The 72,089-nt window shown below is 33.3% G+C and overlaps 5 protein-coding genes across 7 annotated transcripts; 3 read left to right on the forward strand and 2 right to left on the reverse strand.

The window, feature by feature from the left end:
- The first annotated feature begins 20,422 nt into the window (after positions 1 to 20,422).
- Positions 20,423 to 22,902, forward strand: LOC141701431 (putative WRKY transcription factor 61). The gene is made up of 4 exons (XM_074505087.1): positions 20,423 to 20,550; positions 21,096 to 21,644; positions 21,752 to 21,865; positions 22,013 to 22,902. Exons 1-4 carry the CDS (start codon positions 20,446 to 20,448, stop codon positions 22,841 to 22,843), a joined length of 1,599 nt encoding a protein of 532 aa, XP_074361188.1. The 5' UTR covers positions 20,423 to 20,445; the 3' UTR covers positions 22,844 to 22,902.
- A 299-nt stretch (positions 22,903 to 23,201) lies between these two features.
- LOC141701425 (SNF1-related protein kinase regulatory subunit gamma-1-like) lies at positions 23,202 to 25,821 on the forward strand. The gene is made up of 6 exons (XM_074505078.1): positions 23,202 to 23,325; positions 23,959 to 24,153; positions 24,242 to 24,684; positions 24,860 to 25,126; positions 25,220 to 25,392; positions 25,542 to 25,821. The coding sequence occupies exons 2-6, from the start codon at positions 23,985 to 23,987 to the stop codon at positions 25,819 to 25,821; spliced, it is 1,332 nt and encodes a 443-aa protein (XP_074361179.1). The 5' UTR covers positions 23,202 to 23,325; positions 23,959 to 23,984.
- Positions 25,691 to 27,820, reverse strand: LOC141701421 (pentatricopeptide repeat-containing protein At2g02750). Its single transcript, XM_074505071.1, has one exon. It carries the CDS (start codon positions 27,751 to 27,753, stop codon positions 25,900 to 25,902), a length of 1,854 nt encoding a protein of 617 aa, XP_074361172.1. The 5' UTR covers positions 27,754 to 27,820; the 3' UTR covers positions 25,691 to 25,899.
- Positions 27,821 to 28,895: 1,075 nt separating this feature from the next.
- On the reverse strand, positions 28,896 to 32,221 carry LOC141701429 (putative LRR receptor-like serine/threonine-protein kinase At1g14390). 2 transcript variants are annotated; one of them, XM_074505081.1, is made up of 7 exons: positions 30,679 to 32,221; positions 30,451 to 30,587; positions 30,053 to 30,296; positions 29,769 to 29,962; positions 29,635 to 29,690; positions 29,445 to 29,556; positions 28,896 to 29,364 (listed from the first exon to the last, which is right to left on the reverse strand). In XM_074505081.1, exons 1-7 carry the CDS (start codon positions 31,877 to 31,879, stop codon positions 29,131 to 29,133), a joined length of 2,178 nt encoding a protein of 725 aa, XP_074361182.1. In that variant the 5' UTR covers positions 31,880 to 32,221; the 3' UTR covers positions 28,896 to 29,130. The 2 variants fall into 2 exon arrangements, with proteins under 2 accessions (XP_074361182.1, XP_074361183.1); XM_074505082.1 differs by having other exon boundaries at positions 29,445 to 29,553; positions 30,679 to 32,220.
- A 16,015-nt stretch (positions 32,222 to 48,236) lies between these two features.
- Positions 48,237 to 53,222, forward strand: LOC141701426 (protein IQ-DOMAIN 29-like). Of its 2 annotated transcripts, none has more exons than XM_074505079.1 (6): positions 48,237 to 48,451; positions 49,956 to 50,168; positions 50,709 to 50,906; positions 51,138 to 51,218; positions 51,448 to 52,480; positions 52,901 to 53,222. In XM_074505079.1, exons 1-6 carry the CDS (start codon positions 48,353 to 48,355, stop codon positions 52,933 to 52,935), a joined length of 1,659 nt encoding a protein of 552 aa, XP_074361180.1. In that variant the 5' UTR covers positions 48,237 to 48,352; the 3' UTR covers positions 52,936 to 53,222. The 2 variants fall into 2 exon arrangements, with proteins under 2 accessions (XP_074361180.1, XP_074361181.1); XM_074505080.1 differs by lacking the exon at positions 48,237 to 48,451 and adding an exon at positions 48,470 to 49,876.
- The last annotated feature ends 18,867 nt before the right edge of the window (positions 53,223 to 72,089 follow it).

Consider the following 72,089-nt stretch of genomic DNA (forward strand, 5'->3'; position numbering starts at 1 on the left):
GCTTCTGACAGCGGTCACACTTTTTCACATATTTTTTGGCATCAGCCATCATTTCTGGCCAATAGAAGCCTAAACGGGTTATCTTATGAGCTAAAGCCTTACCCCCCAAGTGTTGCCCACATATACCTTCATGTACTTCTTTAAGAGCCAAGCGTGCCTCATCGGGCCTAAGACATCTTAAGTAAGGAACCACGAAAGATCTTTTGTACAGAATTCCATCTATCAAAGAGTATCTTAGTGCTCGAACAGCCAATTTTCGTGCTTCAGTAGTATCGTTCGACAACCAACCGGTTTGGATATGAGTCTTAATGGGATCTATCCATGACGTCCCCAGGCCTATAGGAGCTATAAGCTTAACATCAATGCTCCGTGTCTTCAGAACGCGAAAGTACACACTTCCTGAACTTTCCTCTATCTCCGATGAAGCAAACTTTGATAATGCATCTGCCTTAGCATTTTCCTCCCTTGGAATGTGCTCAACATGGCATTTATCGAATTGGGTCATCACAGCCCTTACTAGGCGAACATATTTAGCCATCGTATCATCCCTTGCCTCAAACTCTCCCTTTACCTGGGATATGACCAGCTTCGAGTCTCCACAGACTTTTAAGATCTTGACTCTAAGTGTCCCTGCTAAGCAAAGACCAGCTATCAGAGCTTCATATTATGCCTCATTATTTGTGGTCGGGAAGTCTAACTTCATGGCATACTCAATTAAGAAACCATCCAGGCTTTGTAAAACCAAACCTGCTCCACTTGAATTTGTTTTTGATGCTCCATAAAAATAGAGAACCCAGTATTCTTTCTCCTTATCAACCTTTTGTTTGTCCTCCTTATCAACTTCCTTGTCTTGAGGTATGGTATCTTCCCGCCCCCCGACTTCTTGGTTGGGTATGGTACATTCCACCATGAAGTCAGCCAATGCCTGAGCTTTTATCGCCGCTCGTGGCTTATACTTGATGTCAAATTTTCTTAACTCTATTGCACACTTAATCAGCCTCCCACTAGCCTTGGGACTATGTATGATATTTCTCAGGGGTTGATTTGTTAGCACCTCAATCTTGTGAGCCTGGAAGTAAGGACGCAATTTTCTCGAAGCCATTACCAAGGCTAAAGAAAACTTCTCAATAGTTGAATAATTCAACTCAGCTCCATGCAAAATTTTACTGACATAGTACACGGGTTTCTGGATTTTCAGTTCCTCCTTAACTAATACAGCGCTCAAGGCATTCTCTGAAACCGCCAAGTATAAGTATAAAACTTCATTAAAAATTGGTTTGGCCAACAACGGGGCATGAGCCATATATTTCTTTAATTCCTCAAATGTCTTCTGGCTTTCCTCACCCTAGGGATAGCAATCGGGTCGGATCGGATCGGGTATTGCAGAATCCATATCCAAACCCGAAAATTTTATCCATACCCGAATCCGATACCCGAAACCGAATTTTTTTTGAATTAGATATTCATACCCGAACCCCAAACCCGAACCCGAACCCAAAATCTGAAAATTTGTATAATTATTGATATTACAAGTGTTTGGGATCGAACACGCGACTTGTAGAGAAGGAATTTTAACGTGTCATTTTCAACCACTCCACCACATCATTAATTGTGTTATTATATGTATAGATAATATTTAAAAAATTAACTCAATTGATAACCAGTTTTTTAGATTTATCACTAAAAGATGTTTTGTTAACCTTATAAACCTTATCACCCGTTTAAATGATTGAATAATTATATTTCATTAAACTTTATAATTAGTTATTTTTTAACATAAATATAAAATATATGTTTAAAAAATTATATAATAATATGTATAATGTATATTATAATATATATTATAATATTATATTATTTAATATATAAAATTCTAATAATATATATATAATTAATATATATATATATAATAATTCGGGTTTTTTCGGATTTCGGGTTCAGATCGGATTCGGATAGAGTTTCGGGTTTCGGATCGGTATACCTAATACCCAAATCCAAATCCAAAAAATTTCGGATTTAAAAATTAAATCCATATCCAAATCCAAAAAATCGGGTTCGGTAAATCTAAAATTTCGGGTTTCGGATCGAGTATCCGTCGGATCGGATTATTTTGCCATCCCTACCTCACCCCATTCAAAATCTTTGACCTTCTTTAAGGACTTGAAGAACGACAAACACTTGTCCCCTGACTTGGAGATGAATCGTCCCAGCGCAGCAACCCTTCCTGTGAGCTTCTGAACATCTTTGATAGTTTTTGGTGACTCCATGTCCAGGATTGCCTTTATTTTATCGGGATTAGCCTCAATTTCTCTATTGGAGACCATTAATCCTAAAAACTTTCCAGACCCTACTCCGAAAGCATACTTCGTGGGATTTAACATCATCTTATGATATATCAGGACCTCAAAAACTTCCCTCAAATGGGTTATATGGTCAGTCTTTACTAGACTCTTGACTAACATGTCATCAACATAGACTTCCATGGTCTTGCCAATAAGATCCTTAAAAATTTTATTTACCAACCTTTGATAGGTGGCTCCTGCATTCTTGAGACCAAATGCCATAATAAGATAACAATAAACACCAAAGTCAGTGATAAATGATACCTTTGGAATGTCGTCCGTGTGCATCTTGATCTGATTGTATCCACTAAACCCATCCATAAAGCTCAACATCTCATGCTCAGCAGTGGCATCTATCAAAGTATCGATCCTTGGTAACGGGAAACAGTCCTTAGGACAGGCATCATTCAGATCAGTGAAGTCCACACACATCCTCCATTTTCCCTTGGCCTTCTTCACCATTACAGGGTTTGCTAACCACTCCGGAAATTGAATCTCCTCAATGAAACCAGCTTCCAAGAGCTTCTACACTTCAAGAACACTTCGTGGGATTACTTGCTCTTATCTAACTTGGCAGGATCGGCCTTCAAGGGCTTAGGCCAGCGAATATCTCGATCTTTCTCGATTTCCATTAAAATTTGGCTCATTGGAGCATTCAGCTTAGCATACTTAGTAAATTTTTGTCCAGGTCCTCCTCTCTTGGGAGTTGAGTCAGGATTCTGCTCAGTTCTAGGATACTTGTCCTTAGCGATGTATTCCAGATCGGTCTTCCGCTTCTTGCCTCCAGCGGGCTCGTTGCTCACGACTCTCTTCCTCATACTCTCTTCCACTTTGATATACTTCCCTGCCCTATCTTGGAGCTGCAGCATGCTTTCGGGGGGGGGGCGTTTGGCCAAGGACATCTTGAAAAACTCATCTCTATTTCCCTGTTGCAGTGCTATCATGGCTACCTTGTCATCAAGGTCTGGGACTTTTAAAGCTTCCTTTGTGAAACGATTCAGGTAGTCTCTTAAGGATTATTTCGCCCCCTGCAGAATGCTCATGAGGGTTGCTGAACTTTTCTCATGCACTCTCCCACTGATAAATTGCTTAATAAAATCCTGATTTAATTCTCTGAAGGACCTAATAGAGTTTGGGGGTAAATGACTATACCACCATTGAGCCATACCCGACAGGGTTTGGGGAAAGGCCCAACACTTAATAGCGTCATTCACGGGCTGTAGCAACAGTGCATTGGAGAATGTCATGACATGTTTGGCGGGATCTCCAGTGCCATCATAAGCTTTAATAGTGGGCATCTTGAACTTCCTTGAGATATGGGCATTCATTATTTCTTTAGTGAATGGTGGAGTAGGATCATCAGGATCTCCAAGGGGAAGAAGATTGCTCGGATCAGCCCTTGGGACAACAGCCCTTCTCTATATCAGACCATCCAGGTCTATGATAGGGGGAGGATTCCTCCCCCTTGGGGGTAATGGGGGTATGTTGTTCTGGTGTGACTCCAAGTCACGCTTCAGCCTTTGAATCTCAGCCTAATGAGCCATGATCCTTTCCTGCACTTCTTGGGAATTCGTCCCTTGGGTGCTCCTAGGACGTTGGAGACCATCAGCCATCGGCTCTTTGCCAGCACACCTCCTTCTTGGGGCCACTTCATCATCTGAAGATTCGGAGTCTCTCTTCCTGATACTCGGGGATTGGAGCTAAACCTTGTATATAGGGGGCGATCGCCCTCGTGCCTCACTCCGCCCAGCATGTCCACTTCCTCCAACCTCGGGGTAAAGGGGCATCTCATATGGGGGGTTAGTAGTCACAATAGTTGAATACTCATACCCAATGGGTCGAGAATTCACAGGTGCATGTAGTTGTTGAACTTGGGGATTCGTACCTTGAGTAGCCGAGGGAATCGTCCATTGTGGTTGAGGTTCAGTTGCCCCTATCTGGGCTTCTCCTTGCGTGGATGCATAAGTTGAATGAGGAGGTACCTCCACGGTTGATGAAATCACTTGGGTTGTCCCCGTTGGTGTTCCTCCTTCAAGGGCTCTAACTATTCTCCAGGTTCTCGCCATGGTTGTTGTTGTGCTTTCCCACAGACGGCGCCAAATGTTATGGATTAAAAACTAAGGTATATAACTGTTGTATTTATTACTAAGGAACGTGAGCTTCGAGACTCGATTTGACTGCTCTTGTGTTTCGTGACTCAATCTGGCTTAACAAGATGCCTACGTACTTTGCTGATTGCTAAGGATCAAGTCAAAAAATGTAGTTCTGATTTGTGGGGTGAGGCCCCTTATATAGATGTTGGGGGTCCTTGAATTGGACTTGGTATAGGATACTTGGTAGCCAAGTCTCAGAATTAGAATGGACTTTGGAGTCCTCAATGGTAGGAAACTGATTCCTTATCCTTCTAGGTCCCTTAGAGGCTAATATGCAAGAATTTATGTCCTTATTGGGACTCTTCTCAATAGCTGATTTTTTCCATATTAATTAATTACAAAATTAATTAATATTCAGGGTTTTGGGCCTTCTTTGTTCCATCAGGCCTGATCTGGTCCATCAGGCCTGATCAATGTGTTAACATTTTTGGTCTAAATGTCATACATCTTCTTATTGGGCCTAGTAGCCCAAATCATGTATAATTAATGTAATATTTAATTACACAATCTAGATTTACTTATTCCCTATCAATTGTGTAGAAATATTTCTTTCGAATACATCCAAATATTAAAAAAAAAATTAAAAAATCACGTAAATGGACCGGAAAGAGTAATTTGGACTTACCTCCTGATAAATCGCATGTTAAAATCCATTTCCCTACTTAAATACATTCATTCACATAAATACAAACCGGGACTATTAAACAAGGATGTGCGTAGGGACACTACAAAAAAAACGGGTAAATACAATCGTCCAAAAATCGGTCGTATTTAGTTAAATACGACCGTTTCCGGTCGTATTTAACTAAAAACGACCGGTTTTTGGACCGGTTGTATTCGGTTGAGTCATATTTAGTAACCGGTCGAATTTAGTATACAGAGCGGCTAAATTCGACTGCTTAAATTCGACCAAAAGCGGTCTAATTTGTTTTTCACCTAAAAACTTGAAAATCCCTCCCAAAATTTTGAATTTTTGAAAAAAATTGAAAAGTCCGCCTAAAATATAAATTCGACCGTATATATAAATCTTAATATATGTTTCGTGAACAGCTCGGTTCGCAAATAACATGTACAAAGTTAATAGGTTACTTAATTAATTTATTTTAAAAAATAAAATTCTGAAAATAATTAATATTACCGAATGCATTCATAATAGATAAATACAATTAATTTTTCTACTAAAATTATAATTTTTAAAAAAGCGGAAAATTCCCCCCATTTTTGTAACCAATATTTTAAAAGTGCAGGAAATTTCCCGCCATTTCAAAATATCAAATTCGACCGAAAACGGTTAAATTTAGGAGTGACAAAAAAAATTGGCTGGCGGGAAAATTCCCCCCATTTTTTTGATAAGGCTAAATTCGACCAGATACAGTTGATTTTAGGAGTACTGCTAAATTCAACCGCATACGGTCGTATTTGTTGCTAAATTTGACCGCGTAAATACGACCGTAAATAAATACGACCGCATGCGGTTGAATTTAGCCGCGCCCTTAAATTCAACCGAAAGTGGTTGAATTTGACTCCGGTTGTATTTGTGCGGTTGTATTTAGCCTTGTTTTCTTGTAGTGGGATGACAATCAGGTCGGATCGGATCGGGTATTGCATAATCCATATTCAAACCCAAAAATTTTATCCATACCTGAACCCGACTCGATCCCGAAAAATACCCGAAAATGAATATCCGAACCCGATTCATCGGATTCGGGTATACCCGAAACCCGAATTTTTTTGAATTGGATATTCCTAACCGAACCCAAAACCCGAACCTAAAATCCAAAAATTTGTATAATTATTAATATTGCAAGTGTTTCGGATCGAACACGCAACTTGCAGAGAAAGAGTTTTAACGTGTCATCTTCAACCACTCCACCACATCATTAATTGTGTTATTATATGTATATCTAATATTTAAAAAATCAACTCAACTAATACCCAATATTTTATATTTTTCACTAAAAGATGTTTTGTTAACTTTATAAACCTTTCACTCGTTTAAATGATTGAATAATTATATATTATTGAACTTTATAATTAGTTAATTTTTGACATAAATATAAAAATATATGTTCTAAAAATTATATAAATATATGTATAATGTATATTATATAAAATAATATATAATATTATAATGTGTAATAAATAAAATTCTAATATTATATATATATATTAAAAAAAAGATATTGTACATCATTTAAATTTTGTATCTAGTTTGTACATGGATCTCTGAGGAACTAAGAGGGATGGGTTTTGAAAACTGACTGTTTGTGTAGTTTGAAAAGGAGTATTTGTAGGTTGGCTGGAAGAAGTGTTTTGTTGGGTAACTTTAGTTGATTTTTCTGAAGAGTTTTGGGAGATTGTTGAGGGATTTTGGATGTTGAGGTCATGGGCTTTGATGGTTCGAAGAGCTAGAAATAAGTTATTGTCTTCTTCATCTGCAATTACCTTATCGATCCAGGATGTGATCGGTTTTCCTGAAGAAATACTCGCTTTGCTTTGTTGAGTGGCCGGGAGGTGTCCGGGAAAGGCTGGGGTTTTTCCCCCACCTCTGCTTTTTCGAGGCATGATACTTATCTGTTTTGTAGAAACTCACGGGTCAGGAAATCAGGGACACAATTCATATCTCCCTTAATGTGTTCAATATCAAAATAAAAAATACTTAATAATGCTTGCCATCTGGAAAAAATTTGTTTTGATGCAATATTTTGGACATCTTTTTGTAAAACTTCTTTTGCCGATTTACAATCGACTCTAAGGAGAAATTTTTGATTTAATAAATCACTTTGAAATTTTGTAATACATAAAACAATTGAAAGTATTTCCTTTTTTATAGTAGAATAATTTCTTTGACAATCATTCCAATGTGCAGATGTAAACTGGACTATTTGTTCTTTACCATTGACTACTTATTTTAGTATACCGTCGTATCCTAACTCAGAAGCATCTGTTTCAACTACTTTAGAAGCATTTGGATCAGCAAGGTGTAGCCAAGGGATTTCTAGAACCTGAGCTTTGATTTGTCGAACAATTTCGGTATGTTCAGATGACCAAGGGACAGGGTTAGTTTTAAGGCGGTCATGTAAGGGCTTGGCTATCCTATTGATGTTTGGATAGAAGTCTAGGACATAGTTGAGACTTCCTAAAAATCTTTGGAGTTGGGTTTTATCTGTGATTTTATCGGGAAATTTTGTTGCAAAAGTTAGGGCTCTTTCAATTGGTGTAACTGTTCCTTTTGATATGTAGTGACCAAGAAATCTTACACGAGTTTGAAATAGGGAAATTTTGGATTTGAATATGACTAAACCATTTTTTCTAGATACTTGGCAGAAAGTTTTAAGGTGTTTGAAATGTTGTTCAATAGTTTCTGAAAAAACTAGAACATCATCAATATATACTATACAGAATGTAGAATAGTCATTGAATATGTCATTCATAATTCTTTGGAATTCGCTAGGGGCAGTTTTGATTCCAAATGGAAGGACATTCCATTCATACTGTCCGAATGGGACCGTAAAAGCGGTTTTATATCTATCTTTTGGGTGGATTTGAATCTGCCAAAATCCTGATTTTAAATCAAATTTGGAAAATATTATCGAAGATCTTAATTTTTGTAAAAGGTCTTTTTTATTAGGTATAGGGTATCGTACCCATCTTAAGGCTTTATTTAGAGGCTTATAATTGATAACTAGCCTTGGTGTCCCTCTCTCAATTTCAGCATTTTTGTTTACATAGAAAGCTGCACAGGACCACGGGGATCTAGATTTTGATATGATTCCTTTGGATTCGAGATCGGTGATCTCTTTTCTGCAATGTTGTTCTCGGTCGGAGTTCATTTGGATAGGTCTCGCTTTTGTTGGTATTTCCTTTTCATCAAAATCTTTTTCATAAGGTAAATCAATCATATGTTGTTTTATATGCCAAAATGTATTTGGTAAGTCAGAACAAAGTTCTACTTCTATTTGTTTTTGTTCTATTACGTCCTTTTTGGTATCAGAGCCAGGAGGGAGTTGTATTATTGTTGTCTACTGTATCTCTGTTCTCAGTTCTTAAACTTTTGTAGATAAGCCTTTGCCGAGTCATTTTGCCTAGTTTATCGGTTATAAGTCCATAGGTGGCAGTAAACCCGTTTTTTCTAGGATTGTAAGCAAAAGCTTAGCCTACGTCTTTTTTTGATCATTGAACATGGATTCTGTATTCTACAAAACTACATCTCTTTCAAACTCTTCCACTAGTACGTTAGATTCAAGAAATATTACACATAGTGCCGAAACCAACGTCGAAAACCTCCAAAAAGCAATAGAGCGTTGGGACATCCCAAAAATCCCCAAAAGCCAAGTTTATGATACAAAATGGTATAGTTCAAGTTCTTCCATCAAAACCGAAGAAAGGGACATACACCTATCAAAATCATTCGAAACAATTCACCTTCTCACCAAAAGTTCCCTAGAAAAACTAGCAAAATCATACAATTACATCCATATAGGTTTAGTCCAAGTCGGAATTAAGCCCTTAACCAAAGAAGGATTAGACACCTCAATACTAGCCATTTTAAAAGATGCTAGATTCCTTGAGTTCAATGACTCTCTGTTAAGTTCCATAGAATCAAGTCTATGCAACGGACCCATCTCTTTTAGTTGTTATCCAAATTTATCCATTTCTCTTAAAGACAGGAATGTTATCCATAGCATGACACTCCAAGTTAAAATTCACAACTATAAAATGTTAGAAGGATCAATTCCAGTGGCTTTAATCTTTGGAATTCATTACAAAGGAATAATGTCCATTGGAGATGATGGGCATAAAAATGCTTTCGTCAAAGGAGAAACCATTCTTCTCCAAACTGACCTTTCAAGGTCTAACACAGTTATTCCTCGATCCATAAAATGGCAGGACATTTCCCTTCCCACTGAATGGGTTTTAGAAGGAGTAGCTCGCCCTAGATTACCGGAAAGATTAGAACCAAACACACAAATACACCAAGTTCACCAAGATGATAATGGAAGAGTCACTCTTGCATTTGATCGATCATCCCGAGCCTCTTTTATTAGTTCTCGATATTCCGATGCTTCCTCAAGAACCTTAGAAAAGATTTCTCAAATCCCTTCTATCATTAACACTACCTCAAAACCAAGATACTCTACATCAGATATACCCAATACCTCTATGGGTGGTGTAGATTATTCTTCCAATATACCTCACCCATTCTATAAACAAAGTCAATTACCACCAAACCAAAACACGGTTGCCCCTTCCTCACCAACATCCCCAACCTTCTCTGCTATAACTGAGAATATGGGAATGCCAAGTGAGCTAAATGTAATTGAAATAGAATTCCAAATCAATAAAACTTTTCTCCGTAAAGAGTTCTACTCTCCACGAAACACTGAAAAAAGAAATTGGTTTTTTACCAACTTCAAAGAACAAAAGACACAAATTCAAGAAATTTATTATGAATTTCTTAACCAAAACAAAATCCAAATGATATTCTTTGATTGGTTGGAAATTTACTCCTCTGACCAAAACTTATTTTTCCCATTCACAAATTACCTAAACCCCATCACTCGAAGCATGAGCCAAAAACAAAAACAATGGGAAACAACCAGCGAAACTATAGAATAACACCACCCACCTTTTAGAAATGTCACACTAACAGTTCATAGTGAAAAAATCGAGGCACACCCCATCAAAAGACCAGATGATGACATACTAAAAAATACTAGGAATACAATCCTTGCTGTTAATTACACAAACACCCACCTAAATAGCATAGGAAGTCAACTAAACCGGATAGAAGACCGAATTCAAAAAACAATAGATTTACCCAAAAGTATTAATAATCAAGAATCCATATTTAAGCCATACCAAGTTTCTAGACAAAGCCAACAACAAATTCAAACAAATAGACCAGAATTCGTTAAAGCCATCAAAGACCATCTTAGCAGACTTGAGGCTTCCTCTTCCACAACCCAAATAGCTGCTGACAGTGTTTCATCTAAACAACTAAATGTCATACATCATGACTCAGATGAAGATGCTTTCATACCCCAGGTTCATGACCTCCGACAAATGATTCCAAAATTCACAGCCCCAGACATTGGAGTTGAAAATAGACCTGAAATTTTAACCTAGTCTAAATTCAATGCATCATCTGTTTATGAATGGAATATAGATGGAATGTCTGAATATAATATTCTAAATCATTTACAACAAATGACCATGGCAGCCAATACTTATACATCCCAAATATGAACCCCAGACAAAGCTATAGTCGAATTACTCATAGCAGGGTTCTCTGGCCAATTAAAGGGTTGGTGGGACTATCACCTTACCCCTGAAAATCATCTTGAAATCCTAAATTCCATTAGGGAAGATGAAGAGGGAAAACCCATTTTAGATGAATAAGGAAACCCTATCCAAGGAGCAGTCGCACAACTCATTCTAGTCATAACACACCACTTCATTGGTGACCCTTCTCACCTGAGAGATAAAAATGCTGAGCTTTTACATAATCTCAAATGTAAAAAACTTAGTGATTTCCAAAGATATAAAACTACCTTCCTCGCCAGAGTCATGCTCAGAGAAGACTCGAACCATGCAAATTGGAAAGAAAAATTCTTAGCCGGACTTCCAACCTTACTCGGTGAAAGAGTTAGAACCTCTTTAATAACTGAACACGGAAGCCCGATACCTTACAAAAACCTGACATATGGCCAACTCATAAGCCAAACACAACGAGAAGGCCTAAAGATTTGTCAAGATTTAAAACTCCAAAGACATCTCAAATGGGAAATGAAAAGAACAAAGCAGGAATTAGGGACTTTCTGTCAATAATTTGACTATAATCCCAACAAAAGCTATTCAAAACTAAAATGTGATGGTGAATGCAAGCCATATCAAAGACCTTATCAGAAAAGGTCTTTCACAAAGTCTAAACATTTCTACAAAAAAATCAACAGAACTGTTCTATAATAAACCTTCCTCTAATACTAACAATAAACCTTCCTACAACAAAAAAACTTTCAACAAAAATAGATTTACTAAACCAACCAATAAAGATATAACTTGTTACAAATGTGGAAAAAAGGGACATATATCTAGATTCTGCAGACTTAATAGGAAAATACAAGAGATAAACATAGAAGAAAGCTTATCTAACAAAATCTCGGCTTTACTCCTTGAATCTTCCGACTCTGAGACATCTGAAATGTCTGGAAATGATGAACCTCTTCAAATAGATGAGATTGCAACAAGCTCATCTTCCTCTCATAATTCCTCCTCTGAAGACAGACGCATCAACGTCCTAACCAGAAATGAAGAACATTCTCTCGAAATCATAGAGAAGATAACTGATCCCCAAATAAGAAAAGAGCTTTTAGAAAAATTACTCCAACGACCAATTGAACCCAAACAAAAACCTTCTATTCTCCCATCAACAAAAACTACATATGACTTGACCACAATATTAAAAAAGCAAAAACCCAACCAAAAATCCGTTCCAACAATACAAGACCTGCACAAAGAAATTAAGGAAATCAAAGAAGAATTAAAAATCCTTAAAGAGCAGCAGAAGATAGATTCTGAAGCTTTAAATATCCTTCTAGTTCGTGAAGTAGAAGAGAAAAATACTGAACAAAAACAATTAAGCAGTTTAAACAATACTCCTGATCAAGATGAAGATTTCTTATATGAATTAAGGCAAGTTACCTACCGAAAATATCTCATAAAAGTCAAAGTTGTCTTCTCAGATGACTTTATCTTAGATACCATTGCTTTATTCGATACAGGAGCAGATTTGAATTGCATTAAAGAAGAAATAATATCAAAAAGATTTCATCAACATACCAACGAAAGATTAACAGCCGCTAATAACTCAAACCTCAATGTAGTTAGTAAGGTTGATGCCTCTATCAATAATAAAACCTTCCAAATTAAGACATCTTTTCTCCTAGTTAAAGGAATACATCATCTTGTCATATTAGGTACACCTTTCTTCAATTTAATAACCCCCTATACTGTCACCTACGAAGGTATTACTTTCAAAACCCATAACACCAAACTTACCTTCCCATTTCTTGAAAAACCCAAAACAAGGAACCTCAATACAATAAAGGCATATTCTATATATAATAACGAGATAAATGCCTTAATACAAGGAAAACAGATACAATTATCCCATCTAAAACAAGACCTTTCCTCTCACAAGATTGAGAAGCAATTACAAGACCACTTTATCAAAGAAAAAATCTTAAAATTACAAAAACAAATAGAAGTAGAACTCTGTTCTGACTTACCAAATGCATTTTGGCATAGAAAATAACATATGATTGATTTACCTTATGAAAAAGATTTTGATGAAAAGGAAATACCAACAAAAGCGAGACCTATCCAAATGAACTCCGACCTAGAACAACATTGCAGAAAAGAGATCACCGATCTCGAATCCAAAGGAATCATATCAAAATCTAGATCCCCGTGGTCCTGTGCAGCTTTCTATGTAAACAAAAATGCTGAAATTGAGAGAGGGACACCAAGGCTAGTTATCAATTATAAGCCTCTAAATAAAGCCTTAAGATGGGTACGATACCCTATACCTAATAAAAAAGACCTTTTACAAAAATTAAGATCTTCGATAATATTCTCCAAATTTGATTTAAAATCAGGATTTTGGCATATTCAAATCCACCCAAAAGATAGATATAAAACCGCTTTTACGGTCCCATTCGGACAGTATGAATGGAATGTCCTTCCATTTGGAATCAAAACTGCCCCTAGCGAATTTCAAAGAATTATGAATGACATATTCAATGACTATTCTACATTATGTATAGTATATATTGATGATGTTCTAGTTTTTTCAGAAACTATTGAACAACATTTCAAACACCTTAAAACTTTCTGCCAAGTATCTAGAAAAAATGGTTTAGTCATATCCAAATCCAAAATTTCCCTATTTCAAACTCGTGTAAGATTTCTTGGTCACTACATATCAAAAGGAACAGTTACACCAATTGAAAGAGCCCTAACTTTTGCAACAAATTTTCCCGATAAAATCACAGATAAAACCCAACTCCAAAGATTTTTAGGAAATCTCAACTATGTCCTAGACTTCTATCCAAACATCAATAGGATAGCCAAGCCCTTACATGACCGTCTTAAAACTAACCATGTCCCTTGGTCATCTGAACATACCGAAATTGTTCGACAAATCAAAGCTCAGGTTCTAGAAATCCCTTGTCTATACCTTGCTGATCCAAATGCTTCTAAAGTAGTTGAAACAGATGCTTCTGAGTTAGGATACGGTGGTATACTAAAACAAGTATTCAATGGTAAAGAACAAATAGTCCAGTTTACATCTGCACATTGGAATGATTGTCAAAGAAATTATTTTACTGTAAAAAAGGAAATACTTTCAATTGTTTTATGTATTAAAAAATTTCAAAGTGATTTATTAAATCAAAAATTTCTCCTTAGAGTCGATTGTAAATCGGCAAAAGAAGTTTTACAAAAAGATGTCCAAAATATTACATCAAAACAAATTTTTGCCAGATGGCAAGCATTATTAAGCATTTTTAATTTTGATATTGAACACATTAAGGGAGATATGAACTGTGTCCCTGATTTCCTGACCCGTGAGTTTCTACAAAACAGATAAGTATCATGCCTCGAAAAAGCAGAGGTGGGAAAAAAACCCCAGCCTTTCCCGAACACCTCCCGGCCACTCATTAAAGCAAAGCGAGTACTTCTTCAGGAAAACCGATCACATCCTGGATCGATAAGGTAATTGCAGATGAAGAAGACAATAACTTATTTCTATCTCTTCAAACCATCAAAGCCCATGGCCTCAACATCCAAAATCCCTCAACAATCTCCCAAAGCTCTTCAGAAAAATCAACTAAAGTTACCCAACAAAACACTTCTTCCTGCCAACCTACAAATACTCCTTTTCAAACTACACAAACAGTCAGTTTTCAAAACCCAACCCTCTTAGTTCCTCAGAGATCCATGTCAAAACTAGATATACTTACCCCAAAAATGCAAAACCAGGAGGTAGTAGTCAACCAGTCAAACTTTTTAAAATCTAATTCTGATTACTATACCAAAAGAAACCACCAAAAAAATAGTGTCAGTCGAAAGAGGATTTAACAATGTCGATGCCTCCTTAGCAATTTCAAATGTTTTCCCTAAAGGATGGTTGTTCAAACCCTGGGATCTATCAAAAAATAATGACTATTATCAAGCCATTCTCTTGTCTACTGAATCAGTCACGTTCAAACATTTTTACAATGCCCAGGATAGAGAACAATCAACGCCTTCATACACAACATGTCAAATACAAAAGGTCATCCACCCAAGTCAATGGGGCCAAGAACTCCACAGTCCAAAATTTTTTCCTTCGAACTTTAAAAGACAACTAAACCACTGCTCCTCATATTCTTACTGGGATTACCAGCAAGCATGGCATAATTCATTCTTTATCCAAAATCAGAAAAATAGTCATTCCTGGTTATTTTATTTTAATACCAAAATTCAAGTCCAGGAACTCCCTATTTGGTTCCTTCAATGGTGGGATTTCTTCAGAGCAATTGAAGACATTCTTACTCCAAATGCATCTGAATGTCTAAAACTGTTCAAAACACACTTCAAACCCACAGAATACGAAAGACGTTTTCCTCCTCTCTTAATGTTATATTCAAAATTCTTTCTTCCATGGGTCTGTTCTTGGGAGTTTAAAATTCATTTCAACCAAATACAGTCCTGTATTGTTCGGTCCTTTAAAGTCAAATGGTGGTGCAATTTCAAAGAAGACCAAAAGATTTCCAAAGAGATCATTCAAAAATGGTTATCAAGTCAAAATTTTATTACCAACAAAGAAGTTACCACTTTCTTTGCCCAAAAGTCAAATGCCCAGGCATTATTAGCCCAAGCAAAAACCAGAAGCCAATACAAAGAATCCTTACTTCAACTCGCAAATTCAATTTATGATTCCGATGACGACAGCAGTCCGGTTCATTTAGGAAATGACAACGAAGATGACTGTCACGGGATATTTTCCCCTGTAGTTTCCACTGATTAAAAAAAAAGGTCCAAAATACCCCCAAAAATTTCATCCAAATTTTCATAATTTCATATTGTTTAGTTTTCCTTTATTTCAATATTATAATCAGTTTGTAAAGACACTTCTTTACTCCAAATTATTAGGGGTAAAACGGTAAAAAGTACTTAAAAAAAGATATTGTACATCATTTAAATTTTGTATCTAGTTTTTATTATATCAGCATTTCTCCCGAGACCACAAAAGAAGACAAAGAAGACACTTCCCACTGAGACTAACTTAGCATTATTCAAAAGAAGACAAAGAAGACACAAAAGAAGATTCCCACTGAGAGCAACTAGCAATATTCTCCAAACAAAGCAACTTTCGGTGGAAGAGGAATCATACTCAAAATCATGTGAAGAAAGCAGCCTCCCACTCAGGAAAGCAGCCCCTCCACTAAGAAAAAGAGGACCTCCCACTCAAGTCAAGTTGTCCACTCAGGAAAGCAGAACTCCATGATGTTGTTTCAAGAAATTAGACTCCTCATCCTTCTATAAATAGGAAGAAGAAGAGAGTAATAAACACACTTGAAATTAGAGAGCAGATAATATACACATCTTGTACCAGTGATAGCAGTTCATATTTCCGAAGTTTATTCTCAAGTTTTCTCAAATTGTAACATAAAGACTGGCAGATTGCTTTCAGTTATATAATCAAAAGCGTTTCCAAGTAATTTCAAATCCTATTCTTGTTCATATCATGTTTTAATATTTTGTGTTAATTCTTATGTTTTGCCATGACTTAGTTATATATAGTTATATATAATATGCATACCATATCTTAGTCTTACTATATTACTCTCCCTACTGTTTCTATTAATATTTGTTGGTCCTATTACGTCCTTTTTGGTGTTTTGGGTTTTTCAAGAAATGGGAAGGTAAGTTTGGTGTTATGGGTTTTGAAAGTAATACCTTCGTAGGTGACAGTATAGGGGGTTATTAAATTGAAGAAAGGTGTACCTAATATGACAAGATGATGTATTCCTTTAACTAGGAGAAAAGATGTCTTAATTTGGAAGGTTTTATTATTGATAGAGGCATCAACCTTACTAACTACATTGAGGTTTGAGTTATTAGCGGCGGTTAATCTTTCGTTGGTATGTTGATGAAATCTTTTTGGTATTATTTCTTCTTTAATGCAATTCAAATCTGCTCCTGTATCGAATAAAGCAATGGTATCTAAGATAAAGTCATCTGAGAAGACAACTTTGACTTTTATGAGATATTTTCGGTAGGTAACTTGCCTTAATTCATATAAGAAATCTTCATCTTGATCAGGAGTATTGTTTAAACTGCTTAATTGTTTTTGTTCAGTATTTTTCTCTTCTACTTCACGAACTAGAAGGACATTTAAAGCTTCAGAATCTATCTTCTGCTGCTCTTTAAGGATTTTTAATTCTTCTTTGATTTCCTTAATTTCTTTGTGTAGGTCTTGTATTGTTGGAACGGATTTTTGGTAGGGTTTTTGCTTTTTTAATATTGTGGTCAAGTCATATGTAGTTTTTGTTGATGGGAGAATAGAAGGTTTTTGTTTGGGTTCAATTGGTCGTTGGAGTAATTTTTCTAAAAGCTCTTTTCTTATTTGGGGATCAGTTATCTTCTCTATGATTTCGAGAGAATGTTCTTCATTTCTGGTTAGGACGTTGATGCGTCTGTCTTCAGAGGAGGAATTATGAGAGGAAGATGAGCTTGTTGCAATCTCATCTATTTGAAGAGGTTCATCATTTCCAGACATTTCAGATGTCTCAGAGTCGGAAGATTCAACGAGTAAAGCCGAGATTTTGTTAGATAAGCTTTCTTCTATGTTTAACTCTTGTATTTTCCCAATAAGTCTACAGAATCTAGATATATGTCCCTTTTTTCTACATTTGTAACAAGTTATATCTTTATTGGTTGGTTTAGTAAATCTATTTTTGTTGAAAGGTTTTTTGTTGTAGGAAGGTTTATTGTTAGTATTAGAGGAAGGCTTATTATAAAACGGTTCTGTTGATTTTTTGTAGAAATGTTTAGACTTTGTGAAAGACCTTTTCTGATAAGGTCTTTGATATGGCTTGCATTCACCATCACATTTTAGTTTTGAATAGCTTTTGTTGGGATTATAGTCAAATTGTTGACAGAAAGTCCCTAATTCCTGCTTTGTTCTTTTCATTTCCCATTTGAGATGTCTTTGGAGTTTTAAATCTTGACAAATCTTTAGGCCTTCTCGTTGTGTTTGGCTTATGAGTTGGCCATATGTCAGGTTTTTGTAAGGTATCGGGCTTCCGTGTTCAGTTATTAAAGAGGTTCTAACTCTTTCACCGAGTAAGGTTGGAAGTCCGGCTAAGAATTTTTCTTTCCAATTTGCATGGTTCGAGTCTTCTCTGAGCATGACTCTGGTGAGGAAGGTAGTTTTATATCTTTGGAAATCACTAAATTTTTTACATTTGAGATTATGTAAAAGCTCAGCATTTTTATCTCTCAGGTGAGAAGGGTCACCAATGAAGTGGTGTGTTATGACTAGAATGAGTTGTGCGACTGCTCCTTGGATAGGGTTTCCTTGTTCATCTAAAATGGGTTTTCCCTCTTCATCTTCCTTAATGGAATTTAGGATTTCAAGATGATTTTCAGGGATAAGGTGATAGTCCCACCAACCCTTTAATTGGCCAGAGAACCCTGCTATGAGTAATTCGGCTATAGCTTTGTCTGGGGTTCCTATTTGGGTTGTATAAGCATTGGCTGCCATGGTCATTTGTTGTAAATGATTTAGAATATTATATTCAGACATTCCATCTATATTCCATTCATAAACAGATGATGCATTGAATTTAGACTGGGTTAAAATTTCAGGTCTATTTTCAACTCCAATGTCTGGGGCTGTGAATTTTGGAATCATTTGTCGGAGGTCATGAACCTGGGGTATGAAAGCATCTTCATCTGAGTCATGATGTATGACATTTAGTTGTTTAGATGAAACACTGTCAGCAGCTATTTGGGTTGTGGAAGAGGAAGCCTCAAGTCTGCTAAGATGGTCTTTGATGGCTTTAACGAATTCTGGTCTATTTGTTTGAATTTGTTGTTGGCTTTGTCTAGAAACTTGGTATGGCTTAAATATGGGTTCTTGATTATTAATACTTTTGGGTAAATCTATTGTTTTTTGAATTCGGTCTTCTATCCGGTTTAGTTGACTTCCTATGCTATTTAGGTGGGTGTTTGTGTAATTAACAGCAAGGATTATATTCCTAGTATTTTTTAGTATGTCATCATCTGGTCTTTTGATGGGGTGTGCCACGATTTTTTCACTATGAACTGTTAGTGTGACATTTCTAAAAGGTGGGTGGTGTGATTTTATAGTTCCGCTGGTTGTTTCCCATTATTTTTGTTTTTGGCTCATGCTTCGAGTGATGGGGTTTAGGTAATTTGTGAATGGGAAAAATAAGTTTTGGTCAGAGAAGTAAATTTCCAACCAATCAAAGAATATCATTTGGATTTTGTTTTGGTTAAGAAATTCATAATAAATTTCTTGAATTTGTGTCTTTTGTTCTTTGGAGTTGGGTTTTATCTGTGATTTTATCGGGAAATTTTGTTGCAAAAGTTAGGGCTCTTTTAATTGGTGTAACTGTTCCTTTTAATATGTAGTGACCAAGAAATCTTACACGAGTTTGAAATAGGGAAATTTTGGATTTGGATATGACTAATTTTTCTAGATACTTGGCAGAAAGTTTTAAGGTGTTTGAAATGTTGTTCAATAGTTTCTGGAAAAACTAGAACATCATCAATATATACTATACAGAATGTAGAATAGTCATTGAATATGTCATTCATAATTCTTTGGAATTCCCTAGGGGCAGTTTTGATTCCAAATGGAAGGACATTCCATTCATACTGTCCGAATGGGACCGTTTTGGAAGAATAATCTACACCACCCATAGAGGTATTGGGTATATCTGATGTAGAGTATCTTGGTTTTGAGGTAGTGTTAATGATAGAAGGGATTTGAGAAATCTTTTCTAAGGTTCTTGAGGAAGCATCGGAATATCGAGAACTAATAAAAGAGGCTCGGGATGATCGATCAAATGCAAGAGTGACTCTTCCATTATCATCTTGGTGAACTTGGTGTATTTGTGTGTTTGGTTCTAATCTTTCCGGTAATCTAGGGCGAGCTACTTCTTCTAAAACCCATTCAGTGGGAAGGGAAATGTCCTGCCATTTTATGGATCGAGGAATAACTGTGTTAGACCTTGAAAGGTCAGTCTGGAGAAGGATGGTTTCTCCTTTGACGAAAGCATTTTTATGCCCATCATCTCCAATGGACATTATTGCTTTGTAATGAATTCGAAAGATTATATATATATATATATAATAATTCGGGTTTTTTCGGATTTCGGATTCTGATAGAGTTTCGGTTTTCGGATCGGTATACCTAATATCCAAATCCAAATCCAAAAAATTTCGGGTTTCAAAATTAAATCCATATCCAAATCCAAATCGAAATCGAAATCCAAAAAATCAGGTTCGATAAATCAAAAATTTCGGGTTTCGGATCGGATTATTTTGTCATACCTAGATGAGCATACATTAATAATATTTTGGCATATATCTATTTATTTAAGTATAATTTAAGTAATATTAAATAGTATAGTTGAAAAGCGGGGACGAGCAGTAACATCCATGCTAAAAGAGACTTTTGGGTGTAATTGTTGGGCGGTTTAAGTTTCAAATATTATATATCTATCTACCATGCAAATGCTGATCAAGTGTGTTTTCAATAATACATAATTATGTAATCCTGCGACTTTGGATATAAACAAAGTCAACCTCGTGCTTTTATTCATTTTTCCCAAGTGTGTTGTGTATATATATATCATATATGCTACCGAATGTCCAAGGCACGCATATGCAGCTCAATTTTTTCCATGGCAACTACTCTAGAAATAGGCTCCAAGATTAAGGAAGAGGTTACTCTTATACCACACACATCCAAGGTGCTTTCTCCTTTTTCAACTTTTCTTTTAATTTCACACTCGCGTATCCATCTTATCTTTTACGAGATTTAAGTAGTTTATATTGTCGAACTTATGTAAACTTAGATGAAGAAGACTTTATTTTCATCAATAAATATCTATACACATCTTATATGTGTATATTATGAGTTCTCTAGCTGAAATAGCAAATCTCAATTAACAATCGTATGTCTCCGACTAATTTTTAAAAAATTAGCTATAAGCATGCAACAATTTGTAATATTTTGCTTATGGAAAAAATTGTAATTTGTAAACGGTTCTTTAGATTATGTATGTTATTGTGGGTTTTGGCCGTATGTGTAATTTTTGATTTATCTACACGGCGATCATCATTTGGGCCGTAAAAATTTTCAGTGATATAGTATGTCAGAAATAATTGTTTGCTTCGGATCATCTCCTTTTCTTTAATCTTTTCATTAACAATTCAATCTAAACATCGTGGAATTATATGTAAAAGAAGATAAAGGAGATGTAAACCTAATAATTTACTTGATTGATATGATCAGAACACACTGCAGCGGCGATCAAGTGAATCAGCTGATGAAATGGATGAAGTGAGACAAGAGAACGGAAGGCTAAAACTTGTATTATCAAACATGATGAAAGATTACAAAACTCTGCAACAACATATTGACGATATTGTAACTACTGATCATAAGCCAGAAGAGAAAAACTATTGCTCCATCAAAGGTGATGATAAAGAAGATGAGCTGGTAGTTCTTAGCCTTGGAAGATCTTTGCCATTAGAAACTAAAAACAAGGATTACCTGCGGAAAGTTAACAAACAGGACGATGATAATTTGAACCATGGACTCGCGCTAAGGTTGGATGGCAGATCATATGAATATTCAAATTATCATATTGATGCAGGGATCTCAAAGAGCCAAAGCCCCAGAAAAATTGAAGAAGATTCTTCGAATGATCATAAATGCCCTCCGACTTCTAGTACAGGTTTAAAGGCGGCGAGAAGTGAGGAGGATGATGAAAATCTTTTGCAGCAGCATGCTGCAAAGAAGGCTAGAGTTGCTGTCCGAGCTGTATGCAGTGGCCCAACGGTGAGTATAATTTCCAAAAACTCAAATATATGTTAAATAAACTAATATTAGCATGACTGGCTATTGATCTTTAATGGAATAATAAATTCTGTTAATGATGTATGTAGATGAACGATGGCTGTCAATGGAGGAAATATGGACAGAAGATAGCAAAAGGAAATCCATGTCCTCGAGCTTACTACCGTTGCACCATGTCACCATCATGCCCTGTGAGAAAACATGTGTGTTTGCTCTTTTCTTCATCTTCTGTGTATTATTTTTGATCTTCAATCTATGCATCCTAATAAATTTTGAATTATGAAACTTTAGATGTACATTATTAAGACATACTATTATTCTTGATTCTGATTGTTCTTTTCAAATTTTAGGTGCAAAGATGTCAGGGGGACTTGTCGATTCTCATAACAACCTACGAAGGAATACACAACCACACACTTCCACCTTCAGCAACAGCAATGGCCTCTACTACTTGTGCAGCTGTTTCCATGCTTAAATCCTCCTCGACATCCACCTCACAACCAAGCCTCAGCTTCCCCTCCACCACCTCAACCAACTTTAACCGTCCTCCATTCTATATCCCAAACACAACAATTTCGACATCTCAATCACACCCCACGATCACTCTCGACCTCACCACACCATCCGCCTCCTCTCGTTACAACAGATACTCATCAACCTTTTTTCCTCCTCAACAAACACAGTATTCTCCAGCTGCATGTCTCAACTTCTCTGCAGCTTCTTCCTCATCGCCCTCGTTTGAGCATTGGAGAAACCACAATATATCATCATCTTATTCATCATTGTATACCGGAACACCATTACAATTGCCATCTCAATCACCATTATATCAAGCTAATAACTACAGTATGCCTCAGAAAGACACCCGTGCTCAGACTCATCAACTGCAATTTTCTATGGAGAAAATCGCAGATGCCACAAAAGAAATCACATCAAACCCGAGTTTTCAATCTGCATTGGCAGCAGCAATCTCATCAATAGTTGGAAAGAAGGGTAATGGCATTGCAGAAAACATGGGATCGCCTTTAAATGTCGGATTTCCTACAAATTATTTGAATAAAACACCCACAGTAGTGCAATCAACATATCCGCAAGTTGGGAACCTAAAGTTTGATTTTCCTCCATTTGCTTCAACTACAGGTCCTTCCGTTGCTGGTTCTGCTGAGAACTTTAGAAAGTGATGGATTTAAAAATGTATAAAACTTTTATGGTAAACTTTATTAGAGTTTTAGTTATGTATCATAACTTTACATTCTTACCAATGTTACCATGTATAAAAGTCTATACATACCTATATAGTGAGAAAGTTAATTTTATGATCTATATATTGGAACCTCAGGCAATGAGCAACAGAACAAATCCTATGATATTCTATAAATAAACTTCTATTGGTGTCAAAAGTATTAAATTTTATCATAGACATTTCAACTCTTTTTTAATTTTATATAATGTTGTTAATATTTATATCAAAATAGTTTTTAAATATTAGTATAAATCAAAAGTTTCAGTGTGATATTAATTATTAAAACAATACACAATATTGTGGCCTCTCATGCCATATATGAGATGACAGTCAGACAAATCTGATTACCGGAAACAGCAACCTCCTGTATTTAGTTTCGAGAACAGAGATCTTCCTTACTTTGCAGGGATTATCTTCCCGGTATGCGTAATATTTATGTTGCTTCCCATCTTTTTCCTTAGATATATGATTATATGAATGATGATCACCTTCATCACTTGCAAATTTCATTTTACAACCCAATCAAATTATTTCCTAATTATTGTTCCTATTCTGGTGTTCACAAAAATGACCATCTGGCCAAAAAATGCAAATTCCTTGATCTTTCATGCATGGGGCAATTCTAAAAACTTTCACCAAGTTTTGATAAAGCTACATCACATTTCAAGAATTTCCCCTCACTTTATAAGCCATTTTTGAATTAAAGAACGGTAAATGGAGAAATGAGGATCACAACTCGCGACCATATAATAAACTATGAGCATGTGTTAAACTTTTACTACTAGGCTATCTTTTTCTTCCTTCCCATCTTTGGGCTATAACCTTGATATCCAAACTACGATTCGAATCCTGGACACCAGGGTAAAAGAGCACTTGTACAACTGCGCCACGTTAAGTTTTCCAAATTTTCAAAATCATAAGGTCTTAACATAGAGAGTTAAAGTGTTAATATTATCATCTGTGAGACTGTGACACTCGGAGTATGCTAATGTTGTACTTATGTTAATGTCTATGATTTTAAATACACTAAGACATCACTTTGTAATTTTCTAGTATGTGTGCTCGGTATACAAGTAAACATGGCGCAATTACAAGACTTAAAACAAGCTGTACAGAATCCAAGCTATGGCGTTTACTTTGAGAGGGTACAGAATAGAAAGAAACTGCCTATGTCATTGCAGGAGACTTTAAACGAAGCATTTGCAAATATATCAGTTTCAACCTTCCCGATTGTTCCTGGAGGCAAAGGTTAAAATCATACATTCATAGTTCTACTATAGTTTTTTAGATTAACACATAATTGAATGTGTTTTCCCGCCATATAATGGCCTTGTAGTGTTGGAAATTCAAGCAAACGCATCGGTTGGCGAGGCAATCAAGATTTTATCAGAAGCCAACATCCTGGCGGCTCCCGTGTGCGAGTCCAATAATGTAAACGCTGTCGATTGGAGAGAAAGGTATTTAGGGGTCATAGATTTCTCTGCCATTGTTCTATGGGTTTTAGAGAGTGCCGATATTGCTTCAGCTGCCTTGTCAGCCAGCACTGCAGCTGCTGCTGGAGTAGGTGCAGGCGCTGCTGGTGCTCTCGGAGCACTAGCAGCAGGTGCAACAGGTCCTGTGGCAGCTGCAGGCCTAGCTGCGGCTGCTATCGGTGCAGCTCTTGCTGGGGGGTTGGCTGCAGATCAAGGGGCGGGAAAAGATGCTTCATCAGCCGCTGATACACTGGGAGATGATTTTTATAAAGTAATACTAGAAGAAGAACCTTTCGCATCAACTACAGTAAGCTAACATGTGATTATGAGCTTATCAAAGATGACAGTATATTTTTTTTCTTTGCAAGACTAATGGGAACCATAACAAGAGTGACAGCAACAAAAATTTCCTAACTTCTAAATTAATTTAAAAGTATGCGACTCGAAGAACATAAACTAGCTTGATTGGGAATTATTTGCAGGTAAGGTCCATCATCACATCTTATCGCTGGGCACCATTCATTCCGGTTGCAGCAGATAGCTCGATGTTGGGTGTTCTATTGCTTCTTTCCAAGTATAGGCTGAGGAACGTACCTATAATTGAAAGCGGAAAACCAACCATAAAGAACTTCATAACTCAGTCTGCAGTTGTGAAGGGTCTAGAGAACTGCCAAGGAAGGGACTGGTTTGATAGTATCGCTGCTCAACCAATTACTGAAGCTGGTCTTCCTTTCATGTCCACTAATGAGGTGACAAATGATTAACTCAGTATATTCCTTGTCTGGCAGATCAACAGAATGTTAAGAAAAAATTAGTAATTCTTTTGCTTTGTTGCTGGTCAGGTCATCAGCATCAAAAGTAGTGAACTTGTATTGGAAGCATTTAAGCTAATGAGAGATAACCAAATTGGAGGCCTTCCAGTCACTGAAGGACCAGAGAAGAATATTATAGGCAGTCTAAGCATAAAAGATATCAGATTCCTATTGCTCAATCGTGAACTTTTTGCAAAATTTAGGTAAATTTAGATTATAACTCTCAACTGTGTTACTTGAATTCATACATACCCCCAGGCCGAGAATATCCTTAGACATGCGCATATGTGTATGATATACATATAGCATAACATATTCTGCAGCTGCCGTCATCTGTGCATAATGCTTGCAGGGAGCTGACTGTGAAGGATTTCATGAACACCATTGCTTCAAAGGCCCGTGATTCCGAGAAGGCTGTCATACCAGTAACGTGCAGTCTTTCTTCAAATATTGGAAATGTGATACACATTCTTGCTTCAAAGATGGTTCATAGAGTTTATGTCGTCGGTGCCAATGACATAGAAGTTGTTGGTGTGATTACGCTTAGGGACATAATATCATGCTTTATCTTTGAACCCCCCAACTATGTCGAGAACTATCTGGGATTAACAAGGCAAGAAATCAAGAATTGATGTATCAAGACCATGTAGCTGTCAAGAATATATGAATATTAGTTTTACTTTGACTTCTGATAGGGTACTGGAGGAGTCTTATAATGTCAACCCAACCAAACTATATGCAGGAATTTTTTTCAATTTTTTTCTATCTATCATTTCTCTTACCCTCTTCGCATCTTGCCACCTTCCCAGCCCAGCATATATATTTGACAAAATAACATATGGAGTTGGGTTGTCAGGTTCCGAAACTAACAGTCTCTCAGCCATGTCTTTCCCAAGCTTGGGTTCTAAATGATACTTTGATGCCCCAAGTAGAGAAGAGAACATTGAATTTGAAGGTTCTGGTATGTCTTGTAATAGTTTCCAAGCTTCATCAAGATGACCAGATCGACCCAGGAGGTCTACCATGCAACTAAGATTCTCCGTAGTTGGTTTCAAGCCATAGACCGAATCCATTAACCTAAAGATTTCACGACCTTTGTCAACTTCACCAGAGTGACTGCAAACGGATAATATACAATTAAAAGTTGCTGAATTTGGTTTGACATTCTCTTCCAGCATCTGCCTAAATATCTGAAAAGCATCTTCATGCTCTCCATTTCTCCCATACCCAGAAATCATTGTGTTCCATATAGCTGGATCTCTAGGCTTTAGCTCAAACTTATTAAATATTTGTTTCGCATGAGAAGATTCACCACTTTTCATATACATATCTACAAGTGTCGTAGCAAAAAAATCATCATCATTTATATCGAGTCTAATACCATGTCCATGAATCTCTTTTCCACAACGCAAAGCAAGCATACTCGAACAAACAGATAACAAGCTAGTAATGGTTTTTAATGTTGGTGCAACACCATCTGATTGCATTTTCTTGAAAAGAAGAAAAGCTTCCATCTCTTTCCCTAGCTGAGAAAACCCACTGATAATTGAATTCCATGTTGCTGAATCTGGTTTTAACTCTTCGGACTCTATTTGCATAAAAAGTTCAATAGCATTCTCAGTTTCACCGTTCAACATCATTCCTCCTATCATTGAATTCCACGTTATTAAGTTCCTTCTTCCCTTCAAGTCTTTAAATAGATCCTCAGCTGCATGCAAACAACCACATTTACAGTACATATCAAGAAGTGCAGTTCCAACCATAGTATCGAAATTCATTCCAATTTTGACAAGGAACCCGTGAACCTGCCTACCAAACTGAACATACTTAATCTCCGAACAAGTATAAAGAACAGACACAAATGTCACATAATTAGGTTCCTGAACTGACCTTCTAATTTCCCTAAACACATCCAAGACCAATAAAGGAACTCCATTTAAAACCAACCCTGAAACAAGTGCATTATAGCACACCAAACTCTTCTCTCCAATCTGCTCAAACGCCTTCGACGCCAAAACTAATTCCCTACATTTTGAATACATTGTCACAAGTGAAGTTCCCACATACACATCAACCTCAACACCAATCTTGATCCCCCAACAATGTACTTGACACCCTTCTCTAACATCTCGACACACCGACAACAAACTAGCAATACTAACCGAATCAGGCCTCAACTTTCTCACACCAACTTCCCTAAAAATCCTAAAAGCGTCCTTATAACACCCATTCGAAGAAAACCCAGAAATCACAACATTAAACAAAACAATAGGTGGTTCAGTAATTTCATCAAACAGTTTGAGTGCATTTTCTAAAAAATGAAGCTTTGCATACATATCTACAAGAGCAGTTGCACTGTGAATGTGAGCATGAAACCCAGTTTTGAGTAGATGGGCATGGAGTATTTGGCCATGAGAAGGTAAGTTAAGCTTGGCACAAGCTTTGAGGAGAGCTGGAAATGTGAATTTTCCGGGGTTGAAGGAGCGGGCATGATAATGTGAATATAGAGATAGAGCTTGTTTGTATAGGCCATCTGCTACTAGTTTTGTTATTTCGCGCTTCATGTTTTGTACTTGGATCACTGATCATTCCTGTTCAGGTTTTTTTAGTACTGTCTTTTAATACGTACGAGGTATTGTTGATTGACATTTGTTTTGCAAGAAAATAAAATAAATTTATCATTTTTAAAAATGTGTGTAAAAAATTAATACAGTATCAACTTTCGGTTTCGAAAAACTACGGTTCGTCATGCTGCATACATTTTAAAGTGTTTTTGCAGTATAATTAAAATTAATATTTTCCAAACGGAGTGAGTAAAAACATAGTAATATTTTCTTTAACATGTGGATGGATAATGATACTCAAAGCACCCATGTTTGGATGGAATCTAGAAGGCATTGATGAATTGCATGCATGACATGCATCTGAATCAATTGGATAGCAATTCATAACCATCATTTGGTGCATCATTGATCAAGGTAGGTGGAGTATTTATACATCTTTGTTATTGTGCAGTTTCGATACTGACAGTTCATATAGGCACCTCTAATGGAGGTCACTGAATGCTTTTGAATTTTTGCAGTTTGTAAAACAATGAACATGTAATTTCTTGATTCTGCTATATTGCATAGAAAGGCACAAACAAAAGCCTGGTACAAAGTCTGTGTAGATCAACTGTGTTATCTCCCAAATCAATGTGTTCTGTTTCTGAGTTTTACATCTATTTTGTTGAAATCAGTGTGTGTGTGTGTGTTGCAGTCACAATAATATCAATTATCAAAGGCGTGCTGCATTATTAAGAATCTATCCACTATTTTGCCTTTTGATGTCGAACTAATTCTATTTTCCAAGTCACCTGCCAGTTCAGACACAGCAAGAATGTTCACTGAGCTAGCTTTGATTCATAACTTAATTATTGTTCAATGTATCAATAATGCTCAAGCCTCAAACAATTGGGTTGTGTGAATGCTTCTACCTTTTGCTTGTATGACAATTATTCCCAATTGACAGAAATATCTTTTTAAAACTATGCTCCTCTGTCATGATATACTTCTGCAGAAGTCAAATTTTTCTCAAGTCGATTGTTAACGTACACGTGAAATATACATATACGGAGAGGATAAAATGCACGCATATGTTACTCCTACTACCAGGATCATTGCTCATGTAAATATTTCATCTCGAAAACCAGACTTACAAAGCAACATGGTAACAAAAATTAAAAAATAGGTGCGCAAATTTTATTAACTATACGTCCCAACTAAGCCAAATGAAACTACCTAGAGAGTAAATTGCAGAAAAACACGGTACACTAAGGGTGAAATTATTAACTACACTTCCCAAACCAACCCAAACGACCTAATGATTTTTATGTTCAAATTATTTACCATCATCTAAATTAAAATGGCAGATACAGAGTAGCAGAGTTGGAGGGTTCATAGTTACATCTTTGTACTAAGGTTTCCACTACTTGTCCATCCCTCTTGAACTTGTATTGAGTACTGCATATGCCAAAGAACATCGTCAATCGTTGGACGCTTATCTGAATCATCACTTAGACAGTTCACTGAAATTTGAACTGCAGTTTTCAATGATTCATAAGCAAATGTGCCTCGTATCAAAGGGTCAACAGCCTCTCGTAATTTTGCTGGTGATTCCACTAGGTTCATTTCCAGCTGCAATAGCAAATGTACCGGTTCATACCAAATTGCTTGCAATTCTAAATGTACACAACTGAAACAAAGAATGTATATACCTGAACTTTCGTATCTGCTATTTCACCCGTGGAGTTGAGTAATTTACCCGTTACGAGTTGTAATAATATCACCCCAAACTGGTAAATGTCATCTTTCTCCGGATTTTCACTGCTACAAATTCAGCTTTAATGAGAAAAAAAATACAGAAAATAAAACTCTCTTGCCCAATAATGGAGAGATGTGACAAACCTGTTCTGAAGATTAGATGCGCCATGTCGATTGTTCAGAGGGCTTTCGGAACCTTGCTGTAAATTTTGTACAAGATTCAGATATTTATGTGTTGAGCCATGACATTATTTACTGATGTGAGTTTAAACATTTACCTTGGATGGAAAGGGTATCTTATAATTAGTGATTTTTGGTGCAAGACCATCATCCAGCAATATGTTGTCAACCTTTAAATTATTCCCGAAAATTGCAGGTACTAGTTCTGTGTGCAAAAATTGGATTCCCTTCGCAATACTCATGGCTATGGACATTCTTTGCGGCCATTTAAGGACTTCTCTCTTCCTCGTATCTACATTAAAAAGTACCAAAAACTAGTAACTGAAGCTGATACTACAATGTTTTCAATTAGCACTGAAATAGTTATTTATGAAATAAATACCTGAAAGATGATCTTTAAGTGATCCTTTGATCATGTATTCTTGAACTATAAAGACAGTGCTCGCAGAGCTGGGGTGGTCTGTGTACGAGACAGTGCAGTGTCCAAGAACGCATACTAGATGCCGGTGTCTAAGCTTAGATACCATCTCTGCATGTTGTTTCAGTGTTTGAGTCGAGTGCTTCTGTCTTACTTTTAGACATCTCACCAGTACTGTTGATCCATCTCTCAGCCATCCCTTATAAATCTGTGGCAACATTGGAAATTAGTATCCTTGGCTTGTCTAACGGTAAAAATGAAAAAGCAGGGAAAACTCCCCTCTCTAAATTAGCAATGCTTGTGTCAATTACACTTGTGCTCTTTAAGATTAACCTACAGAGAGTAAAGAACAAAATTTGTACCTGTCCTTGGGAGCCTTCTCCCACCAGATTTGATGGATCAAAGTTGTTTGTTGCCTCTTCCATTTCATCCAGTGTAAAATTTTGATAGGGTGGGAGTCCGAATGTCGCCATTCTCCTCATTGTTTGTGGTTTATGCCCTTCACAAATTTAAGCATTCATCATGACAAAATTGTAACAACTAAAAATATCATAAGTTAGATAAATGCAAAATGCAAACAAAGAACTTACTGTTATCTACAGTTGGAGAGCCATGATCAGGATTTGGGTCGAAAACAAAGCTGTCACTTCTAAAATCTCCAGATTTTTTAGCTTGTGCTCTTCTAAAAATGACCAAAAACAATACTCCACATGCACCAACTACTACCACTATGCCTCCAATAATACCAAGAACAACACCAAGCTTCATGGTTGATTGTTCATCAGGTTTCGCCTCAGCTGGAGGCTTTACAGCTATTGCTTCTTTCCGGCAAAACGAATTGGGACGCTGATACTTTGAACTTGTATTCGATAGACAATTCCATAGACTTATAACAGTTCTATTCACAGTATTTGATCTAATGCAAGAAGGCAACTGTCCTATCAAAAGGTTATTCGAAATATCAACGAAAACAAGATTTTTGTTGCACGATACCTTCGCAGAAAGTGCACCATTAAGCTTGTTTTTAGCAAGATTGAGATACTGAATAGATTGAAGTGAGAAAATAAAAGGAGGTATTGGTCCAACAAGCTTATTAGATGAGACATCTAAAGTTTGAAGCCTAACAAGCTTTACAAAAACAGAGGGAATTTCAGATCTTAGTGAATTGTTTCTTAGTATGACACTAACAATTTTTTCACTTAATGCAGGAAATTTAGGACCAAGAAAATTGTTACCCAAGTCAAGATTTTCGAGATTTTGTAAGCTTTTTAGATCTGGGATAGTCCCATTCAGTAAATTATTAGCCAAAACAAGAGTCTTTAAATTCTTGAGAGTTGCTATGGACAAAGGAATATTACCATAAATTTGATTAGAACTAATGTTGAGCACTTCAAGTGACCAAAACCTATTGATTTTATGTGGTAATGGACCCCATAATCCCAAAGAAACAAGTGACAAAGATTTCAAACTTGAAAGCTTTGTAAGAGTAGTGAAGAATGAATCAGTTGAGAATTTTTTAGACAGGGTTTCTCTAGGTGTTCTGTTTCCAGTAATACTCAGCTTAGTGATATGATTACCTGAGCAAACTATTGATACAGAGTTTGAAGGAGGGAGATAACAGAAACTTGTGTTGTTAGTCCAGCCTTGAAGCACTTGTGGATATTCAAGAAGTTTCTGAACTTGAAAAAGAATGTTCTTTTCACCTGGAGTAATCTGTGATATTGAAACAGGAAGAAACAGAACAGAAAGAAGAGCAAACAACAGGAACTTATTAGTCTGAGTTTGTCTCATTTTGCAAGTGTATTGAACTATCAACTTGAAGTCTCAAAATGCACCATGGATGAGTTTAATGTAAGCTGTTGCATCAGGTGTTGAGATAACAACAAAGTGTATTAAAAGAGTGGATCTGCAGGTAATAATGTAGGTGGATAAAAAGGGCATTGGTATTTGATATGGGGTAGCTTAACCCGTGGTGATCTGTGTGTTTCATAAAGGCAAATGCATGATTCTAATAAAAGAAGAATTGAATGAATATAACAGAATACACTAAATGATTATTAAATCTGTTTAGCTTTGAACTGCATGTGAAGAAACAAGAAAAGGTCAGCAACTTGCATGAGAGAATAACAGCTCACAAGGACAAATATTAATCATGTAAAACAGAGTATTAATAGTTAAATTGAACATGTTGGCAGAGTTTAAAAGAATTTGGTAGGTGGCATATGTGACATTATAGCAAAAGACAACAGATGCCCGAGTTTTAAGTAGTGTTCCAGAAATCGCTAGGCGTGCCAGGGCGGTGAGGGTACTTTCGAGAGATTAATCGGCAAGTCGGAGATTAATCGGACCGATTAATCGGAACATTAATCGGAAGAATATAAACAATATTTTTTTAATTTTTATAATTATATAATGATCAACATGTCAAATATTTGTTTGAAAAAAGAAATTAGAATGGTATTAAACAATATCTACACATTTGACATGTGTTATGTACAAATTATTGAGTTTACAATATTAACTATATTTTAATTCACACTTTTAAATTAATTATAATATGTTATTTTTATATTTTAAGTGAGAAAATAAATATATTAGATTACTTGTTACTTCTTACCAATACTTTATATTATAAATTGTGTGAAATTATGAAATTAATGATTTAAAATTATAAAAACGTAAAAAAAAAAAAAATTAGTTATTTTCCGCCTAGACCGCCTAGGACCGATTTTTGACCGCCTAGACCGCCTAATCCCGATTTTGACCCGATTTTTTGAAAAAACGCCTAAATCACCGCCTAGGTCCGAGTCGGAGCGTTTTACCACCCCCTAGCGCCTACGCGCTAGGCGGCCGCCTAAACCGATTTTTAGAACACTGGTTTTAAGTCTTTCTTGGAACCATGCACACAATATTTGTCAATCTTATAGTCCATTAAAATTAACAAGATTTTTCAAAAGCAAGCTGAGGTTTTCAGAAGTGTATGTCGATGCTAGATCCAAATACAAATAGGGTTCAGTTAATGAATGTTACCCTTTTTTTAACATATCAGGTTTGACTTTGTAGCACATACAGGAGGTTTGATTAAAATATTTTTTTCCTATTTTTTTTTGTAAATAAAAATTTAGATCTCAAAATAATATTCAAAAAAAGAATTTCAGTTGATTATTTTGAGTTCGCAAAACTCAATTTAAAACAAGTATTATCGTCGTGCATGTTTTTTAATAATTTGACCATCAAAAATCCCCGGAAATTTTTAAGCATATTATCTATTTTGAAATTGTTTATCGAAAAAAAATTGTGTCGGGTTGCATTTTTGTCTGAATCCGTCACTGAATTATACCATGTAAAACAATTGGGTTAAAATTATTTTTATTCAAACACCTAATAATATATAAGTAACATTTTTTAATTTTAAGTCATAAATTATATACCCCTATATCCCCCTCAATTCTTTATATTGGGTAAAAAGTCTTGGCACGCACTTTAATGCTCTTATTAAATATATTTGTATAAAAAAATTTAAATTTCTTTTTGTTTAAATAAAAATATAATATTCAAATTTTTATATAAAAAAAATTTCGGAATTATACTTTATAATTATCTCTGAATATGTGTTAAACATGTGAAAAAAAATTTAAAAAAAATGAGGAAAACGGAGGTAGTATTTTTTAATACATCAAAACTGATCTCCATAACATAGTACGATGGCATCATTTAGAAGTAAAAATATTGCACGGTATTAAATTGAAAACTCATTATACAGTGATATCATTTATAATATCTCTATTATTATTATTATTATTATTATTATTATTATTATTATCTATTTTAAAAATATTTGATTAATATTTAGATTAATCATTATAATTAAATACTGATTATAAGATTAGGAATCTATGCCGACTAAAAACACTAGCGACACTGTGTTTTTTCAGCTTTTATTGAACAAATAGTATCAATGTTGTATCATTGTTCTTTCCAACTTACAGCTCTACTTGAGCTAAATTCAGTCGACTTGGATGAAATGTCAACACATTTTGCGTTTTACAAGGGTTGACCGTAATAAGAAAAGTTGAGACGGTGGCATTTGATACATAACTCCCGGGCCTAGGGCACGTGGGGTTCACGCGGGCCCACTTTAAATAATGTTATAATAATCCAACTAGAATGGTGGGTCGTAGAATTATGCAAAACCGAATCAAAACCGAATCAAAACCGAATCAAAATCGAAAAATCTAACGGGACTGGTTAATTTCGATTCGGTTCGGATCGGTTTGAATTTTTTCTAAAATTTCAGTTTTTCAGTTTATATCGAAATAAATTTGGTTTGATTTGATTTTTTGTATATCGGTTCTGTTTTAACCGAATTAACTGAATTATATTTATATATTTTAATAGATTATATTTTACAAACAAATATATTTTATTATATATATAATATTATTAGTTTAATTAATATTAATATTGTAATATTTGTCCTCTTGACCATGAGGTACTCCAACCAGCAATCGATTCTTAATATTAAAGATTTTTTATGAATTCATCCAATAACTAGTTGTTATTAATTCTTATTTCAATTTTTTTTCTTCATCTAATTATGTAATAAGTTTTCTATCTTAAGTAACTGAATACTAGAATGCATTGTGCAGAGCTAACTTTGGTGTTGAATTAATGGCCAATGATATTTTAATTTGTATCGAAGGTTTTATTACTGCCTTACATTTTTTTAATTTAATTTCTCAAATTTATTTATAAACTTTAATATATGTTTTTTTAATATTTCGATTTTAAAAGCTGAAATATTTCAGCTCGATTTTCGGTTAGGTTTATGAGTAAGTTCGGTTCGGTTCAGTTACAAAAAAATCTGTTATTCAATTTTTGGTTAATTCGTTTCAGTTCGGTTTCTGACCGAACTGATGGGTCAGATGGCATGTTCGGTAAAAATATGTTTTAGCGACTAATTGAATATATTAAAAAGATATAATAATTTTCAATTTATCAAATTCAATATAATAGTTTAAAATAAATATAGAGAGATTAATCGTGGAAGATGTTTTATAATAATTAATTAGGTAATTAATGAGTAAAATCAATGATTTTTAGAATTATGCACTGTTTGCACGGTTTATATACAGATAATAATTTTATTTTATATACATAATATTTTTTTTTTTGCAAACAGTGATTACTTATAATAATTTTTATTTTTAAATTTTATCTATTTAACTTTAAGTCATGTATTAAAGTTATTCCACTAAAACAAGTTGTTAAATTTTTTTAATTTCTCGACTTATAATTTATGGTCAATCAACCACATCCCAAATTTACAAAAAAGTTATGCCTTAAATAATTTATAAATAATATAACACTTATGTAACATTTTTAGTTTTTAAGATATAAATTATTATTTTTAAGAATCCCAAAAGAGTCCATGTGAATATTTTTGTCATTTGATGCAGTGAAACTTTGCCCTTACGTTAATGAGTAATGGAGGTTTTGCAGGTGAGTTAACTTTAATGACGCGGTCCCGTGCTTAATTAGTTTCTTTAATTAAAAGTATAGTACAAATCTCATTGTTTATTTGTTTACTTGAAAGTTTTGTAGCTTTTTCTTGCTGGTTTTGTCTCAATAATTATCCTATTGCTTGATTGCAAATTTTTCTTTTTGGTCATTTCTTTGTATTTTAGCGTGCTTTTCAAGCTTTTGTGCTCATCTTAATTTTCATGCATCATGGATGTACGCAGTTATTCAGTCGACACTGAATTAACTAAATATTGTCCTGAGTCTAGTCGAATTTCAAGAAATTAAAATATAATAAGAAGGGGTTGAAATCATTTTTCAACTTACCAACAACCTAAAATTTTGATATTTCTTCTTAGACGCGTATGAAGGACCCATTTTTTGTTTTATATAATAAATAAAATGCAATCATTCAGTTAATAATTTCTAATTTTAGTAATTTAAAATGAGTAATATTAGAAGTACAAAAAAAATTACAAAAAATTGTCACAAAATGACATGTCATGGGTGATGTGACACAATAAAAAAATTCAGTTAGTCCTATTAATGTAACTGCAGGGGTCAATTTATATTTACCCAACCAATATGTTGATATGTACCATTTGTAAATATTTTAGTAACTCATTTTGTAGTATTTTTCATTTAAAAAACAAGTGTACCCTAAGCCTTGACCGTAATATTCAAGTTAAAACAACTGCTATTAATTATGGGTTTGGTTTTGACCAAACAATTGTTTACACGAACAACCGGAAGATTACAGTGACTTGCTAAATTAAACTGAATTTGCAAGAAAACAATGTACGATTTCGATGGCCAACCAATTATGAGTTTACAATTTCGAATTCCGTTTGGCCTCGAATAGTGTGCAAAACATTATTTCTATCCCCGAGTCCATCTTCGAAATCCCAATACAATCAATCATTTTTAAATAAAATTTAGAAAATACTGAAAATATTTTTAATCCTAGTGTGTTTTAAAATAGTAATCCACTTTAAAATAGTAGTCCACTTTAAAATAATACTTGCATTTTAACATTCAATATAATTTTATAAATGATATTGCAAGACCGGATTTTAAGTTTGTATTTCCAAATTGAGCTCTAGCTTGCGTAATTCCGATTTATATTTTCAACATTGACTTTATTTCTCATATACTATATCGAATCGCCATGACAAGTATCAATAGAATTTTTTTAAAATTTTAATAATAAATTTATCTATATACGTCAACTTTTAAAAATAGTCTATTATTTCACACAGCTCGGGTAACTCATTTACAACTATCTTCATCCTAATCAATCATGAGCCTTACTGTTTCATTAAACCAAACAATTCTGGCATACCTCTTTATGCGCCTTAATTTAGGCCGATACCAAATTCGAGTACAACAACAGCTACCGGTTTATTTTTTTTGAAGCATCAAATGCAATAAGTACCTTATATTATGCCTAACCTAAATCGCTCTGACTAGGGGTGTAAACGAGTCAAACTGTTCTTTACTTTCAAATGTGTAATGTCATTGGTGAATATGTTCTTTACTTTCAAATTTGCAATGTCCTTGGTGAATATGTGTAGGTACATGTTCTTGCTGAATATGATCGAGAAAATATAATTTAAGCTCTTTACTAGGATCGGAGTGAACAGAGATGCCATGATTAGGTATGACTCTCAGTTGTGTCCTATTTAAAGAAGAAGCTGGATGTGATGTCACAAAATCAAGGAATTGAAGAGCTAGCTGGAATGGTTCAACAACTTATTCAGTGAAAATGGGGACCAGAGTTGTGACAGTTGATCTAGATGCAAGGTCTTGTGATTGCAGAGTCTATGACTTGACTGGTATATCATGTGAACATGCCATAGCTGTCATCCATGACAGAAGACACCATCCCGTAGACTATGTATCTGATTTCTACAAGAAAGAGAATTTTTGGCATCTTATAGCTTCCTACTTGAAGCCTTAAAGGGTGAGAAGTTTTTGGAGATACACTCCATTGAAGAGCTACTTCCACCAGATCTTTCAACAAATTTAAGGGGAAGACCAAAAAGAATGAGGAGAAAGGAAAGCTGAGAGGGTGGTAATAGGTCTCAACCATCACAATCATGACCTATTCTGCAGAGGTATAACAATAAGAAGATCAGGCATGCAGCACATGTGGCCATGAAACACACAGGAAGTCTAATTGTCCAGATAAGAATGGAGTGCCACTTGAGAAAACACACACAAAAGAGTATGACCAAGGTCAATCTTCAGTGAAGAACTCTGCAAATGTTGTGAAGAAGAACAACACTAAAGAGCTAAGGAGGAACAACTTCAAGTAAGGAACCAAGAAAAAAAAATTGATAAGGGCCAACAATTTCATGTTGAGGATCCTGTACAAACTGAAGCTCAGGACCCAGTGGTCACACAAAAAAACACAAGGACTGTGAAAGCTGGTATGACTTCTGAGAAAACAAAACAGGTCACGAGGCAGAAGCTTCAAGTTAGGAGAAATGTAAATATGGTAGATAAAGGCATAGAGGATGAAGCACATGTGGAAACTCAAGTAGAAGAACCAATGGTCACACAAGAAAACACAATTGATCAAGTAAAAATTCCTAAAAGAAAATTTCCTTTTGTGAAAGATGACAATCCTGCAGGTAAAGCTTTTTGCTTAACCGGGGATAAGTCAAATGAGCTGGAAGAAAATCACGAACACCTTCTTTCAAGACCTTCCTTTTTTCACTATTTTATGCAAGATTTTCCTCCACAAGCTTCATTTTTCCTCCAAAAATTTATGTGATTTAAATGGGTAATCACGTCAAATGTTCTTCCACTGAAATCTTGATCAAACCATTTGAAAGAATGACATCCAACACCAACTTCCTATAAAATTTGAAGCAACAAAAAATCAAAATTTATAATCAAGTATAAAAACGTATAAAATCAAGCCACAACTGTTACTGTTCCAATTACCTTCACTGTACCACATGTATAAAATCGTCTTCCTGAGTTATTTTGAGTCCATGAGGTATTCACCCTAACTCGTTTAACACACCATCACCATTTTTGCTCCCTCTTTTGACTCAATTTCATGGTAAAAGTACTAATGAATATTACAAACTAAAACTTGTGATTTTAGTAAGAAGCAGATATATATATATATATATATATGGGTGCCTTTCCGCAGCCACAGGTGTTTCTAGCAACCACCTGCCGCAATGAAGCATTGCGGCAACCCCTACAACATTGTTTCATTACACTAGTGCAACAACATTGTTTCATTGCACACCAGTGCAATAAAACATTGTTGGAGAACGTTGTTTTAAATGTAACGGTTCTTACCCATTTTATTTTTTCTAATTTTTTTTTGTTACAAAAGAATTTTTAAATATTTTTTCGAACTTATATTTTGATATTTTTGAATTAATATTTTACACTAAATTATTTAAATTAAATATTGAATTCAAAATTCTAGAGTAAAAAAGTATTTTTTAATTATTTGTTCGAAATAGTATTTTCGAATTTTTATTATAACGGAATATTGTGAGTTTTATGTTTTTTTTAATATTGTCAGTTTTATGGGTTTTTTTTATTTTTCTTGTACTTGTCTAATTTAATTTATCAATTTTTAATTTATAGTAAACGAATATAATGCTAAAAATTGAAAATATGGAAAACTAAAAAAATAATATTTTATCGATTTTTCGTTACCTATAAAAAATATAAAACAACTCAGCCCCCAGAATGCTAAACATTTTTTCGTAACAAATAAAAAAATACCCTCTGTCACCTACAACATTGTTTCATCGCGGCTAGTGCAATGAAACATTACTGGAGGACGCTGTTTTAAATGTAACGGTTCTTACCTGCTTTATTTTTTCTAATTCATTTTTTTTGTTAAAAATTAATTTTTAAATATTTTTTCGAACTTATATTTTGATAATTTTTAATTAATATTTTAAACTCAAATATTTAAATTAAATAATTAATTTAAAATTTTTGAGTGGAAAAGTATTTTTTAATTATTTGTTCGAAATATTATTTTTGAATTTTTATTATAACGGAATATTATGAGATTTATGTTTTTTAAATATTGTGATTTTTAAGTTTTTTTTTTATTTTTTTTGTACTTGTCCAATTTAATTTATCAATTTTTAATTTATAGTAAACGAATATAATGCTAAAATTTGAAAATATGGAAAACTAAAAAAATAAATTTTTTATCGATTTTTCGTTACCTATAAAAAAATATAAAATAACTCAGCCCCCCAGAATGCTAAACATTTTTTCGTAACAAATAAAAAAATACCCTCTGCCACCTACAACATTGTTTCATTGCGGCTAGTGCAATGAAACATTGGTGGAGGATGCTGTTTTAAATGTAACGGTTCTTCCCCGCTTTATTTTTTCTAATTTTTTTTTTCAAAATAAATTTTTAGATATTTTTTCGAACTTATATTTTTATATTTTTGAATTAATATTTTAAACTAAAATATTTAAATTAAATATTGAATTTAAAATTTTTGAGTGAAAAAGTATTTTTTAATTATTTGTTCGAAATTGTATTTTCGAATTTTTATTATAACGGAATATTGTGAGTTTTATGTTTTTTTTCTTGTACTTGTCCAATTTAATTTTTTTATTTTTAATTTATAGTAAACGAATATAATTGTAACGGCCCGCACTTTCGGACCATTAAATCTAAATCAAAACTAATATAAAATACAATTTACTAATCGAAAATTCAATTACAAAGGAGACTATTACAAAAGCGCAGCTAACAGAAGTCTAAAAGTCAAACAACTCCAATTCTAAGTCCTCTAACTTCAATGCTATCCAACTCGAATCTCGGACAAAACCTGAAATTGTAAGTAATGAGTTATACAGCCCAGCAAGAAATCAATCGATCCAACTAGTAGGCCAAGTAACATAAACACATATAACAAAATACGATAATCTATACGATACGATATACGAAACAAACACTTTTGATACACTTTCTTATTCTTATTCTTATTCGATACATACGATACACATAACACATAAACAACAATAATTCAAAACCCATAATTCATGCCAAGACCACTACAACCCGGTGATAACGGTCCTAAATTTTCTCACAACTGTCACTACAATCCGGTGACTGCGGTCCTAAGTTCTTATTCGATATTTTCACAAACCATGGCAAAAATCAAAGATCTCAAATTATCGTCTAGACATCACATATACACATCGATACATATTCTATATCACATAATAATATCAAATATATGATCACTTAGCCCAAGTTTTGATAATCAAATATAAACGCACAACACACAATTTTGAAAACACTAGCAAAATTGATCGAAAACTTACATAAAAACCTGACCAGATCTGAAACTGCTCGATTTTGACCCTCTAAATGACAATTTCTTGGAAAACACGAAACATCAAAGTTGTAGAGAACGAAAAGACCTTTCCGAAAAGTCCAGAATCACTGAATTCTGACTTACGATGAATTTTCTACGAATTTTACAAGACTGCTGAATTTTATGAATAAAGACCTACGAATTTTAATGATTAAAACGAGGAAGACGAATAGAATGTATTTATAACGATACAAAACCCTATTTCTTAACCTACAAGTTATCCATATTAGAATCTGATCCAAATTTTAGGCCCAAAACTCTAATTCAATTTTAAATCAAAATCCTTATCCAATTTTAATCTTTTTTATTCTATTATTCTTTTATTAATCGAATTCTAAAAAAAATTACGGGATATTACATACTACCCTCCTTAAAAAGAATTTGGTCCCCAAATTCACAACAATCCTAAAGTTCGAGACACATCTACCCCCTGATCTACCAAAGGTCAAACTATGGTCCACAAGATCGAATCCTAGGGAATGTACTAGTCCCATACCTAATACACTCCGAAAGACAGCCTGCTCTGAATACCAACTGTAACAGCCCGCACATCCGGACTATTAATTCTAAATCAAAACTAAAAAAAATACAATTTACTAATCGAAAATTCAATTACAAAGGAGACTATTACAAAAGCGCAGCTAACAGAAGTCTAAAAGTCAAACAACTCCAATTCTAAGTCCTCTAACTTCAATGCTATCCAACTCGAACTCTTAGGCGAAACCTGAAATTGTAAGTAATGAGCTATACAGCCCAGCAAGAAATCAATCGATCCAACTAGTAGGCCAAGTAACATGAACACATATAACAAAATACGATAATCTATACGATACGATATACGAAACAAACACTTTTGATACACTTTCTTGTTCTTATTCTTATTCGATACACACAATACACATAGCACATAGACAACAATAATTCCAAAATCAATAACGCATGCCAAGACCACTACAACCCGGTGATAACGGTCCTAAATTTTCTGAAAACTGTCACTACAATCCGGTGACTGCGGTCCTAAGTTCTTATTTGATATTTTCACAAACCATGGCACAAATCAAATATTCAGAATTATCATCTAGACACCACAGAGATACAACAATACGTATACTTGTAACACATAATACTTTCAAAAATATCATCACTTAGCCCATTTTTTGATAATCAAATATACACGCATAATACACAATTTTGAAAACACTAGTAAGATCGATCGAAAACTTACCTTAAAATCTGACCAGATCTGAATATAGCCTTTTTGACCCACTAAACGACGTTATATTAGAAAATACGAAACACGAAAGTTGAAGATAACGAAAAGACCTCTCCGAAAAGTCCAAAATCACTTGTAATATCCCGTAATTTTTTTTAGAATTCGATTAATAAAAGAATAATAGAATAAAAAAGATTAAAATTAGATAAGGACTAGGATTTAAAATTGAATTAGACTAAAGGGCCTAAAATTTGGATCCAATTCTAATATGAATAACTTGTAGGTTAAGATATGGGGTTTTGTATCGTTATAAATACACCATATTCGTCTTTCTCGTTTTTTATATAAGAATTCGTAGGGCTCTTCTCAGCAAAAATCAGCAGTCTTGTAAAATTCGTAGAAAATTCATCGTAAGTCGGAATTCAGTGATGTAACAGCCCGCACATCCGGACTATTAATTCTAAATCAAAACTAAAAAAAAATACAATTTACTAATCGAAAATTCAATTACAAAGGAGACTATTACAAAAGCGCAGCTAACAGAAGTCTAAAAGTCAAACAACTCCAATTCTAAGTCCTCTAACTTCAATGCTATCCAACTCGAACTCTTAGGCGAAACCTGAAATTGTAAGTAATGAGCTATACAGCCCAGCAAGAAATCAATCGATCCAACTAGTAGGCCAAGTAACATGAACACATATAACAAAATACGATAATCTATACGATACGATATACGAAACAAACACTTTTGATACACTTTCTTGTTCTTATTCTTATTCGATACACACAATACACATAGCACATAGACAACAATAATTCCAAAATCAATAACGCATGCCAAGACCACTACAACCCGGTGATAACGGTCCTAAATTTTCTGAAAACTGTCACTACAATCCGGTGACTGCGGTCCTAAGTTCTTATTTGATATTTTCACAAACCATGGCACAAATCAAATATTCAGAATTATCATCTAGACACCACAGAGATACAACAATACGTATACTTGTAACACATAATACTTTCAAAAATATCATCACTTAGCCCATTTTTTGATAATCAAATATACACGCATAATACACAATTTTGAAAACACTAGTAAGATCGATCGAAAACTTACCTTAAAATCTGACCAGATCTGAATATAGCCTTTTTGACCCACTAAACGACGTTATATTAGAAAATACGAAACACGAAAGTTGAAGATAACGAAAAGACCTCTCCGAAAAGTCCAAAATCACTGAATTCCGACTTACGATGAATTTTCTACGAATTTTACAAGACTGCTGATTTTTGCTGAGAAGAGCCCTACGAATTCTTATATAAAAAACGAGAAAGACGAATATGGTGTATTTATAACGATACAAAACCCCATATCTTAACCTACAAGTTATTCATATTAGAATTGGATCCAAATTTTAGGCCCTTTAGTCTAATTCAATTTTAAATCCTAGTCCTTATCTAATTTTAATCTTTTTTATTCTATTATTCTTTTATTAATCGAATTCTAAAAAAAATTACGGGATATTACATACTTCCCTCCTTAAAAAGAATTTTGTCCCCAAATTCACAACAATCCTAAAGTTCGAGACACATCTACCCCCTGATCTACCAAAGGTCAAACTATGGTTCACAAGATCGAATCCTAGGGAATGTACTAGTCCCATACCTAATACACTCCGAAGAACATCCTGCTCTGATACCAACTGTAACAGCCCGCACTTCCGGACCATTAACTCTAAAACAGAAACTAAAAGCAAATACAATTTCTTGATTAAAAAGTCTATTACAGAGGTCACTATTACAAAAGCGCAGCTAAAAGCGGAAGCCCAAAGGTCAATCTACTCCCATACTAAGATCCTCGAACTCCAATGCTATCCAACTCGAATCTCGGACAAAACCTGAAATTGTAAGTAATGAGCTATACAGCCCAGCAAGAAATCAATCGATCCAACTAGTAGGCCAAGTAACATGAACACATATAACAAAATACGATAATCTATACGATACGATATACGAAACAAACACTTTTGATACACTTTCTTATTCTTATTCTTATTCGATACATACGATACACATAACACATAAATAACAATAATTCAAAACCCATAATTCATGCCAAGACCACTACAACCCGGTGATAACGGTCCTAAATTTTCTCACAACTGTCACTACAATCCGGTGACTGCGGTCCTAAGTTCTTATTCGATATTTTCACAAACCATGGCAAAAATCAAAGATCTCAAATTATCGTCTAGACATCACATATACACATCGATACATATTCTATATCACATAATAATATCAAATATATGATCACTTAGCCCAAGTTTTGATAATCAAATATAAACGCACAACACACAATTTTGAAAACACTAGCAAAATTGATCGAAAACTTACCTAAAAACCTGACCAGATCTGAAACTGCTCGATTTTGACCCTCTAAATGACAATTTCTTGGAAAACACGAAACATCAAAGTTGTAGAGAACGAAAAGACCTTTCCGAAAAGTCCAGAATCACTGAATTCTGACTTACGATGAATTTTCTACGAATTTTACAAGACTGCTGAATTTTATGAATAAAGACCTACGAATTTTAATGATTAAAACGAGGAAGACGAATAGAATGTATTTATAACGATACAAAACCCTATTTCTTAACCTACAAGTTATCCATATTAGAATCTGATCCAAATTTTAGGCCCAAAACTCTAATTCAATTTTAAATCAAAATCCTTATCCAATTTTAATCTTTTTTATTCTATTATTCTTTTATTAATCGAATTCTAAAAAAAATTACGGGATATTACAATAATGCTAAAAATTGAAAATGTGGAAAAACTAAAAAATATATATTTTTATCGATTTTTCTTTACCTATAAAAAAATATAAAACAGCTCAGCCCCCGGAATGCTAAACATTTTTTCGTAAAAAATAATAAAAATACTCTCTGCCACCTACATTATTGTTTAATTGCGGCTAGTGGAATGAAACATTGTTGTAGGTTGCTCTTTAACCACCCGCCACAATATTTTATATATGTTGGGGTTGGGCCGAACACCTCCCGCAATGACGCATTGCGGGAGGGATTTTTATTATTATTTCGTCCTCATTTATTTTTTTTAAATTAAAATTTGTTTATAAACATATTTAATTCATCATAATTTAATTAAGGAGTACAAATGTGTTATTATACATAATTTTGACATATTTAAAATTTAAATTAAAATAGTTTGATTAGAATTTACTCAAAAAAGTTTTAGAGAAGACGACACATTTTGAACAATAAACAGTCATACTTGCAATACTCTATTCATACATTTCAGTTACTATCTTAGGTTTTTTATTTTTTCATTAAAACTAATATTTTAGTTATTTTTTCAATTATATATTTAATTTATTTTTAAATTTTTAACTCATTATACAATTGATAATAAATGAAAAATAGTAATAAAATTAGAAAATATAAAACAAATGGTTGTTAAAATTAATTATATATATTTTTTAACTTCGTTATTATCGGAAAAAAAATAACTCATTAAAATATATTTTTTGTTATTTTAAAAATTAAATAAAAACAAGAATCCTGCCGTATTGTTTCATTGTGGTAGGTACCTCCCCCAATGTCTCATTGCTGGAGATCTACTGTAATGAAATAATGTGGGGCACCCGATGGTTATTACAACCGCCCGAGGTTGTGGACCAAATCCCTATATATATATACCGGTTAGAGAATAGAATGTGTTTAATTACTTTATAACGTTACAATCCTCCTCAAATGTTGAAAGAGCCGTTGCAATCCACTATGTCCAAATAAACGTTACAATCCACCTTAGATGCTGAAAGAGCCGTTACAATCCACTTTGTCCAAGAAACGTTGGCCACATCACCTTCCCGTCTGGTCAACCGGCCAAACTAACGACATGTCATTATTGGGTCAATTATTTTTGATACTACAGATTCACTTCAGTGATCAATTTGAGAATTTTCTCGTTTATAAATTAGGATCTAAAGTTTAAGTTGTTTTTGTCATGGTAGGTCAATTATTTCTAACAAGGATTTCATTAGACTATTATAATTAGTTGGATTTGATGATTTATGTGAGTTTAATTAATATTGTTAAAAGCAGTATGGATTCAATGATTTTATTTATTTAAGTTTAATATCTTGTAGTGAATATTGACATGGTTCCCAGTAAAATGTAATTCAGTTTTATAATTTTTAATCATTCATACTTTTCTCTGTAGGCTGACTATGGAGATTATGGATCAACTTTTTTGCTTCATGCTTGTGTATTATTATTCGAAAATTTTCATTCGAGGAATATAATAAGGATTAAAGACAATACTTCAGTTTTGGTTGGACACGCGCCTACACATGACATGAGTTGTTAAATGATTCAAATACACAATGTCAAGATATGATGCATCTCTCTCGCATTGTGTATATACAACTTTGTAACCACATTAAGAAGCGAAGTTCGGTTGCATAGTCGAAATGCAATATTGAAGAGAAAATTGCTATATTTTTGCATGTTATAAGCTATAATGATCGATTTGTAAAGGTGAAAAACAGAATTCAACACTCTACAGAAACACTTCACATGTATTTTCATGAGGTGTTGAGTATAATGAGTAGTGAAAACCCGTGACTAGATCGTCCTGGAGCATATCCCCTCAACGGCAAAAAAGTCATAGTATCTACATTATATGACCAAAACACCAACATATCAAGAAGACAAAAAGATATGCTAAAGTACTTTCAGTAAGTTATCAAAATATCATATTATTTATTTAATTACAAAGTAAATATAATGTTTCAAGATAATAATAACATGTATATATATCCTTATATTACAAGGGGCAATTGGTGAATTAATTGGTACTCTTATTCATGTAATTGTTGCAGCTAGTCATCAAACTCACTCGAGAGCACGAGGAAGGGGTATCCAAATGTTCAAGGAATATATGATTATAATATAATATTCACATTTGTTTGGTGTGGATGGGGTTGTACCCGATTCAAAAATATTAACAGAAATTGATACTGATTATAGTTTTCCACTCCCATCCCAAAGTATGTACATTTTTTATGCTTTACAATATAAAAGTTTGATAAATATTTCGTACGATTAACATTATAATATTTTTCATACATTAATTGGAGATAAATATTATTTTTCATACGCAAACACTCATGATTTTCCATCTCTAACACAAGATAATGGCTATACAATATCCTTCGACTAATGAGGAAAAATTTAATGATACTCGTGTATAATTGATAAATATTTTAGAACATGCATATGGTGTATTGAAAGCACGATTTCATTTATAAAACAAACCGTTACTTACATTTTTTGAATTTCAATGTAAAAGGATCGTCATCATATGTATTACGATTTTTACTTTTCAAGGATGCAAAATTTAGAAGACGAATTATTTCATTAATATAACACCAATATCTCGAGTGACAATGATGGAGAAGAAAATAAAAAAATTTATAGAAGAGTCAAAAGATGAATCATAACGGACTTCTTCATGTATAAGATTTGATTTAATTTGATTTATTCTTATTATCGGGATTTAAATTTTACCACTCAGACAACTCCACAAATATCATTTATCACTAACCAATTTTTTCTCACACGTATACAATGTCCATTTAAAAAGGAAACTATACATTAAATGCGTATCAATTTTTTGAAATGAGAAAAAATCAACTAAATAAATTATTATTTTTTATTTTTATCCAATTCTTTGTTGATTAATTTAACTCGAAAAAAAAACAAGATAGTTAGCTAATAAAGCTTTTTGAATGGGAAAGTTTGATGGTTATGGACTTGTCATAAATGAAGCCCAAATTCAAATTTATACTCTCATAAAGATAACCCACTACTTACATTAAGGCCCATGTTGGGTAGTGCAAAAATGTCCCATTACTCAACGGTTGTATTGTATCGAGTAAACAAACATGTTGTAAGGCTGATCCAATCTTTTTCAAAATCAGAATTGATGTGTGAGTTTAAACTGCTCCCCCACATTTCACTCCTCCAGTTGTTTTATGTTTTTTAAGACCAACAACAACAAGTGAGATTCATTCATTTTTTAGGAAAGTGTGCTTGTTTTAGTTTGGTGGGTATGGGTAAATCTCCTGGTAAATGGATCAAGAAGGTTCTTTTTGGCAAAAGGGCTTCTAAATCTAGTCCTGTTAACTCAAACCCAAGACAGATGATGGTGGTAGGATTTGTGTTTTTGTGTGTGTGTTTGTGGGAATTTTGTGCATTTTAGTGGTGAAGTTAAAAATGTTTGTTTTGTGATTGGGTTTTAGTTCTTGAGTTCTTTCTTGCTTAAAGATTGAATTTTTATGAGGCTGGGTTGTGATTTATGTGTGTTAATGTGCATTATAGTGTTGAAGCAAAGAATGTTTTTTTTTTGTGATTGGGTTTTAGTTCTTGGGTTCTTGCTTGCTTAAAGATTGAATTTTTATGAGGCTGGGTTATGATTTTTTTGTGTTTGTGTATAAGAATTATGTGCATTGTAGTGTTAAAGCAAATAATGGTGTTTTTGTGATTGGGTTCTAGTTCTTGAAGTTCTTGCTTACTCAAAGATTAGATTTTTATGGGGCTGGGTAATGATTTATGTGTGTTTGTATATATGGTAAATTTGTGTATTTTAGTATTTTAGGTTTGAAATAGTGAATGTGTGTTGTATGTGAGTATCATATATGTGATTGGTTAGTAAGTAATAATTATGTGATTATGGCTTGATTCTTGGATTTCTTGCTTGCTGAAAGATCAATATTTGTGGTTTAGGAGGTGTTATATGTATGTTTGTTTTGTAAATATGGGAAGTATATGCATCCTAGTGTTAAAGAAAAGAATGGGTGTTGTATATATGCTCGTGAAGTAGTAATTCTGTGCTTAGACCCTGATTTTTGTAGTTCATGCTTACTGGAAGTTCTGTTCTTTGTTGTGTTGTGTGTTTGTTTATCTAGGAAACATGTGCATTTTGGTATTTTGGTGTTTAAGGGAAGAATGGGTATTTTATGTGGTTAATAAGTAGTTATAATGTGAATTGATCTTTGTGATTTCCAGTAATTAGTTTCGCTGGAGTATATGGTCACTAAAGTATTCGGTTTATATGGTGCTAGTGAAGATTTATTTAATGTGTGTCTATACACGTGGGATTAGTATTTTCGAGAATTATTCTCTTGGAGTTTATGCCACTGAGATCCAATTGATATGGTGTTGTTTCGACTTATGATTAGAATTTAGGATTAATATTTGGAATATATAAATAATTAATTTTTCATTGTCAAAGCAAGGAATGGTTGTAATATATGCTTATCAAGTAGAAATGTCAGTAGGCCCCTTAAATTTTCTAGACTTAATCCCGTCTGAGTTTATGGTATTCATTAAGATTTATACATGTATATACTTTCATTTCATATGTGCTCATTAAACAGTAATCATGCGGTACAATCCTTGTAGTTTCCAATTATTGATCCCAACTGGACTTTATGCTCACTGATATTGGTAGATATCCGGGGAAATATGCACATTGTAGTACTTAGGTGTTGCAAAGGATAGCTTTCGAGGGATAAATTGTGATCGGACACTTGTAATTCTCAAGAATTATTCCTATTAAAGTTTATGGTCATAGGTATAACAAATTGACATGGAATTTGTTGAGTTAATATGCAACCTCTAATGTGGCTATGAATCCATCTTTGGTTTTACAGCCAATTCTTGGTACGAGTGCTAGTAAAAAGGAGAGCCCGCCCATCAAGAAAGGAGAAGCTACTATATCTCCTAGAGCTGAACCAATATTATCTTCACTTGATATTAACAATAGTGAGAATGCACCCATAAATATCAGCTCAATAAATGAATCTGAAAAAATGAGCCTTGAGCAAGCTGCTATCATGGCGCAGGCTGCTATCAGAGGCTATCAGGTGTTCTCTTGCTCTTAAACTTCGTTACTGATATAGATTTTACCTTTTGATCCACTGCATGTATAGTTTTGGAAAGTAATGCTGGTTTCACTGTTTTGGGTGGTCCTTGTTTTTCTGAAAATCATGGTGGACTCTATTTTTTTGCTAATATGGTGGACAGTATTTATACTCTGTGTATTTATACTCTGAAAATCAACTCTTTATTTGGTAGAACAGTATTTATACTCTGTGTATTCCTATATATATGTGCTCTTCATGTCGTGGTTGAGAAGCTTAATACTCCTTAATCAAATTCAACAACTGTTTCTTGCGAAGTATGATTATTTTCATTTTACTTTATACTATTTTCTCTTCTCAAACTATGATTCTTCCTAGCCTTTGGATTGGTTCAGTCCTAACAAAATGATCCATAGTTATAGTTTACTTGAATTTGTCAGTGCTCACCATATTTGGGTTCTCAAAAAGTTATTTAATAATCTTTACTCAATACAATGTTAGTTCAAGCTTGTCTCTACTAATAGCTTTATAATGTCTTTTAAGGCTCGCAAGAAACTCCAGTCACTCCAGGGTATCACAAAGTTGCAAGCGCTGGCTCGTGGTCATTTAGTAAGGAGACAAGCTGTTGCTACTTTGCAATCTGTGCGAGGGATAATTAAGATTCAAGCACTTTTCCGTGGCCAAAAAGTACGTCAATCTATTGGTAAAGAGATTCGTGTAAGAGAGCCTCGTGGAGAATCGGTAGGTGTCAGCAACTTGCCTCTTTGATCTTTACCACTTTGTAGTGTCTTGTAAATTATATAATCGTCATGCTCTGAAAATATGTTTATGCATTGAGTTGTAGACTTGGAGTTGACAAAAAGTACGATATTATAAATTGGTGATGGAGGATTCTTTCTTTTTGGACCTATTGATACAGGTTGCTGATTTTTTATATATATGTTAATTTTAACATGTTTTTTTTCAACTCAGGATGATCAATGTTTAAGTTCTTTCGGAAACATAGGATCCCAGCGAACAGAGATGCTGCTGAAAACTGCATTTGTTGGGAAGGCAAGTTAAATATTATTTGCCACTGCTCTTCTATCTGTTTTCACTAAATCATATTTTATTCTAATATTCTGTCCCAATTACCGTTTCTCTACTGGGCAAAGGGTGATAAATCTGACCTTCAGGCCAATGTTTGAGCTAATATCTCAATTTATAATTCTTTTATATTTTTGGTAATGTTGTACTTGATGTTTTCGAAATTCAACAATGTGAAATTTGCCTTTACTTCCAGCTTCTTTCTACATTTCCTGCTGCTATGCCTCTGCAACTTCGTTATGAACCTGAAGAACCGAATTCCTTATGGAACTGGCTAAACCGCTGGACCTTGCTACAAGTTCTTGGACCTCATTTACAATTTAAGGAGACCATCGGTGTCCCAGGACTTACTTCTTCCGAAAATGAGAATGGTTTAAAATGTAATGGTCTGGAATCTGAAAAATTTAAAGTCAAGTTAAAGAAAGTTGCTAAAGATCCTGTCAAGTCTACTCAGGAACAGCCACAAAATGGGACGAAAAAGGTTCTACGTAATCCGAAAAAGGTATCCAAACCATTGGTAGACACATCCGTTAAATCAGTGGCTGGTTCTGAAAGAAGAAAGCATTCTATTGGGAAGTCATCAAAGTCAGATATATCAGAAGCCATTAGCAACTCTGTTGAAAAAGTGATTAAAGTTTCAGGGAAGGCAGAGTCAAAACATTTTACTGGGAAGTCATCAAAGCCAGATATCTCAGAAGTGATTAGCAACCCTGTTGAAGAAGTAATTAAAGTTTCAGGAAAGACAGAGGCAATACCATCTGATGTTGAAACAAGTCTAGAGCTGCCAGCAGAAGAAGCAACAGATTCCAAGTTGAACAACGGTTCTAATGTCCCTTTGCAGCCTAGTGAAGCTCCAGTGCAACAAAAGGAGGAAGTCACTCTAGTAGACGAGGAAATTAGAGCAAGAGACGAAAATAAGAAATCCAGTATGAGAAGAGCTTCACTACCTGCTAAGCATGATTACTCAGAAAAGGATCTACATAGCACACCAAGAGTTCCTAGCTATATGGCGGCTACTGAGTCTGCAAAAGCTAAGCTAAGAGCCCAAGCCTCCCCAAACTTTGACCAAGATGATGCTGAGAAGTATGCTTTAAGGAGGAGGCATTCTCTGCCATCTTCCAACAGTGGTAAATTTAGTTCATCCCCACGAGTGCATAAGTTGGTTCAAGCAAGTATAAAGGGAGGAATGAGAGGAGACAGATCTTTAATGTCTTCTAGAGATAGTAGCGGTAAGAACTGAAAATCAAGTACCTAATTAGATTTTCAATTTATGTTTTACTTTGCCACTGAAGAAAGTTCTCAAAATCAAAAAGTGGTAGATAACATCTTAAGTTACTTCATTTCCTTAACCTACTTGACCAAATATGGTTGTGCACGTGCTTCACAGTGTTCTAGTGATTTCTTCCATTGAATTACGAAGAACTTGCTAGCTCCATCGAATTGAGAATAACTCACTAGATCTTCTGGATACCTATTAGACATTACGTCCCATGTTTTCTTCCATTGAATTGTGAAGGACTCTTCAGGAATACCTATTAGACATTAGCTTTATCATACGTAGTTAGAAATATAGTTTAATTATAATACTTTAACTTCCTAATATTTAGTCTGTCTTCTGATTAACTTGAGATTTTTGCACTTGGTTTCAGATAGTAGGGCGATTCAAGCAGAGTGGAAGAGATGACTGCACACATAATTGAAGCTGCAGGAAAATTATCCTGAAGAGGTGAAAGAAAATTACTGAATTCTATGGTCTCTCCAGTTGTCACACTGTAGCAACTGACGAATGAATCTGCTTATAAGAATTATTTGGTGTATTCAGCGTTGCGTTCTTTTGTTTATTTGTTTTGCTAGGCTGGGTATTTGTCAGGATGCTATCAACACAATGATTTCTGTTATTTAGTTCCGGTTAACATTTACATTATCTCTTTCATGCAACAGAATGTATAAGAAAAGACTAAATATTACTTATGATCTACTCTATTTCGACCTTTGATCATGTCAATTTGGCAAGTAAATATCAGTGCAACTGCTTAGATGTAAACCTTTCATCTGCCTGGACTCCCTAACAGTAATTCTCTACCGCAGTTACCTATGTAAGCTTAAATTTGCCAAAGACTTCTGACTTTTTATTGAAATACTTTTGTTGTTCGGACTCCTAAAACATCATTGCTGAGAACATTTTGTCCATTCCAGAACTCGCAGAAAATGTCGGCCTTAAAAACTAGAGCTTGTTCATCAAGAACATCTAAAATTTTCAGATTTGTCTTTGTTTCCTCTATTTGTGGTAACCAATACCTAGTGAAGGATTACTTGAATTCATGGGTACAAAATTAAGTAGATAGAGAAATAAAGTGTAAATTATGAATATTTTGTAAAATATTAGTTAGGAGGGGAACTGAACTCTTAAAGTGAGGATATAAGAAACAATATGCTAGTAACTTCTTTATAAATAATATAAATATTGCCTATTAGTAATTTAGAATATGATTTTGTATTTTAACTCTAACAATAATTCCTATACTCATTATTATTATTAGTTGGTAACCCAACACGAGTCCGAAATTAAAAATAATAATATCACATTATTAATTGCATAAAACTGAAACTCATAATCCTTGCAGATACAAATTTAAATATAATATATAAAATGTTGTTAAAATATGTAGTTTAAAAAGTCGAAGTTAAGTGTAACTCAATTTCAATCTATTATGCATACACCAATTATTTACTTATTATTTACTTATATAAATCTGAAATGTTAACTTACTAATACAATTATTTTAAAGTAAACCGACGCTTGGATGTTAAGCAACAAATAAAATAAAAAAATGAAGGGAAATAAAATTTACAGAGTAAAAGTTAATTTTTGTCAGTTAAGATTTTATTACATAAAATTTTAAAAATAATTGTATAATTTTCTAGTGAGTACCAAAATTTAGGACCTAAACATGATTTTCTTATTAATGTAGATAAGTGATAACCCGTGCCCGCGACTAAAAATATCGAATTAATAATTGTAGAGAATTATTCATAATCGTGCAAAATACGAATTAAAATTAATATATTAATATCAATATTAAATTGATACTTGTAAAAAATAGTTATGTGGTTAAAAAGAATCGAATCACTTATAAAATTTTCCACTATAATTCTAATTTTGCATTATTTTACTTGATATAGAAATCTAACATATTAGTTTTATTTTTGTGAAATAAATTGTATCTCTATCTTATGAACCAAGTATGATAGAACCAAGTATGTGTTCTTTTGATAATTTAATATTAATCAATATAATTTGATAATTATCTTATAATTAGCTTTTGCAATATAATTTATTTAATATTACTTAATTATACGTATAGTTCTAGTTATGCATACACCTAATTATTTACTTATATAAATCTAACATGTTAACTTACTAATACAATTATTTTAAAGTAAACCGACGCTTGGATGTTCAGCAACACATAAAAATAAAATTTGAAGGGAAATAAAATTTACAGAGAGTAAAAGTTAATTTTTGTCAGTTAGAGATTTTATTACATAAAAATTTAAAAATAATTGTATAATTTTCTAGTGAGTACCAAGATTTAGGACCTAAACATGATTTTCTTATTAATATAGATAATTGATAACTCGTGCGACACACGGACCCGAGACTAAAAATATCGAATTTATATTTGTTGAGAATTATTCATAATCCGTGCAAAACACGAATTAAAATTAATATATTAATATCAATATTAAATTGGTACTTGTAAAAAATAGTTATGTGGTTAAAAAGAATCAGTTATGAAATTTTCCACTATAATTATAATTTTGCATTGTTTTACTTGATATAGAAATCTAAGATATTAGTTTTATTTTTTGAAACAAATTGTATCTTTTCTTATGAACCAAGTATCTGTTCTTTAGATAATTTAATATTAATTAATATAATTTGATAATTATCTTATAATTAGCTTTTGCAATATAGTTTATTTAATATTAATTAATTATCGATAAAACTTACGATTAGATGAACACTAACTAAAAAGAAAATAAAATTTACAAAGAATATAAGTCGTTTTGTGTTAAAAATAAAGTTTATTGAGAATAAAAGTCTAATTATATCAGGTAAGTACCAAATTTGGTATTTTGATACTTTTAGTACCAAATTATACATTATTTTCTTTATTAATAAAGAGTATATATGTTAATAAATTTGAAAAGATATGGACAAAAAATGGAAGAGAGAGAAAAGTAAAAAGAACAGAGAGAAATAATTTTTATATTGCTAAAAGTGTTATAAGGGAGCACTACAAATTTTTTAAAGATAAAAAAATGATCTTAGTGATTTAAGAAAGCTATGACATTGTTGTAATGCTATTTTATATCAAAATTCTTATAATTGAACTTAAGAGGGGAGCCGTTGGATTTGCTATAAATAAAGTTTTTTAATTTATTGTAAGGGTCTCGAAAAGTCTTTTGAACCAACATTTTTGTTCTTGATCTTCATTTTTGAGTTTAGAGGTAGAATAAATAGTCTCTTTGAGATTGTCTAAGAGCGAGAGTTAAACGGACTCTTCTGTATTCACTCGAAAAAACAAAACAGGTGTTGGTAAAGTATGTCAGGAATTCATACCCTTCTTTTAAATTAGTAAATGTTTACAAAAGATGTAGAAAACATTATAAAATGAAAACCTTCCACTATACTATTAGTTTCTAAAAAATTACTGGCCATCCCAAAAGCTATTGCTCTTTTCTTGATTTTGACATGTAATGGCTATTAATCTTGATGCTTTTCAAAATAGTATCAGCATTTTAGAGCTGTTTATGTCATCATTGCACAAGATGCAACTTCTTTATCTCTCTCAGTTGTCTGAACACAATTATATAAGCCTGTTTTTCTTGCTTTTCCTCGTCATCTGATGTTCTTTCGAAAGAGAACCTTGATAGATATTAGTGGTTAGAGAAAAGGGAATCAGAGAATCTTGCTATCATGTCATTCAACTAATCATGTTCTATCTTTTTATAGTGTGATCACACTATGTCATCACTATTCTCATATTCGGTGAAAAATGTTTCATTCTTTAGCTCCTAGCTGTCCTGTAATATTACAGCACTTTGTTTTGTTCAGATGCATTCCTGAGTAAAAATACACATTAGTGGAGAACAGGTACTGACAACTGACAAGTGATAATAAAATGGTCAAAAGAAAATAAAGAACCCAAGACGGTTGGTCCTCAAATTGAGATGCAGAAATGCAGAATATTAGTTAGGGTATATTCTCTTAGGAAGTTTTAGGCCCTGTTCATCATCTAGGCCATGTCTATGTATGGCATCACCTGAAATTCACATATGAATCTCACCTGATTATACACAAAAAGCTTACATTAATCCAATCTAAGAAAGTGTTATCAAAATTGTATTTGTAAACTTGTCAAAATTACCCCTATTTTTAATATTTATATAAAAAATATGGTTTGTGGAAATCAAACTCATTATTGCATTCAACTATACAACCTTTTACCACTAAACCATATTGTCATATGTGATTTTTATCACTGTAAGTGTGTTAAATGAATATTTTATTTAACTTTAAAGATCCTTATTTGAATTTCGCAAAAAAAAATGATAGTTAGTTGAATATTTGTACAATTAATTTTAAAGAATTGAATTCATGATACAAAAATTAGGCATAGTACATAAATGAATTATTATCTTATTTATTAATCATTTTTTAGTTTGAAAATATATCTCAAATATTTTTAACATATTTTTTTATTATAAAAAGTAATTAAAATGTACATATATAATTTTTTTAAAAATATTGAAAATAGAATCGCTTATATATAAATAATCTATATTTGTATTACATATTTAGATAAGTTCGAATTATAATAAGTCAATGCATTTTAGAACTTGGCTCATTGTTCAAAAAATACTCGAAATTTAACTAGATGACCCGGTCGAAAAATATCGTCACATTCTACGTTTAGTAAATTTAAATTACAAACTCGGCGAGAATATCTTACCAATAATGTGATTTTTTTTAATATCTTATGTTAATATAAATTAATGTGTTTGAGGTCTTTATAAGATCAAGTCAATTGATTATTTATATTAAAATTACTAACTTCACTCGTAACGCATTATTATTTTTGAGATTTGTCACAATTTTAAGAATATTTGAAATCTGAAATGGGATCTCACTAGATTTGTTAAAATTACGATGATATATTAAATCGATTTATTTTTTATTTTTCACTTAAAAAAACTAACTTTTAAAAGGAATTCTTTTAGATCAACAATATTCATTGATCAATATAATATTGTACAAATATTTTGAATTATTTTAATATTTTGAATTATATTAATAAAAGTTATATTTATAGTATATTGTAGCATTTGATTCAATGTATTTTATATTATTTAAGGAAAAACACATATATTGTTCAATAATTTGAAAGAATTAACTAGTTCAACTGATATTTATAAAACTTTATCGAACTGAAAATTTTTAATTTTAGAAGAATAGTATAAAATGTTATCAAATCATTATATGAAGAAATATTAGAGTCGTAATGAAAGAAACTTAAAAACGGTTTAAATAACGATATAAATACAATTTTTCTTTCGAATTCTTGAAAAATATCATGAATATCAATAATAAGTCTTGAAAATATATAATTCATTTTTATGTTACAACCATGATTGATACCCGGTTACGTAAAAAATAGATATGAATTGTTTGTCAGTGATAATGTGAATACCATATATAAATTATAACAATTTATTTATTACATAATTTTAATTTTTAAATAATTATAAATGCATGTTATTTAAGTAATTAATTATCTCACTAGATGTTAATAATGATTATACATGTACATAAATCAGATATTTAGCATATAAATAATTAAAACCATCATAATTTACTAAGAGATGTAACATACAATAATTTACATGCTAACACACACATATACATATAACTTAATCTTATTTTGTTAACAGCGGTGTACATAAAAAAACTAACATTTTCCCATACATACATACGTTGAATTTCAAAAGCTAATATTTTTCATTAAAATCAACTTTAATATTAACATTAATGTAAATTTTACATTATTGTATATTATGATTGCAAGTTATTTCGACTTCAATGCATTTTTATCTTTTTAAATTGAGTAAGTTAATTGTAAGTTAGTAGTGAACTCAGTAATATATAGAGCAGTACATATACTTTATTTAAATAAAATTCAAGATTTTGGTCAACTCTTATTCAACATATATGTTAATTTGTAGTTTTTTATTTGTAAACATACTAACGACATTCTACAGATTAAGTTTAATCGTTTCGTTTTAAACGTACACTTACTACCCTACCCCGTTTTATATTCATTCATTAAATATAAAATAATGGGTAAGAAAAATATTATATAATAATAGTTGAGGGATATTCACTCCTAAAAATAAGGAAGTATTCGCAGCTGCTAATGTTATAGAGGGGCACATGGAACTTGATGGAGAAAATTTTTATCTCTATTTCTTCAAAATTTGACTCAAGCCTATATAAGTATATTGTTGGAGTTACTCTACAAATATTATAATTGCATAATGTATAAAAAAAACTTTAGAAAATCACCCCTAGTTTTGTCCAATGGCATTTTTGAAAAATATTTATTTCTAAATTCCCTAATTCTTTCAAAAATTCAGAGGTTTATAGATCCTACTTGGAGCAGGAATAAGGTCTCATTATACATCACTCTTTTAATCTCTCTGGACCTACCTACACTAGTTGGTGTGATTATTCATTATTCTTTTCTGGTGGCTATAAAACCATAGCACTGACTGAAAGATTGTCTTCAAGAGTCTTCCAACACTTGAAGTTTGTATCATGGAGCGGAAGAGGCGGGGACTAGTAAACTCTCCAAAGCTTGTTCCTCAATTTCCCTCAGTGTAGTGATGAATGTTTGTACTGCGGTCTGCGGGGACAGTTTCATAACTACATTGAGGGAAATTGAGGGAACAATCAATGGTGAGAGGTGAAGTAGGTGCATAACATCATCTATTAACTCAACTCTTGTCTTTTGCAGATACTTGGGATCCAACAGGTGACGTTATAATTTCTATATCTAATCTACTGTTTCTAGCAAACATTACTTTATATGCTCCTTCTGTACCAGTTCAGTTCTACCTCCAACTTTGATTTGCCGCGAAAGTGTAGATTGAGATTCTGCGAGCTCAAGTATTAAACACTCTAAGACCATCTGCATATCCGTTTCCAAGGTAATGCATCCACAACTAGCTGATGCACCCCCATGTAATGTAGCACTAGTATTATATGACCAAAGTATAGACCTAGCGTTTGCATAGCATTAGAAGGTACATGCAGATGCCACAAAAAGAACTCCATTTATCAATGAGACTGGCTCTTAGGAAGTCCCGTTGCTACGGATAGTTGTGGTCCAACTAAGATCCCCAGTATTAGAGGACAAAGAAATGTAAGTTTAATTTTTTGGATAAAGAGGGACAACAAAGACTCAATATTACCACATCATGTGCCACATCAATGCCCACGACAGATCTGGTATAGGCTGGGAGCTGTTTCTTATGGACTATACCATTAATGAAATTGCTAGCTTTTCGCATAGATTATATTAGGTTGCATGTTGCAAGTGAATCATCAGTATATAAGGAAGATGTACTTGAGATTTTTTATCTTGAGAAACATGGTGCGTCATATGGTAACCGGATGATAGGGAGTAACAAAGCAGAATTTCATTTCATAGATGTAATGTTCTGATAAAATGCTGCATTTCATGGTGCGCTGATGCAAGAAACTTGGAATACGATGGAAAATATGGAAATGATGATTTCATATATGTGAACATGAAGAACAAGGTACGTGATGTCTGTAATTAACACAATCTTCTTCAGTTATAACACCACGAAAGTTGCCAACCGTGAGGTCTGCAAGAAGAGTGAAGGTGGCTCTGGTGATGTCTTAAGGAGGCTAGATCAATCTTTTCAACATGACTGTTGTGAAACCAAAAGGCAGTCACCCTGAGCAGTAGAGATTTGTAACACCGCAGTTCCTTTTTTTTTACAGATGTAATATGGATTACACCTTAGTTCCACGTAGTTCTTACAAAAAATTATAATCATGCATGCTCGGGTGTGCTCCAGCCCCCTCATACAATTTTTAGAATTTTCATAATTTACAAAATGTGATGATGATGCTGAGTACTTTATTAAGTTCTTTCGAAAATATTCGATCTTAGCAACAAAAATGTTGTTGGGAACTGCATTTCTGGGCAAGATAAGTTGCATAGTTTTTGCCAATGTTGTTTGGTTTACAATCATATTTTTCATAATGTATTACTAGACATGTATGTCACTGTTTCTTTACATGAAGCCTTCATCTATCACACTAACACTCTTTTGTTGAGAACCAATTTCTAAATCTGTAAGCTTTAATATACTTCCTGTACATTCTACCTGATGTATTATGAAATTCAGGAATGTGCAATTTTGCCTCCACTTTCAGCTGTTGTCCTTCATCGGCTGCTGCAATGCCTCTGCAACTTTGTTATAAATATCTGAAAAACCAAATTCCTCGCAGAACTGGTTAAAATGCTGGTGAACTCTAGGTAGTGTTTAAACCAAACCAACAAAGCCAATATATTTTACTAGTAATGAGGATTTGGCGAGGACTGAGGATGTTATATGCGCAGGACTTACTCATACTCCTGAAAGTACAGATGTTTCTGTTTAGATATGGACTTAAATGAAGTAAAAAATTTATAGGCACTGCAAATAATGAAAATTTCAGAAGATACTTCCCACTATATTAGATTCTGTTAAGATGAATAGCTGAGAAACATAAACCAATAGTTTACGAATAATTACTGGCCATCCTAAAAGTTGGGAGAATTGCTCTTTTCCTTAATTACGATTCTTTTGAAAGCAATAGCATTTTAGGACTGTGAAATTGCGTAAAGATGCAAACTCTTTTCTCTTTAAATGATCCTATTTTCATTGCTTTTTTCTGTTCCCTCGTCATCAGATGAGCTTTCAAAAGAGAACCTTGCATTGCATCTTACTGGTAATAGAAAAAGGACACAAGGAATCATTTCTTCTTTTTATAGTGTGATCATTATTCCTATAATCAGTAAAAAATTATTTCAATACTTAGGCTGTAGTTATCGTGTAATGTTACAGAATTTTTTAGTTTGTTCAGATGCATTCCTGAGTATTAAACACGCCTTAGAAATAGCTTTTGTAATCTCTATCAATGGAGAACAGGTAACGTTGTAATGTAAATAATTCGGTCAAAAGAAAATACAGAACCTCAGACTGGTCCTCAACTTCAGATGTAGAATATGAGTTAGAATGAATCTTTTGCTATGAACAATGGCTAGGTTCATCTAGTCAATGGCTGACACGACATGAAACACAACTCGTGGCACGATTACCAGAAAATAATACTAAATGACTTGATTAACCGGTATGGTCTGAGATGACTTGTTAATGAAAACTAGCTCTAGCTCTATAACCCGTGTAATGCACGGGTATGCTCTATATTGCGTTAATTGAATTTTATTTTACAACTGTAATTATTAACGGTATATTTATGTTATTGTCTGATGGAGATGGATAAATGATGTATTTAATTGTGTATATGAGCATGAATATTTGTGATGTGATTATAATGTTGTTCCGAGTATTTATTTTAATTATAATTATTTACAGTATATGCATGTCGTCGCCCAGTGGATTGAGTACGTATTTGTTTGTATATATGAGTTATTTTTGGGATGTGGTGATATTTGGGTTGAACGTGTTCTTGAAAATTTGACAGGTCAAAAGTAGTATTTCTTGTTGTCCACTACTAATGGCGATTCATGTTGGTTGTTGTAAAGATGTCTGTGGTATTTTTTGTTGTCCATCGTTAAAGGTGATCCATTGGGGTTGCTGTAAAAGTGTTTATGGTTGTTTGAGATACTGCATAATATAGTAGTTTGTACGCTTATAATTTTATTTTTAATTATTATTTGAATATTTATTTTTGACCTTAGTAACTTTTCACATCCCTCATTCAATATTAACAAATACATAGTTTTAAACATGCTAGGCTCCTTCTGATTTCATTTGATACAAAAACATTCCTAAGATTATCCGTTTCAATCTCTACCATTCTTTCAAGTTGTGACGTGTAAGGCCACAACTAAACATCAATATAAACCAACATGATCATATGTTTAATGAAGGCTATAAGCCAAAAATTATATGTGTGTGTGTCCATATTCATTTTCTACCATACATTTCAAAGAAAACAACACATGAGAAATAAAATGGTATATAACTCACTCTGGACGATTAAAAAAATAATAACAAGATATCTTGGAGGTCGAGTACTTATACATAACATAATCTTTAGTCAGTGTGATGCACGAGCATTCTAAATATGTATAAAATATTGATTTGTTCATAATTATTCTACTTGTTTGCATGTTAAAAATGTGATTAAAAATCTTTCACGTATTTGTTGGGTTAAAAATGTGATTAATTAGTAATACAACACTTAGTATCAATACACGTTTATATTGTACTTATATACGTGAAAGTTTCTTAATCTCCGTCTAAATTTGAATTTATTTATACCGTGAAAATATAATAGTTAAAATATGATGATAGTATATATAACTGATCTAATTATAGGCATAAATAGTTCAGTGCACATATATATGCTGGATACATATATTTTTCAGTTGACATCTAACTCATATGATTAATTATCATATTTATAATATGAATAAGTGAATTATAATTGTTAATATTTAGAATTTTAAATTTCACTCAAATATCAAAAAGTACTTAATTTGAATTAAGTTTATGTTTGATATGTTTCTCACATATAAATATTGGATGATATATTATTATGATTAATATTATTAACAAAATATATGTATATTTGGACTTGTTACTCAAATATAAATCTAAATCAAAATAAATAAATTTTGATATATATATTTTAGTGATTATTAAAAATATAAATATTAATGATGCATTAATTTAGAGAATAAGTGTGAAATAAATATCATTAAATTATGCACAAACATGAAAATATGTATAATTCGTTGATTTTTTAGATTATTTTATGTGTTTATATATATGATACATATATAATATTTATTCTCACAATTATTATTATTAATTGACTATCAATACCTATATAATATTTGTTGCTCATAACTAATATATATTAATTGACGCATCATAAACATGCTTCACCATTATGTACATTATATATACATTAACGTAAATATAAATTTATTTAACTAAATCATCATTTGTTAAAATTTATTAATTTTACATGATTAGTATACGCAGATATATATTCATACATATATGTGTTAAATTCTATGAAGACCACTTTTTTTGGAGACCTTGAAAACCACTTGTGTTCTACAAGTTAAATATTGCATAAAAATATTGCAAAACATATTATTTTACGAATCATACTCTACAGAGATCCTTATTTTATTCAAAATCTTGAATATCATATATGTACTGCATGTAAAATATTACAAAAATACTTTATTCTGCAAAACATTTGTTCAGCTTGCAAAACATTTGTTCAGCTTGCAGAACATACACATTTTACTTATTAAACTTAAATGATCTTCAATAATTTATAGTGTTTTGATTGCATAACATATGTTGTCTCCAAAGTCTCCGATGAAAATGGTCTCCATAGAACTTTCCTCCCCCTCTCTCTATGTGTGTATATATATATATATATATATATATATATATTAGATAATAGATTAATTAGCTATTAATTTTGTTTTAATGAAAATTAGTTATTAATAGGTGGATAATTAATGTTACAATAATGGAGGTATTAATATAAAATAAATAGGATGAGGGTTAAAATGTCTTTTCACACCTTAGGGTATAATAGTCATTCTAGTTGATTAAATTGTCTCATTGAAACCCTCATTTGCTCTATTATATATATAATAGATTTTATTCCTTATAGCTAACATATTCATTTTCATCAATTTTTTTTAAAAAAAACAATAGGCTGACAAAGAATTGGTACGTTCACGAACATGACCCTAAAACAGTCCACATACTCGCTAAAAATCAGAATAACGTCTATCTACATTTCACACTCTTTAACCCTGCTTCCAAGTAGAATATATTACGTATATTTAATTTGGTGGTAACTGGTGACTACAAAAGCATGGTACTGGCTGAAAGATGTTCTCCAAGAGTCTTCCAGCTCTTCAAGATTGTATCGCAGAAGAGCAGGGAGAACAAGGATACTCTCCACAGCTTGTTCCTCAAATTTCCCTCAGTGTAGTGATGGATGTTTGTACTGCGCGATTGATTTCATAACTACATTGAGGAAAATTGAGGGAACAATCAATGGTGACTGGTGAGAGGTTAAATCGGTTTCCATCTATTCATTTGCACTCAAATTTTATAAATACTTGGAATCCAACAGGCAACAGGTGAGGTTATATAGTTGGACATTTATATTTCATATAACCTTTGAGCAAAAAATGCATAAAATGCTTCGACAAGTCCATGGATTAAACAATCCGATACCAACTCACAAACATCCATTCCAAAGTTAAATGCATCCATAACTAGTTGATACAATCCTGCATATTACCACACCAGTATTACATTACCATAGTATAGTCCCAGTGTTAGCTTCCAGAGCATAATTAGGATCAGTTTAATATACAAATCATGCAAAAAGAACTCCATTGTAAATGAGACCGGACCTTGTGAAGTCTCATTTCTAAACGATATTTTCTTGGAAAATACGAAACACAAAAGTTATAGAGAACGAAAAGATCTTTCCGAAAACTCCAAGATCACTGAATTCCGACTTACGATAAATTTTTTACGAATTTTACAAGATTGCTTATTTATGCTGAGAAGGGATCTACGAATTTTATAAATAAAAACACGGAAGACGAATATGGTATATTTATAACGATAAAAAACCTTATATCTTAACCCACAAGTTATCCATATTAGAATATGATCCAAATTTTAGGTCCATTGGTCTAATTCAAATTTTAAATCCTAATCTTAATCAAATTTTAATCTTTTTTTTCAATATCCTATTACTATTATTCTAAAATTACGGGATATTACATATTGTCTGTCACGTGTGCCGGGGACCACCTTAATTTGGGTTTGGGGTGTTCCTTTCTTGGGCTTTTATAATGTTTTTTAGGCCTGATTATATTATGGCCTATCATTTACCTCACACCACCTTATACGGTTTCCTGGATGGGGGAGTAGTATAGTAGACTAGTATGTTCTTTGTGTATCCCTCGCTTTTTACTTTGCGAGAAAATTCAATATTTTGCTTTTAATTTGTGACCCCTAACCCGGGGTGTTGTTGGGTACAAGTCCCCGGGGTTGTGTTTGGGTAGGCCCTTTGATATTTAGAACTTGAGAGAAATTTTATATATTTTTTATTGGCGGGCTTACCCCGGTGTGTTGTTGGGTATAAGTCCCCGGGGTTATATTTGGGTAGGCCCTTTAATTTTTAGAACTTGGGATTTTTTTTTCTTTGATTTGTGGTCCCTAACCCCGGGGTGTTGTTGGGTACAAGTCCCCGAAGTTGTATTTGGGTAGATCCTTTGATTTTTAGAACTTGGGAAAAAAAATATTTTTTTCTTTGATTTGTAGACCCTAATCCCGGGGTGTTGTTGGGTACAAGTCCCCGGGGTTGTGTTTGGGTAGACCCTTTGATTTGACGGGATAAGTACGAGAAATGACTTGGATGCACAGTTTTTATTATTTTTCCGGGGTGTTAGGCGGCGGTTGAGTTTCCACGCATATATATATATATATATATATATATATATATATATATATATATGGTTTTGGTCCACAACCCCGGGTGGTTGTAGTAACCACCTTCCGCATTTAGGCATTGCGGCAGATACAGCCGCATTGTTTCATTGTTAAGGGTACAATGAAACATTGCTGCAGATACTGCCGCAGATACTGCCGCATTGTTTCAATGCAACAATACCGCCGCATTGTTTCATTGCAGCCGCATTGTTTCATTGCGCTGCAATGAAACAATGAAGCAGTTATTTAATTTCTTAAATAACAAAAAATTATATTTTAATGATTTAATTTATTTCCGATAATAACGGAGTTAAAAAGTATATAACTAATTTCAACAACAACTTGTTTCTATATTTACTAATTTTATTACTACTTCCCATTTATATTATCAATTGTATAATGAGTTAAGAATTTAAAATTTAATTAGATATATAATCGAAAAAATAATTAAAATATTAGTTTTAATGAAAAATATAAAAAACCGCAGATGATAACTGAAATGTATCAATGTAGTATTGCTATGATTGTTTATTGATCGACAGGTGTCGTCTTCCGATAAACAATCATACTTGTTTGCCTTGAACTTTTTTGAGTGAATTCTAATTAAAATATTTTAATTTTAATTTTAAATATTTCAAATTTATGTATAATAACACATTTGTACTGTATAATGAAGTTATACAGAATTAAAAAAAAATCTATACAATTTTTTCATTTTAAAAAAATCAGAATAAAATAATATAAAAATCCCCCCTCCCGCAATGTGTCAATGCGGGAGGTGTAAACCACAGCCACAACATATTTAAAACACGTGGACGGGTGGTTGAAGAGCCACCTGCCGCATTGTTTCATTGATGGAGTCGCAATGACACAATGCGGTAGGTGGCCGAGTTATTTTTATATAGTTTGTTACCAAGAAATTTTTAACATTTTAGGGGCTAAGTTATTTTATATTTTTTATAGGTAAAGAAAATTTGATAAAATTTCATTTTTTTAGTTTTTCACATTTTTAATTTTTAACATTATATTTGTTTACTATAAATTAAAAATTGATAAATTAAATTCGACAAATACAAGAAAGATAAATATTAAATAATTTATTTCATTAAAATATAAATGAAGTACATTCAAATATTTTCTTAAACAAAATACATAATAACTTAAACATTTTATTCCGACGAGAATGATCAAGATTTAACGGTGTTGGAAGAACCGCCTTTATCACCCTTATCCTCATCCTTCTTTCTCTTCAACTTTTCTGCCTTCGCTTTCGCCTCATTTTCCTTTCTTTTCTTGCGCTCAAGCGCCATTTGAATACGGCGGAGAGCTATTGTCATGTATTCATCTCCTTCGGGCCCGTCGTAAGCCACACCATCGATAATTACCTTGTTATTGTCCCAATCATGGTAGAAAACCATTTTTCGGAAAATAGAGAAGAGAATGTTGAAGAAAAAATGTAGAATGAAAAAAAATGAGATTACAAGGGCACTATTTATAGGCTGAAAACCGGAATTTTAAAAACCAAAAATTTAATTTAGGTACAAAAAAAATGTCGCGGAAGCTGAGGGGTAAGACTGTTGACTAATCTGCCGCAATGACCCAATGCGGCAGGAACAACTGCAGCAATGCGTCAATGCGGCAACCCATTCTGCAGCAATGAGCCAATGCGGTATGTCAGTCAAACTCCTTAACGTTTGATCAGTCAATTTTTAATAATATTGACACAAAAATTAAGTATGAATTCACAAAAAAGTATAAAATTAATAATATAAATTTTAAAAACAAAAATTAAGTATGAATTTACAAAAATTGATATTGATTTAATATTTGCACAAAAATTAAGTATGAATTCACAAAAAAGTATAAAATTAATAATATAAATTTTATTATTAAAATTGATAATTTAATTTTTTAACTAAAATAACTCATATGACAATTTTTAAAAACATAAAACTCACAAAAATTTGTAATCATAAAAATTCAGAAATACTATTTCAAAACCAAAAATTTAATTTAGGCACAAAAAAAAATATTGTGGAAGCTGAGGGGTAAGACTGTTGACTAATATGCCGCAATGACCCAATGCAGCAGGAACAACTGCAGCAATACGTCAATGCGGCAACCCATTCTGCTGCAATGAGCCAATGCGGTATGTCGGGCCAATCAATTTTTATTAATATTGGCACAAAAATTAAGTATGAATTCACAAAAAAGAATAAAATTAATAATATAAATTTTATTATTAAAATTGATAATTTGATTTTTTAACTAAAATAACTCATATGACAATTTTTAAAAACATAAAACTCGCAATATTTTGTAATCATAAAAATTCAGAAATACTATTTGAAAAAATAATTGAAATTCAGAAATACTCTAACTAAAATTCATTTTTAATTAGAGTACTCCCGCATTGATTCATTGCTGGAGGCTGCAATGCGTCATTGCGGCAGGAACTCCGCCATAATGGCTCCAAAATCTGGTTGGTGGTTATATTTAATGGGTCACTCCAACAATCTTTCATTGCTGGAATGTTTCATTGCTAGAGACAGTTTTGTTTGATTCAACATTTACTTTCTTAATACTCATTTTACAATTGATAATATATTTTCAACAATTTCAAATTTACTTTCAATTAACTCATTCTTGAAGGTGATCTCAAAAGGTTAGTTTTCGATTGTTGATGGCTTCTTTTTTATTTAAAGCTTGTAGTTCCTCTTCTAGTGAAAATGATAATTACGATTATTATACCCCCGTTAGATGAAACCCCGTAGCTCGTCGTAAGTTATTTGTTGATGAAGATATTGTAAATCTTGATAGTGATGATAATATGAATAATGTTGGTGGTGATAATATTGATGTTGATAATGTTAGTGTTCATAATGTTGATAATAACGTTGGTGGTAATAATGTTGGCGGTCATAATGTTGATGATAACGTTGGTGGTGATAATGTTGGCGGTCATAATATTGATGATAACGTTGGCGGTGATAATTTTGACGGTGAAAATGTTGATGACGTAAAAGATGAGAAAAATGTTGAGAAAAAGAATCATGGATTTAAGAATAGTAACGATGTTGTGCCTTATGTCGGCAAGATTTTCGATACATTGGATGATGCGGAAGCATTTTATAGGAATTATGGTCGAAAAGAGAGATTCGAGATAATAATTAGGAATACTCATAAGCGAACAAACACAAATGAACCATCATACCGTTTGTTTATTTGTCGAAAAGGTGGAAGAGTAGGAGCGACGCCGTTGGATTTTGGTAAAGAAAAACGAGTTAGAGTGGTAATTCCACGAACGAATTGTGGTGCTCGAATGTGTGTCGTTCACAAAGTAAAGATGGACAAATGGAAAATTAGTTCGGTGGATTTAGAACACAATCATAAATTGGTGTCGTCGAAAAAAGTTCAATTTTTTCAAAGATCACTCAACATAGATCCTATGACGCGATCATTGATTGAGTTGTTTAACAAATCGGGAATTGAGACGGGCAAAGTAATGAAGTTTCTTAGCGAGACAAAGGGGGTGTTGAAAATCTTGGTTTTTCTAATCAAGACGTACGTAATGTCATACGTGATATTCGGCGCCGAGTGTTTGATTCGGGTGATGCGGAGTGTGGATTACTTTTGCTACGAGAACTACAAGAAAATAGTTTTGGTAATTTCTTTTATCGGGTAGATGTTGTTATTCCTAGAAGACTAACAATGAGATTTACAGAAGGGGGGTTGAATGTAAATCTCAAAACTTTTTCAAGTTTTGAGCAGTTTATAAAGTTGTGTGTTCAAGAAGAACAAGTGTGTGAATTGCTTTAAGCTAATACAGACAGATATATATTCAAGCACAAATGTAAAGAACACAACAGACCTTAAAAACTTTTCTGGTGGATTTGTTGTTCCACCAGAGATGGTATATTAGAAAATCTGTGTTCAACAATGTTGATCACAGCTGCATCCTAGTACAAACTAGATGAATTTTCTCTCAAGATATTTCTTAACAGCTCTGGAAAAATCTCTCTAATTACTAGCTTCTTCTTGGTTCATATATATTACCAAGTGTACAAGTGAAAAACAATATAAAATTACAATAGTAAAATAAGTTCTTCACTTGCTTCTTTTCCTGTTCACTCAAGTACTTTGTTGACTATTGCAACTTTGTACAAAAGAAGAACGGCTGCTTTTTCTGTTGATCCTGAAATTCGGCTACCACATCTCAGTTTTCTCTGTCAACCCACGTGCCTCTGCTTGTAGGTACAACTACCACTTATCAACGGCTGATTAGCAGAACATCCGTTGAAGCTTTCATCCGTTGATGACTTCATCCGTTGAAGGATGTTATCCGTTGAAGCTTTCATCCGTTGATGCTCTCATCCGTTGAAGGATGTTATCCGTTGAAGCTTTCATCCGTTGATGCTCTCATCCGTTGAAGGATGTTATCCGTTGAAGCTTTCATCCGTTGATGCTCTCATCCGTTGAAGGATGTTATCCGTTGAAGCTTTAGAGACATCCGTTGAAGCTTAGCTTCTCATCCGTTGAAGGTCTTTTAAGTCATCCGTTGATACCACTTCATTTATACAAAATTACAAGGCATGAAATATTTACAATTGGCCTTCCTATCTGCATATCATCTAGTAGTCAACATGACTCATAGTTTCTCTCAACTTCTAAGAATTACAATTTTAAATACAGAGACTGAAATATGCTACAATACTAGACTTATTTCTAAGTAAAGCTACACCATCAACGGATAGCCAAAGTGGTCTTATCCGTTGAGGCTACAGACACTAAATTTCTACTTAAGTGTTTTGTTAAACATATCATCAAACTAATGCACATATATTCCTAACAATCTCCCCCTATTTATGTCTATAAGAACTGTAGGCATAAATTCAGAGTTAACTTGATGATAACAAAACACTTAACAAATATTTGAATTGAAACTAAGTAGAAATATAAAAAGTGCTGCAAAAGTGTATGTACTAGGAGGTAATTGAAGATTTACAGTATTTCCAAGGGTGCTCCTCTAGCCTGAGCAAAACATCATTTTCTTCTTTGTTCCCTGGTTTTCTTTCCTAGCCCTTTGTCATTTCCCTCAATTTGGAGTTGGAGTTTTCTGAAGAATTCAGCTTCATCTTCATCACTGATATCCAACTTAGATTGCATTTCCTTGAGAGTTTCATTGCTGGCAATCTTGAGTTGGTCTTCAAGTCTGAAAAATCTTCTGACTCCTCTGTCATCTCTAAATTCCATCAACCAATGAGGTGATTTGTGAATTTTAGTTCCCCTTTCTTGTATGAGTAAGGTTCTGGGCAAAGCATTTGGTTCCCTCCAAGTCTTCCTTATGTTGGCAATCTTGTTGAGAATTTCAGTCTTGGCTGTTCTGGTAAAGCCAGAATCCTTTTTGATGGCTGAAAAGACTCTGATCAAGGTAGAGTAGCCTTCATTTAGAATCCTGTGGAGAGGCCATGTTCTTTCCCCAGCTCCTTTATATCTGAACACTAATCTTTCTGGTAACTGTCTGTAGGCAGCTATTCCCCTTACATCCTCCAGCTCATCCAGATAGAGTTCAATGTCTGAAATTTCTTTTATGTCACAGATGTGAACATAATCATCTTTAGAAATGGGTGACTTAGGTTTAGGTTTTTGTTTTTGAGTGAATTTCTTAGAGGTTGTGGGAGGTGTAGATTTTGGTTTTCTTTTCTGTTTCTTTGGTGGTGGAAGAGTGGTTAGAAAGGTAGGCAATGTGATGTTGTCCCAATCAATAGGTTCCTCTTTTGGAATGATTGGTTCACCATGGATATTTATAGAGGGATCAGTAACAAAAGGTTCAGGTATGGAAGGTAGTGGTTTAGATGTAGATTTGGTATCTTCAGGGTTATCTTCACTCCTTCTGTGTGCCTTGGCCTTTCTTCTGTTTCCCTTCTGCCATTCCTCTCTTTCCTCCATATTTTCACC

This window comes from Apium graveolens, unplaced genomic scaffold, assembly GCF_009905375.1.
Source record: "Apium graveolens cultivar Ventura unplaced genomic scaffold, ASM990537v1 ctg3812, whole genome shotgun sequence".
Lineage (NCBI taxonomy): Eukaryota > Viridiplantae > Streptophyta > Magnoliopsida > Apiales > Apiaceae > Apium > Apium graveolens.

Excerpts from the sequence above, each read along its gene's own strand:
- LOC141701431 (XM_074505087.1), top strand. The coding sequence starts at position 20,446 with ATGTCCAAGGCACGCATATGCAGCTCAATTTTTTCCATGGCAACTACT. Across the intron at positions 20,551-21,095 it reads TTATACCACACACATCCAAG|AACACACTGCAGCGGCGATC; the intron begins GTGCTTTCTCCT and ends TGATATGATCAG. Across the intron at positions 21,866-22,012 it reads CATGCCCTGTGAGAAAACAT|GTGCAAAGATGTCAGGGGGA; the intron begins GTGTGTTTGCTC and ends TTCAAATTTTAG.
- LOC141701425 (XM_074505078.1), top strand. The coding sequence starts at position 23,985 with ATGGCGCAATTACAAGACTTAAAACAAGCTGTACAGAATCCAAGCTAT. Across the intron at positions 24,154-24,241 it reads GATTGTTCCTGGAGGCAAAG|TGTTGGAAATTCAAGCAAAC; the intron begins GTTAAAATCATA and ends ATGGCCTTGTAG. Across the intron at positions 24,685-24,859 it reads AACCTTTCGCATCAACTACA|GTAAGGTCCATCATCACATC; the intron begins GTAAGCTAACAT and ends AATTATTTGCAG.
- LOC141701421 (XM_074505071.1), bottom strand. The coding sequence starts at position 27,753 with ATGAAGCGCGAAATAACAAAACTAGTAGCAGATGGCCTATACAAACAA.
- LOC141701429 (XM_074505081.1), bottom strand. The coding sequence starts at position 31,879 with ATGAGACAAACTCAGACTAATAAGTTCCTGTTGTTTGCTCTTCTTTCT. Across the intron at positions 29,963-30,052 it reads ACTTAAAGATCATCTTTCAG|ATACGAGGAAGAGAGAAGTC; the intron begins GTATTTATTTCA and ends TTTTTAATGTAG. Across the intron at positions 29,557-29,634 it reads GCATCTAATCTTCAGAACAG|CAGTGAAAATCCGGAGAAAG; the intron begins GTTTGTCACATC and ends CTGAATTTGTAG.
- LOC141701426 (XM_074505079.1), top strand. The coding sequence starts at position 48,353 with ATGGGTAAATCTCCTGGTAAATGGATCAAGAAGGTTCTTTTTGGCAAA. Across the intron at positions 50,907-51,137 it reads GAGAGCCTCGTGGAGAATCG|GATGATCAATGTTTAAGTTC; the intron begins GTAGGTGTCAGC and ends TTTTCAACTCAG. Across the intron at positions 51,219-51,447 it reads AAACTGCATTTGTTGGGAAG|CTTCTTTCTACATTTCCTGC; the intron begins GCAAGTTAAATA and ends CTTTACTTCCAG.